The sequence below is a fragment of the Lytechinus variegatus genome, chromosome 4 (genome assembly GCF_018143015.1).
Source record: "Lytechinus variegatus isolate NC3 chromosome 4, Lvar_3.0, whole genome shotgun sequence".
NCBI classification, from domain to species: domain Eukaryota; kingdom Metazoa; phylum Echinodermata; class Echinoidea; order Temnopleuroida; family Toxopneustidae; genus Lytechinus; species Lytechinus variegatus.
Window position 1 is genome coordinate 22,397,686 of NC_054743.1, and position 72,089 is coordinate 22,469,774.

Sequence of the window (72,089 nt, forward strand, 5' to 3'; positions counted from 1 at the left end):
GTGGCGGCGGCGGGTGCTGTTTGTCAACAACGAAAAGACAGTCTACCATAATTACTCCTATAGGCAGAATGTGTTAACATTGCCGCACCTCAATTTTGTTGATAAGGAAATAAGGGGAAAGTAGGGTAAAGTAAAAAAAAAAATAATAATAAAATCAAACCAAATCAGCCCCCGGCATTTTTGTTTGTTCGAAACCTTCAGCAATTACAATTCTGGAACCTTTCAGAATAATAATCCATTTTTGTTTTTCCCCTTTCATTTTCTTTTCAATTTTTACATCAATGATAGAGTTTAAAAAAAATCTAAGCACGCCTATTATAATGATGGAAAGCAAATCTAGTGGCAAGGGTGTCTTATTCAGGGGTGGGGAAACAAAATATAAGATATGGGGCTTCATCAATGGGCATCAATCGTCTTCGTAGCAGGAGTCTTATCCCTATAAAATGGTCATAGACATGCATGATAGACCAAGAACCCCAGGAAAAGAGATTTATGTTAAATTAATGGTAATAAATCTCGATCAAATTAAAAAAATACCAAGTACCTCAAACAGGGTGACCAGATTTCACAAAATGAAATACGGGACAATCGACAAAAAAAGATCAACAAAGAAGGCTACACAGTGTTACACCCAGTGGTGTACCGTGAGTCACGGCATTGGGGGGCACCAGCAAAAATTTTGATTCACCTAGTGAGCGCGCGAAGCGCGCTCTTTTGGTAGGTATACTGACCTATAGAGACATTTTAAGGACAGTGTCATTAAACGAATATGTATGTTACTGATCACATAATGCGAGCGCGAAGCGCGAGCTGAAATTTTTGTATATATTGACCCCAAACGGACACTTTAAGGACTATATTGTAGGAATCTATAAGAGTATACATATCTCACCATAGTAATCTAATGCGAGTACCAAGCGCTTGCTGATTTTTTAGAATTATATGCATCCAAACACATAAAGCACCTGTAGTCATTGTAATCATGATTAACATGCACTTCTCAGTAATCAAATATTGCGAGCGCGAAGCGCGAGTTAAAAATTAGGAAATTCACACCTGAAGAGGGGCATTCTAAGGCTTGTTTGTTGGAATTCACGTAGTCCATGCGTATTTAACTAACCAAATGATGCGAGCGCAAGCTGAAATTTTTTATATTCGGATCAGAAAAAGGGACATTTTAGGGACTGGTTTTAGGAATTCATGAAGAGCGGACATATCTCACTAATCCACTAATGCGAACGTAAGCGCGGACGTGAAATGTTTGATATTAAGACCTTAAAATGATATGTCACTGCATAAAACAATAATAATTCGAAGTGCGAGGAAATATATTTCGTGTATATTGACTTGAAAACGGGAGGTTTTAGTACAACAGGAGTATATATCTCGTTAAACAGACAATGCGAGCTTCAGGAACAATGAAGACATAGGCCCTGAGCAAATTATGTTTCATAAAGTTATGATATCTTTTTTTATTTTTAAGTTATATAACATAATTATAATATAATATAATTAACAATAATTTTTCCTTCCCACTACGTTTCTCTCACTTTCTCCCTCTTTTCTCTCCCCCCCCGTTTTTTTTTGGGGGGGCCAGCCGATTGGGGGCACGTGCCCCCCGTAGTTACGCCACTGGTTACACCTGTGAATAATCATAAAGAATTGGAAGGGTGGGTGAACGAAAGAATGAAGGAGAGAAAGAAAAGACGAAGGAAAAGAGATGAATTGAGAAGAAAGAAAGAAAAAATTAAGGGGAAAATGAAGGAAAATTGAAAAAAAGAATAAAAGAAAGTTAGAATAAAAGAGCGAAAAATGTTACCGTCATTCTTTGAATTGAATACAGAGAGAAAGAAAAAGAAGGGAATGGAAGAAGAATACAATGTGTGAAAGACAACATAAAGGAGAGAAAGAAAAACAAGTAAGAAAAATGAGGAGGAAAGAAAGAATGAAGGAAAGAAAAATGTTTCCTTCATTCTTTGAAAGAAAGAAGCAAACAGAGAAAGAAGGGAGGAGGGAAGGAAGGAATTAAGAGAGGGAGATAAAGAATAATGGAAAGAATTAGAAGGAAAACTAAAATGAAGAATGAAAGAAAGGAGGAATGAGAGGGAGAAAGAATTTAAGTGAGGAGGGAATGAAAACATAATGGAAGAAGAGAAAGAATTTAAAGAAAAAGGAGAGGGAGGGGGGAGAAAAAAAGTTTTAAGAAAGAAAGAATATAAAACGGGAAATTTGATAAAGAAGACGGGTAAGAAAAAGGGGGAAAGAAAGAAAAATGAACAGAGAGAGAAAGGATCAGGAAAGACAAATAGGAAATAAAGATAGATGGAACAAAAACGGGCAAGCAGGAAGGATAGAAGGATGAAGAAAGAAGGATAGAAAAGAAAGAAAGAGGAAAAAATTTCAAACTTCAAGCAAAAAAAAAATCCAATCATTTAACAAAAATCATAAAGATATTTGGTGTTTTTCAAATATAATTTTAGAATTAAAAATAATGTTTTAGAAATGAATAAATAAAATTTCAAGGTGATTTTTTTTTACTTCAAAATTAGATGAAACATCGCGGCATCATACACAACAAGACTCAAATCGAAAGCTGAAACAACTAGATCTAGTTATGAAAACTCAATAACTTAATTGTTCCTCCGAGATTACATCTCCAAATCAGTAATCTGAGAACCCATAATATAGTCATACAAATTTCCCGCCGATTATGTGATTATTTTGGCATGTTTGGTGGAGAGAATCTGCTCAGATCCTACATGCCTAGCTAGTAGCCTGCCACACAATGGCAGGAGGCCAGTTAGTTTACGATGTATTGGGTTAGCAAGAAAATCACCGTAGAACTTGCAAATCGATTTTATTGTTGTCTCTGCTTCGTCATCTGTTGGTTATTTTGATGAAAATTCGTCACTTTTGAATACATTTTGTTCAATATTCTGAAATACGGGACAAATATGCGTCCCGGGAAGGGTTTGTCGGGACGCCGGGACAAAGAAGCAAAATACGGGACAATCCCGGGAAATACGGGACGTCTGGTCACCCTGACCTCAAATTAATGTTGAAAATGAAATTTTGTCGCATCGTGTATTGCGCAAGCGTAATAATATGTGTGCAATGCACTGCGTGTGAGGTAGGCAGGATTGCGCTATACTTATCCCATGAACCTGTGCTGGAAAAAATATGTAAAAGAGCCCACTGTCGACCGAATCACTACCATACCCACAGCCGTAACTAACGCCGGAGTTGTGGCGTGCTAACTAGCACTGGGTTGCCTATTTCGCAGCTGCAGATATCTCGCTCGGACTGGCATCTTCGGACATGTTTACGTGACGTGCGCCGAAAACGCGCGGTGAGCGTTGTACATGTAGCGCAGTGTAAAGATTTCGATGAACGAAGGTGAAAGTTATTGTTGAAAAAATAACCCTAATTTCTCTCTAATTTGTACTAACTTCTCACAAGCTGGGCTCTATCGGGAATATGAAGAGGCGAACTGCCGACTGCGGCAGACCAAGACGTCCTGTGAAACGTACGAAGATCACGGAGGGTATTTACGGCAGGTAATTTTTTAGACAAGAAAATGAATTGAATTTCCCTGTGCTGTGGCTGTGTGTGACTGTCAACTGCTCTGCATCTGTCAAGTGTGTGTGTGTGTGATTTGCCAGAAAAGGCAGAATAAAATGGCAGATTGGGTGATTTCAATAATTCATTTCGAGTCAGTACGATGTTGAAATCTGGTGTTGGTATTGTGACAACACCACCTGCCTACCAAAACTAGTAAAACTAAAAGCTTCGACTGTATTTTGCAGTTTTTGGCTTTGTATTTTGCAGTTTTTGGCTTTGCATTTCCGCTGAACTGCGTTGTTGCCTGTCTGCCGGCTGCCTGTAGTATTTTTGGCAATCCTGTATTATAGGGGTCTAAATTATTTTAGGTTGCTAACTTCCGTTCAAGCAACAGCTCCACGACAGGACCGCTGTTAACGGTAGTTCAGTAGTGCGTATGTAGGTGCCGGGTATGGCAGGCCGTTTATTATTTCTTCATTCCATAACCCCCCCCCCGCCATGACAAGTAACGCTGATTACAGTTGGTTTGATATATACTCTTCATCCTTCACCCATAAGTGCCCAGGTATACCCCCTATTATGCCCCAAATAATAAAGGCAGTGTATACAGCCACACGCGTGTGTCTTTACCATCCAGCCACACGCGTGTGTAAAGCAGCTGGGGTCAGTAAATGAACACCACTGCTCGATGATTATAATAATTAATAGAGGACAATAGGGGTGGGATTGACAAACTCACCAGGCAAAATATGACTTCTGAGGAGCGATGTCCAAGTTCAAGTTCTGCCAGTCAGCCATATCAGTCAAATCCACCGCAGCATGGCAGGTGACGTCACAATTATAGATTGGGGGTGGGGTAGGGAAATACGTCGCTACTACAGGCCCCCCCGTTTTGAAAAATTTTGGTCATATTTTCCAAATAATTAAAAATGTGGACAAAATTCAAACCCAATTTGGAGCGACTATTTCCCGTTGTACCCTCCATTAATTTCCACTGGAGAGCACTAAAAAAAAAATTTTTTTTTTTTTTTTTTTAAAAGAAAAACCTTCCCCCAAGAACACAGGGTCCAAAAACTTAAAACAAATGTGGATCAAAATGATCCAATAGGCCATATAACATTAAATTTGAACACCAAAACAACACCAATTTAGTATCCAAAAATGGCCAAAACACATTGGGAATTTGGCGAATGAATATTATTTTCGCCTAAACATTCCCTCAAAGAAGGGAGAATTTTCTAATGGGCAATATTTAATCGACCGCCAAAAACCAAAAACCTAACTTTATCTAGGCGGTTGCCCTAATGACCAGATCACAACGCCCGATAGCGTTGATCCGAGTCTCCCGGACAATATCCAGGTATTTTCCTCAGAGATAATCTATCTCCGAAGCAATCCCCGATCCATGTCAGGGTTTCCCAAGGATTTCGTCTCGGGAAATCTGCTAATTCCAGGATCCCATAGCCTCCTCTGCCGGGTGTCAGGCAGTGCCTCTGGCTGCCCCTTCCAAGAAGGGACTCCTGCTGAAATGCAGGACGAATGCATATTGGCTATAGCAGTATGTGCTGATCCTGGATTACAGAAATCTAGCTGTATCATGGGGTCAGCTTGACCCAACAGCTCCAAAGCTATGTTCTTATGCTTAATGAGCCGCCTATCCTGGGAAACCGCATCCAGGTTTTGTGGGGCGGACCCAGGAGTTTCTGGGCTAAGCATACAGCTTTGTTCCTGCCCTACATTATTAGGCAGGCTTAGAGGAAATTCCTCCAAGTCTTCACTTCGGGAGTCTCCGGAATGGCCTCCTGATGACATAGGTAAAGAGGCCATGGAACTGGTACTAAGGCGGCAGACAATTATGTCTTCTGGATCCGCCTCCAGTTCATTCTCTGTCGGAATCACCAAAGATTCACCGGCTTGTATACTCTGATGCAGAGTAACCGGTGGGATTGATCCGAGAACTGTTGAGAGATCTATTAGATCACCAAGATCTGTATTGAGATCTATGAGATCGTTCAGATCTGTTTGGAGATCTATAAGGTCTCCAGGATCTGTCTCAAAGTCTATGGGATCTCCCAGATCCGTCTCAAGATCAATTAGGTCGCCGGCAAGCGTCTGTTCTTCAGGATTGCCGGGGCTTGCGCACCATAGTGATACTTCAGCCACAGCATCTATACCCTGTTCGTCGCTTGCTGGTGTAGCCGGATTTATTCTTGACCCGGATTGGCCGATCTGTTCCTGGGTCGAGATTCGGCCATCATTCCCGACCCCACATCGTTTCCCTCAAGGTCAAGGAAAGAAACTGAGGGCGTTTTATTCCTCAGTGAATGGTCTCCGGAAAGACACGTCTTCATTGCCTTGATGGATTCGCAGAGCTTGGCCACACTACTGGAGATCACATCCAGTCGGCCTTCATACCCATCCAGTCGTTCGACCAGATTCCCCATGCCAATGGGGTTGAACTGGTTAGTTCTTGTACCAGTACATGTAGATTTTGGGAGGGTATTCCCTGTATTGCTCTGCGGATAGCTAGGAATTGGATGGACCTGATTTACCATCCGCTTACAGGGATTACCTGCACGAGTTGCGGCCACTCTTGCAGGCTTTGATCGGCCAAACACAGCGTAATGAGAATGCTGGGCCCAACGAATGGCCTCAGCTGCCGATTCCACCGACTTGGGTCGGTGACTCAGGGCTTGGTACCCCGCATTATGATCATATGCACCTTGGCACATGCGAAGTACAAGCTGCTGCTGGAGAAAACTCTCCGGACTACCCGGGAATGCGCGAACTGCAAGATCTTGAAGGCGATCCACCCACTCCTCCAAAGACTCATTGGCCTCCTGGTTGGCAGCCATAAATTTTAATTGGGAGGACTCAGGTAGTTCTGAAAAGTTGAACCGAGCAGCCATCTTCCGGATGGTAACGGTGAAATCCATAGCTGGATTCTGTGCGGCCAATCTATCATAGTAAGCAAGAGCTTTGCCCTCAAGGCACCAACAGAGATAGGCCAAGCTTTCCTGGCCATCCCATTCTTGATCTGCTGCTAGAAGTGTGAACTTCCGAAAGAATGGGTCCCATTTTGTATTGCCGTCAAAAGAAAGGCCTTTTGGCAATTCTTGAAAGAATATGCCTGCCCGTGAGCGAAGTCTAGCACTTGCTGGTTGGGGCATACGCCCGAAGACTGGGGCACTTGAAGGCACCGCTTGAACATCCAGATAAGGCGGTGAATGCCCCGAATTAGCATAGTGGGGGAAATCTTCCACCGGGGTAAGATCAGGCCTCTCATTCTGAGGTACTGACGAACTCTGCATGGATCCGAAGTTGTCACCTGAAAAGGGATTGTCCCGTCTCAGGAAGGAGCTCTGCCTAACGCTGGCCCGTAAAACATCACAAGCTAAGGCACTGTTGAAACTTGATAGATTACCACCTCTAGTATGTTCAGGAGGTGAGTGTAAGTCAAAGGGAAGTGCCTGCTGATTGGAGGATCCACTAGGAGTATTAGCTACCACCGGATTAGGTTCCGGGACAGTTTGAAACCCTGCTGAACTTTCAGCTGGTTGAGTGTCTCCGCTTGTAGCTGTGGTCGGCACAGCCGGAATGGAAAAATCAAACCTTTCCACCTGGACACTTCCCAGGCTTGGCACAGACGCAAATAGATCTGGGGTAATTACCCCATCATGCGTCCGGGTTTCCGCAATGACCGCGAGACCCGCTGTAGTCATACCGGGCACGGTCGCTATCTCCAAAAGAGAGCACGAATTAATCGGTATATGGTCCGATTCAGCCATGTTGTGGGCTACTGCAAAGCCCACCGAATTTACCCAAAGAAAATCAATAAACAGTGATCACTGCAAACTCAACCGAATTTACCCAAAGAAAATCAATTAACAGCAACCACTATTGTTGGAGTAGAAGGTACACCAATGCTTGAATCACCTCCTGTCTATTAAGAACTCCAGCACGGTATGCTCGTAACAGAATCCTTAATATCCTTAACCTGCCCTGTACTTCAATCAGAAACTGTTGGTTAAGATTATCATTCATTTATTAAAACAATTAAATAAGTATGCTGGTTTAATTTGCTATCTATAAAATTCCAAACTTAGGCAAGTTATTCGGGTTCGAATACCCGACAATAAATTACCGATTGTCCGGCTGTAAACTGAGGGCTCAAACCGTGATTGAGTTATCCCTCTGATATACAAAAACTTCTGATTAAATTCCCAAAATTATTAATCAGCAAATTTAAAGTCTTGGGCCTAAACTAGCAAGTTGTAATGTAAAATAGTAATACCCAAAAGAAACTAGTTCAGCCCTGTAAATATTTTGTGCAAGTAATTGAAGTAATATCCCAATCGATAATTGATAAAATAATTATTTTAAACCAGATTGATAATTGTCCGATTATAAATCCCCAAGCCTAAATCAAGGCTAACACTGGCCCGATTATACCGTTTGGTTCGACAGTTAATTGCAACAATGTCGCTATGTGTTGGTTAAACACTATTAGTAATAATTCAATCAATAAAACAATTGTTAATAAATCATCAAGCCTTTATCAAGGCTAACACTGGCCTGATTTAATGTCAGCTTGCCAGTAAATTTAATTGTTGTTAAACGCGTAGGTAAGTTTAACGTGATTATTCTGATCAGACTATTTTTATTTAAGTAACGATTGCACGGCGCAGCTTTGCAAGACTAGCCGACGCGCAACTTCCGTCAGATAGTTTTCACCCAAGCATGCACACAATCACCTTTAATAAAACACACCGCAAAATAATAGAAGAGCCTATAATAAAACTAACACCCTAAATTAGAAATTAACTAGACCCAGATCTAATTATTCCGAAGAACACCAGTCAAAATACTGACAAAGATTAACTGCTAGACTTCAGCAGTAGGTTGCTCCTGGCCACACCGTCCGACGGGAACACAACCTAAAACTTTAGCCACCGACAAATAATCAGTGAAACAACGATAACTATGCCGGCCTCAGTCCAGTCTATACTACTTCTGGGTCCCAACCCATCGGAAGTAATTCAAACCACTGCCAGGCTACACAGTCACGCAAGAAACACCGATAATTCCTTCCGAAAAAGGCAATGTCAATATTCTATAAATAATTCCCCGGTTTAACCAGATCTAAATCTAAATAACCTAAATTGTATTAAATGATTAATAAAGTCTAAAACCAAGACTACACACATGCACAAGTCCAATCACTCCGCAAACACACTTCGATTAATTTAAGTTACCCAATAATAGTCTGTAAAACCCCTAAAAAGTACCAGAATTTAATATTTGAATCCCAATTAATAATTGATCAAGGTCTGCGGTGAAGACTAAGCCCGAAAATCTTGGTCACCGATTCCGATATCGGTCTTACCTGAATAAATTCAAGTCACCGCAATAAGACCTAAAATTATAAAAACCAATATCAATTTCCGAAATTGTATTTCAAAATGTTTAAGTTGATGACGATAGTCACCCCCTCCCCTCTCCTAAATTGACAGGAGATAATCCGCAGTCAAAAACAATCACACCCACTCACAAAACAATCACCACAAAATCCACCAAAATCACTGCAATCCTCAATCAGATTGCATTAAAAACAAAGGCTGAATAAAATCTAGATTCTAAACTATAAGATTGGAAACAAAATAATATCAATCAAAAGAAAAGAATCTGGAAATAAAATCTTAAAAACTCACTCTAAACACCACCCGAAGAGAACTCCGCTACCGGCAAGTCCGGGTGCCCTCGGTAGAACCGGCCCGCGCGAATCCCCACCGCACGAACAATCCTGCCTGTTCCCAGCCTACCTGCCGTGATGCACCGAAGCACTCAAAACCCAATGAGGGTCCCCGAAAATGATTGCAAAAATTACGAATTGTCCATGACGCCAATAAAGCAGCTGGGGTCAGTAAATGAACACCACTGCTCGATGATTATAATAATTAATAGAAATGGGGGTGGGATCGACAAACTCACCAGGCAAAATATGACTTCTGAGGAGCGATGTCCAAGTTCAAGTTCTGCCAGTCAGCCATATCAGTCAAATCCACCGCAGCATGGCAGGTGACGTCACAATTATAGATTGGGGGTGGGGTAGGGAAATACGTCGCTACTACATGTGGTTATATCCAGAACACCTATCTGTGGATACCGCCACACGCCGCCAGTAATAACAGTAAAACACGTATGTAGGTCTGACCGTCTATATCACGATCAAAATAACCTCATTTCTTCATTAAATTCTTACATTCTAAACCACTCTGATTTCTTTAAATCGTTTCAATTTCATTCTCACCGTCTTCTTTCCTTGCTTTTCTTGTCTTGTTACAAAAGGCCGCCTGTTAAATAGCAAATTTCCACACTTTTTCTACTTGTGTCGATTCTCTACTGACTCTAGGCTATGTGCGCGTACGTGCGTACGTACGAAACCCAAACTGTGTATGTCTACTACTGCGCTGCGCTAACGCTGTATGGGTCTGCCACCGCGAAGGAAGCCAGAATCGACACAAGTAGAAAAAGAGAATTTGCTGTTAAACAGACGACCGTTTGTAACAAGACAAGAAAAACAAGGAGAGAAGACGGTGAGAATGAAATTGAAACGATCTAAGGATATCAAAGGGGTTTAGAATGTAAGAATTTAATGAAGAAATGAGGTTATTTTGATCGTGATATAGACGGTCAGACCTACATACGTGTTTTACTGGCGGCGTGTGGCGGTATCCACAGATAGGTGTTCTGGATATAACCACACGCGTGTGGCTGGATGGTAAAGACCACTCACACATTGTACGAGGTTAGTATGTACTAACCTCGTACAATAGACCGTGTTTGACCCTGGATTTCGAAGTAGTCGGCAAACATCGCTTCATTGCTGAAGTAATATTTGCCGAAGCTCCTTCTCGCTACGCACCGGGGCTCTTGCCGGTAAGTAGCAAGAGTTTGTTGAATATAAAAATAATAATAAAATAATAATCCGATAAAAAAAGCACATTTTGCTTACCTCGGCCTCGAAAGTGACTTCGCTTGTCTCTTCCACGGAAATACAAGGAAGCCCGTTGGTGGCGCTAATAATTTCACAACCTTGATTCAGCTCCTCGGTAATTTTATAACTGTATCTAAATTCTTTGAATGCGCAATCCTCATGATTAATTTACTAATTATGGGCACCAATTAATGAAATGCCTTCAAAAAACATAATTAATGATTAAAATTTGGTGATGATAACACTCATTTGCATTAATTTAAAAAGATGACTGATAAAAAAAAATGAAAATAATATACGTGCCTGGAAAGAAACCAGCAGTACAAGCTTTGACGAACGTCAATAATACGTATCACTGATCAGATCAGTGATACGTATACGGTATACCAAAGTCTATACAATGAAAAGATTGGACACTTCACGGACTTTGCGTAATGCCTTGCGTCGATATGCGTGTAAAATAGTGTAGGTGCCTATTCTTTCCCTTGTCGTGTCTTTGATATGAATATAAATCGCGCGCCCTCTTCAGGAGAAAATTGATATCAACGCTGACTGATTTCTATCTCCGTAAAATCTTCACTAAAGATCAAGAAAATATACATATTTTTAGAAAGAAACTTCAAGGAGAAGTCACGGAAGGATATAAATGATTCGGTAAGTGTCATAGCAGGATGTGGAATATTTATTTATACATAATATTTTATGTGGGCAAAAGCCCACTGTATTTTCGAAGTGTAGTGGTGTGTCGCGTGCGTATGACTGATAATCCTTCGCTCGCGAGACGATATGAACCCATGGGTGGGTAAAGACACACGCGTGTGGCTGTATACACTGCCAATAATAAAACCCCCTAAAACCAAGGCGTGCTGCATGGCATTATATATCTTCATTGCATCCCCCCCCTGCCCGGCCATGACTAGTCCCGGGTCACGTGACACCCCGACGGCTTTAGGTATACCGTTATTCTATACCATCCCCCCTGGCCCCTATATATCGCATGATACCCCATTGGTAAATACAACTTTACATCTACTACATATGCGTGTAGCTGTATACTAGATCATAGATGGCATTAATAACGGCCCGCCATACCCGGCACGTACGTACGCACTACTGAACTACCATTAACGGTCATGGAGCTGTTGCCTGAAGTTAGCAACCTAAAATAATTTAGACCCCTAAAATACAGGATTGCCCTATTTTTAGTGTTACTGTTAGTGTTGCTGTTGGCTCCCCTCACCAAAAATATAAGAATAGGCCCTAGACTGAAGTGAAGAGTTGTCTTATTGGCCCGTACGTACAGACAATAGTAGTAGGCCTAACATTATTAGATGTAACATTCGGCTCAAACCCGATTTTCGGATCGCTTTTTGTATGGTCACAGGTCAGTTCCCCCATGTCTACGCGGTCTCCCAAGTCTGCGCACCCGTATCTGCGCGATTCTAGTAAAAGAAGATATGCAACGGGCACAAACTTTACACATGCAATACATAGGCAGGTATTCATTAAAAGATCCGACTCAAAATGGTGGAAAAATAATGAATTCAGGGCCGGGCATTTCATGTGACGGCCTCAAAATGCAGCCTTTGTCATCAAAAACCCCGAATCGTGTGCAAAGTGAATGAGTGCGCAGACATGGGGTACCATTTTTTTTTCAATCTGAAAATGACTGCCCGAGGTTTTTTCAATAAAATCTTATATTTTCTTTCGTTTTCTAATGAGAAATTTGGTACACTTACTCTTAATAATGTAAGGAACACTATTAACCAAAAGATTTTGTGAAATAAGAAGAAATTCATGTTAAATCTTAACTCAAATTGTTAGGTGCGCAGACTTGGGGCCCACCATCATACATAAAATGTCACATGAAAAAGAAATAACATCCAAATTTAAGAAAAAAATATAAAATTCAGAAATATTGTACAGTACGTACGATGGTGTGACCTGATTAGCGCGTTACCTAATTTTGCGCACAGTCGAATATCTCAATTTCTAATTAATATCTTCTAAAACTGATATCACCAACAGAAAGAGCGACTTCAAATTACATAGTAAGACAGTATGGTAATGTACGGTGTGAAAATATTGACAAAACATCGGCAAATTTTGTCACATTTTGTGTCCGCTCTGAGAAAATCTGATCTTCTCGACAAGCATCAAGAAATGTTAGTTTGCAAGTAGAGGTCTCCAAATATGTTAACCCAAGGGCTTACCGTGTATTTGACCATACTTACGGGACTAGCGTGATGTATGGTCTAAATATTTCTCCAAATAAATCGTGAAAACAGAAATTATGCACTTACCACGATTATATGAAGGTCTAAGGAGTGGCAGTTTCCTGACATCGAGGCACAGACTGGAACCTCAAAAAAACCCCAAAAAGTTCTCTCCTTCCCCAGTTTCGATCGGCCATGTTGTTATGATTCATAACAAAAACTGCCGATCGAGACTGGGTTAGAAGGAGTGTGTGTGCGCAATGGCCCCCTTTTCGATCCCATAATGCATTGCGGTTCTGATTAGCGATAAACCTTATTATGTATAGACCGAAGTTTTATTACTCAATCTGTAGACTTGTGTACAGGGACTCAATGGCCATACATGTATGTTTATGTATTAAGTTCAGATAAACCAGGGAAGTGGGAGTTGCGCGACAGCCTTAAGTAAGTCACTGTATTTTTTTGTTTTAAGTTAATTTTTTCCTGTTTTGGTGCATTTCAGGCCTAAGAGAAATAATAATCTTTATTTTGGTCTGGTTCTTTTTTAGATATTTGTATGTAATAAACACAAAAATCGATGAGCCCCGTCTGGGGGATTTTGCATTGTTAACTCCCTAATAGCGGCTGGACGATCGCGAGCCGTCTGTGTACAAGGAAAAACAGACAAAATTGAAAATGTTAAAAAAACTCCTCGAACAGTTGGCTGCCAGCTGTCTAAAAGTACTCTTTAATACCGTAAGATCTATTTCCTTCAGTTTTCAACTTTGATGGCATGTTTTTGTTCACTGCCACGATAAAACTAACGTTAGGCCTAGTTACTGCCGTTGAATGTCGTTTGCTGAACCGAGCATCACATTTCCCAGTCACCGACACCAACCCACAGGGATTGGGAAAATCGTGATTTAAAGTTCAATGTTGGTGTTGGCTGTTCATATCTAAATTGAAGCCCAGGTACCTCAAGTGATGTTCATGCAGCCTGCAGGCTCCACTCCACTACCGCTACACCTACCCGAACATCAAGGTCCAAAACTCGCTCTGATACTCTGAGTGGCAACAGTGGGAAAAAATGTATATTAATTGTAAAAATTGCACACCAAAACTAGCTTAAAAGAAATAAGAAGCTTAATTTCTTACTTTTCATCCTAATTTCACTCCATATCCATCCTCTGCTTAGCCTCAAAATTGGTGATTTAGAGCCAACATGGAGATCCTCACACGTATAAATAATTTGCTGCCGATTTCAAAACATTGCATGCGCATGTGTGAGGGTCTGAGCTTGGACCCAAGCGCATAGGGTCAATGAACTTTGGTCATGATGGGGTCTGAATTGGCATCATTATGTTATTATAATGAATTATATTAATGATCATGATAATGATGATGATGATGATGTTGATGTTGATTACGATGATGTTGATGATGATGATGTTGTTGTTGATGATGATGATGATGATGATAATAGGTACATGTACCTTACCCAGGGTAGCCACTTCAGTTCAGAAAACTGCTCTCCCAGTGGGCCCTGCTTTTATTATCACCCCGGCTTTAGCTGAGCTGCCTATGAGCTCAAGCATTCAACTTTTTCAAGGAATTTCTTCCTTCCGGATATCCATTCACCTCACCTGGGTTGAGCAGCACATGTTTAAACAAAAATCCATTCTGATATCTGTCAAATCTCCTATAAATAATTTCAGCTTGTCGATTTCCTTCCTCTAGTATTTAGATATCGGTGGCAAATGTTAATTTGTATTAGGTTTCTCTAGATTAAAGGATTTTTAAGATGCATTTTTATCAGTGACGTCATAGATCAGGCAGAAGAGGCAGACAGGGAGTGTGAGGAAAGAGGATGGAAGTTTTAAAGATTAGAGGGTCATTCCAAATGAGATCATTTAGAATGAAGGCAGGGTTCTCAAGATGTCGGAGATCCAGGTGCTGCCCCATACAGAATGGACTGGTGGCAAAAAGTGTAGAGTGCTTTCTTTCTTGAGAGAACAGAGCTTGCAGGTTGAGTTAAAGCTCCTTCCAAATGTGGCCACTGGCCAAACGTTGTGTTTGATAAGTGGACGTACAGTAAGCAACTGGGCACATAAGATCACAGCTGGCTGAAGGTGGGTCTGGAGTGAAAGGAGTAAAGCGAGGTCTTAAAACTGTTTCCTTTTAGGAAAGAAAAATCTAAATTTCAGCAATTTTTCCAATATGTAGATGGTAGAAACGTCAATCAGAAAATAAAGATTGTCCTAGTATTAGTAGAAAACAGGTAAAGGGTTGTCCTCAATTTTGTCACAAACGGAGACAAATCATTTCATGAGGAATTGAGTTTGTCCTTGTTTATGAAAGTCTAAAGATTTTTTTTTATGTCCCCCTGCAGGAAATACATTTAGGTTGCTATTTCAGGAATTAAGAGTGCTTTAAATGGATTCTGTGACTTCAAGTCCCCACAGTTCACTGTCTGTTTTTTATGACTTGCTGTCTTACTAAAACTGTAATATGAAACCTGATATGTTTACGCTTACTAGTGTACTTGTGTCATCACTGAATGATGCTGGCTGGACATGGTGGCTCAGTGATAGGCCGTCCACCTCATGAATGGGAGATTTTGGTCCACCCGAGTCATACCGAAGACTTTAAAAATGGCACCTTCTGCCTTCATGTCAGGTACTCAACATTAGATCACAGAAGGATAATAATATCAATAACATAATCTGATGTTGTGCAAGGCCTGCTGGGAGAACAGTTCATACAAAGAGCTGAAGTGGCTACCCTGGGTAAATAAGAATTATTAATGATTCACGATGCACAGAGAGACCATGCGTGCTGCCGAACAAAATACATTATTTTGCCACACTGGTTTGCAATCTCACAGTAGAGAAGATCTTATTACATCGAGGTAGCCCAACAAATATGACAGATTTTTGTGATCTGGAAAAAGAATGTTAAAAATGATCTGTGATATTTTGTAACAAATTTTTTTTCAGCAAGATAGTAGAAGAATGGGAACAATTTTTCTTGTAAATGTAAATATCGCTGTTAATTTCAAACACTGGCATACATGTACAGTTTGGGGGGCATAGATCCCCAAATATTTCATGATCAAGGCAAAAAAAAGAGAGAAAAAGAAAGAAATGGAAAGAAAAACGGTGAATGATATCAACTTTTCCAATGGTGGCGGGGGTTGCATCGTCAACACTGTTAACCAAGTTTAAGTTTTTGAAATGTCAGCTTTAAAAATACAAGGGCCTATTTCATGAAAATTTTACTTTACAGGTTGATTTGTATCACTGATGATCTGGCATATACATGTATTTCGGGTTCACATGATCAAGGTCAAAGGCTGTTAGACTCAAACTTTCACCATGTTGGGGGTAGCCGGAAGCAACACTAAAATCTTAACCAAGCTTAACTTTTAGAAATGTAATACATGTATCTTTGAAATTTTAAGGGTGTAGTATTGTGTATTTCATGAAGCCTGAACAATGTGGGTAATCAGGTATTCAGGTATCACTGACAGTGACACTGACTGTCTGGTATGAGTTGCAAGTCAGTGTCAAAGATCATTTAATAGTGCTAACAAACTTTGACCATGCTGTGATCTGTTAAAAAAACTTGACCAAGGTTAAGATTTTGAATTTCTGTTCTGTTTCTGTTTGTGGTAACTCCCGCAGGAACTCGGCAGGACACCATTTTGCTGGTAAACGCCAAGCTGGTATAACTATAACCAATACCTATGAAACATTATACGTCGAGGTTAATCAGTCATAGTGGCTGACGTTATAGACGACAGATATCTATCTCGGGACTTTTTATCAAAGTGGAGACAATGGCAGAGTTGGGAATCGAACTCACAACCTTGTGATTATGAGTCCGATGCTCTAACCACTGGACCACACGACCCGAAACCACTTGACCACACGACCCGAGAACTTTCCAGTTAATTTCGCAAGTATATAATACAAGTCCCTATTCAATAAAACTTTTATGGTATCAGGAAACGGTAAATACATGTATAATTTCTGTTCATCGGCAAAGTTGTTCCTTTTGTCCAAAAATGTCACACCCTATTAAAAAATTACTTTTTGTCTTGCCTTCATATATGAGTGTAGCAGAGGGAGACTGTACATGTACATGTAGGCGCCACTTTTCAGGCAGAGTAAGATTGTCAGGGCGTCACAGCAAGTGACTTGTGCACTTTTAGCATTACAAAGCATGAGGGATGAAATAGACGGAAAGATTGCAACAATGACGGAAGCCCTGGGATAAAGTAGTGATAGTGATGGTCATCACTCCTACTCCAGTGGTCCATAGACTCCACATACATCAGGAAAAAAAATTAACAGATTGGAAGTACATGTACGTGTATGCAGTACTTTGAGATGAGGATCAGTATGTACCAGCCAAGAGTTCCTTAAATATGAAACAGGAATGCTCCTAAAGATAGGGAACAGAATATTGCCATTTTCACCTACATGTATTTGTAGTATTTCTATGATTTTTTTCTGCAGTATTATTGAATCTGAAATTTCAGGATGTTTCTAAGAACTTCCTATTTCTTGACATTTCCTGGTAATTTCTTCCTATTTCTTGACATTTCCTGGTAATTTCTTCCTATTTCTTGGCTGTCAAGGTTGGCAGGTATGGCATTATTTAAATGAGGGAGGAGAGTTTTGAGCAGGGAAGATTTCACCTGGATAATGATAATGGGATATCATTGAAGTGGTATAGAGTGGTTGGAAAACATGAATTTACTGGTACATGTTAGATGAGAAAGATAGACTGTAAAGCTCAATTAATTTTGCTTTTCAGACTAAAAAAAAAATCTCTAACCCTGGTAAAAACTTGTAGGTTGGGCTAAGGTTGGGGGTTCGGGGGAAGGGATGTTTTGGCCCTTCCTATTTACCCAGGGGTAAACCATGGCCCCCTTTGGTTTTAGAAATATTTTAACGAAGTTGGCTAGCATGGTATAAAAAATGGTACTATCTGGCCCTGCTTAAAAAAGCAGGGTTACATGCTTGTTGCGGTGCTAGCCAGGCAGTTGTGGCTCATGCAGTTGTAACTCTGGGGAAACTAAACCAGGATGAAAAAAAAGAAGAAAAGTCTCGGCTAAACAATTAGCCAGTCACAGAAGTCACAAGTCTATGTTAAAGGTTGTTCGTGACAAAATCGTCAATATTCAGTGTCCGATAGTCTGGTCCAAGGGCTTAAACCTTGATTTGGCAAACTTTTGGGTTAAGAAAGACAGTCTTAGTGTCCTGAGAAAAAATACTGGGTTTAAACTTTAAAGATAGTTCGGGTTTATTAGTCTGAAAAGCATTACAGCATACATGTAGCATCAAGAAAGGTGGTATAGTATCTGACAGGAAAAAAAATTGATCTGGAATACAATCCAAGAAGGAAAGAGGAAATGATTTAAAGGGAAACTTTGTGTTTTTAAATCACCCCCACAACATGATGATTTTATTCAAGATTTTTCATTTTCAATACTGTTTAATATTTTTGATCTGATCAGAGAGGCGCATGTAGATATTGATGCGATATTAACTAATACTCGTATCATACCATACTATTATGATCGCATTAGCAGGTGAATCTACGACACTGAACTTGATACCTGTAGATTGAAGAAAAAAAATTAGGATAAAATGGGGGGGGGGAGCAAAACATATACAATTTTTCTGCCCTTATTTTACAGCTTCAATACTTTGACAGGTTAAACAATCAACACAAAATCTATGTATGTCATCAATGGGAATAATATTTTTCAGGTGAATCAGAATGATTTTGAATTTTTCTAATTTAATTTGTTTTCAAACACATACAGTGCACAGCATTAAATTACCATTTTCCTTTTTCCCTTTTATAATTGACTGAACAAACATGAAGTATGCACATGTGTAATATATTACATGCATACCTTCCACTGTGTGTTGATAGAATCCTTTGTATCACTGGATAAATACAACAATTTACAGTATTCGTAGTGTTTGTCCTACAAACACTACCCATATAGCAAAAGAGTCCAGTATAATCCCTCATTATTCATGCAGCGGAACATCCATTACCAAACTCGACAAATTTTGCAAGCATGCTCCTTTTCCACCATTTCCTATAATTACATCCTATATGCACAACCCTGAGGCAACGTCCCGGTGATTTGTACATTTGAGGGATACATCCAGAAATCTCCAGTTACCATGACAACGGTGGATGACCTAAATGCATGTTGCGCTGATCTCCTTTTTTCGTTTTTCCCAGCTGATCTTCGTTTGCCAGACCATTTCTTTGTTTGGTGTTCATTATTATGTTTGGCTCACACAGATTTCGTACATTTGAATTCTCTACAGTACTTGTACAATGCCTACATTTGTATACAGAAATTGAATCCTAATATAAGTGCTGCACAATATTTGCTTTAATACTGCAGTTCTGTTTTTATAGCTGATGATTTTATTGATCCTGAAAATGTAGGAGAGATATACTTCACTATAAATGCAGGTTGTTTTTGGAATATCATTTTCCATTTCCCCATTAGAGCAGAACAGTGATTTCAGCAGTAATAAAGGTTGTACATTTACAAACTTAGCTCAGATTTGCTTTCATATGGAACCATGAACTACATGTACATAACGATGTTTAAAAAATGAAAATCGTGAAGCGGTTTCCTTGTACAGTGCTCTGTACATGTATAGATATACATGTACATGTAGCACATGTACTTGGGTCTTTATGTTTGAGCGTCATATGTTGCAGTACACATAATTTGATGTGTGTTTAGCCATACATGTAGGTATTATACATGCATACTGGCTGAACGTGTTTTGAATGTTTTGTATGATAAGCATACCAGATAATGATCTGTACATACATGTTCTTGTCCTTAAAATAATGAATTTAAAAAAATGGTTTGATCGAGTACAGGTCATCAATACCTGCTGGAAGCTTCATCTGCAGTATTCTCAAATTTTTTGATGGAGGCCTCTAATATAAAGTTGATGCGTATCATGTATTATTGTTCATGTACGTGTATTTCGCTGGATGTTATTTGGTGGGAGATTTATAGGACTGGGAAGAGAGATGGGGCTGTGGGGATTGGTGTACATACATGTACTTATTTGTATTGTAGATACACAGAGGATTGATCAGACCGGTAATATTACATGTGCATTGTACGTGCATTGTTCCAATCCTCCAATCTTGCACAACATGAAAAGTACAATAACTGTACATGTACGTACAAAACTGCTTTTAATTTTTACATGGCATACCACATCCATAAACATTGTAATAGATTATAATGTACATGTACATACATGTATCTGTATGTAATGTCAGGCATGAAACCGTCCAGTAGTGCATTAATCCATGTATTTGCTGCACTTTGTTTCAACATGAATGATGCACAAATTGTAAACAATATTTTGAAGTGCAGTCAGCAGCGTTCATAGCGCCATCTCAAGTCCTCAACTACTCACATCTGGCCAGCATAATGCAGCATTTCAAGATTAAATGTTGAAATAAGTTGGTGAGAGAATATATGAAGACCCCGTTCTCATTACACTTTCTAAAACTAGTTTTACTGGATACCGGGTCAGGAAACCAGTTTGGAAGATCGCTTTGCTAATGTTCCCATTTCAAAGTGTTTTTTAAAATCACTTCACGTTAAGCGATATTGTTGCTACGGGAGCGCTCTCAGTGGATGGCGCATTTCGCGCAAAATGTGAAACTGCAGCGTAGGCATTCTACACAGTGTGTAGAGTAGCGTGCTCAAAATGTATGCAGATCGCTTCCTGAAGAAAGGTTGTGTCCTCACGCTAAAACCAGTTTTAATGAGGCAAAGCGATCTTGAAAACTACATGTACATCGCGAGATGGTTTTATGAAACCAGTTTGGAAGATCGCTTCAACCGTTCTAACATGTTATTTCCAGTAAACTAGTTTTAGGAAGTAGTGAGAACGGTGTCTTTGTGTTGGTCAGGTCGCTCCCTCTTTAAATGCTTGATTGCTTTGCATGCATGGGAGAAGTACTCTGTGCATAAAAGTAATTGTTTGGTACCTCAAAAGCCTAAGTTTTCATCCGGTATCGCACTCAGACCCCTCCTTTATCATTTTACTGTAGTGCCGTTTTGTGATAATCTTTCAATAGTTATTGAAATCATTTAATGCCATAGATGTTCAATATATTTCTCTTTTCCTGCTCCCCATTTTCTTCTCCCATTCACAGTAGTACTTTCCTCTACCTGAAATTTCTTGGAATATGGGGCTTTGTTCTGCTGCTTGATTTTCTTCTGGAGTTCCGCTTTGAGTATCTGTGGCCCGTCTGGCTCCTCCTGAGAAGCATCTACGACTCCTACAAGTACCAAGGCCTGGTAAGCTAGATACATTCACACGCTTTAACTTTAATCATAGATACACTGTACATGTTTGTGTCATGCAATGCCTCTTTTCCATAGGGCATATATTACAGAACAAAAACAAATGGGAAGAAAATAAAATGCCACATTGAATGTTAACCTCCAAGATGGGCATTAAAATTCAAATATCTATAATGTTTAATTACTTAATATGATTTTCAGTCACTGCTTCATGTGAATAAAAGAAAAGGTGTACTACTTCTTTTATCAAACAAACAATTTTTATGTTTTTTCTATGGAGCATATTTCTATTACAGAACAAAGGGGGGGGGGCATTAAAAAGGGCATAGCAAAACTCCATGGCCAGTGAAAGGGGCATCCAAATTTTTATTCAACTGTTTCAGTCACTACTTTATTAGTGAACTACCTCTTGCAAAAATTATTAATTGGGCAAGGCCTCTTTTCCATAGAGCACATTCTACTCTGGATATGACAAAACAAATGGGAATACATGTAATTAAAAAGAAAAAAGGCATGAAGCAAATCTCCATGGCCAATGAGAGGGTTGTAAAAATTTAAATTCAATTATGAATTCATAAAATTCTTTTTATCATTTGTAATCACTGCTTCATCATGGAAGAGAAAATCAACTACTTCTTGCATCAATCAAACAAGCTTTAATAAATTTGTATGTTTTTAAGGGCAATGTCACTTTTCCATGAAGCATATTTCTAACATTACAGAGCAAATGGGAAAAGTTAAAAAAAAAAAAAAAAAATGGCACAGCAAATCTCTATGGCCAATGAGACTGGCATCAAAATTCATGAACATTCAACTTTGAATTTATAAATTTATAAATATCATCAATCAATTTATAAATATCATCAATCACTGCTTCATGAGAAGGAAGAAGTGAACTTCCTCTTACAACAAACAAGTGAGTTCAGGCTCAGCTCAATTATGTCAAACCTGTCATTTTAACACTTAACATGTCAGGTAAGAACCGTAATTTCCAAACATGACCATATTTTACTTTTTGTTTTGCTCTATACACATTGCGCATACTGTTATGCATGTTTCACAAATGTCACTTTATGGGTGAGAGTGGTTTCGGTAAAACAATTGCTTTTTAAAGGCATGATTTATGAAAAGCACCAGCAACCTTACACAAAAATCAGGCAATATTAAATGCAAGCAACCACAAACCATTTTTTTTTAATGCAAGTACAGAGGCATTTTTTAAGGGCCCTTTTACTGGGGATTTACAGCAGAGTTGTATGTATTGATGTGAATATGTATCTGTTATTTTATGGCTTTGATTTCAATGGTTTGCATTAATCACATTAAATCTTCTATTCTAGATAAGTCATGAAAATATTGTAATATTTTCCTAACAAAATGACACCACATATTTTATCATTTTTTTCTAAATTATACAAAAAGTTCTTTCATAAAAGTGATGCTCATCTGTAGTCTAAAATCTTATGTGTAATTTAATGTGAAGCTCAAAATCTCACAGTTCAAATTGATATGTAAACATTTTCTCTCATTATCCTTTCCATTTCCATGATTACATGCATAATGTATATACATCTACACGTACCTTTAAATTTGTAGATTTAAATTCATATCTTTCCTCATTTCAAGTTTCATGCGCCTATGATATTGTGTTCTTTATATTTTTTTTGCAGGCCTTTTCGGTGTTCTTCATTTTCATTGCCTTTACTTCGGACATGATTTGCCTGCTATTCATCCCGGTGCACTGGCTGTTCTTTGCAGCCAGTACCTATGTGTGGGTCCAGTTTGTTTGGCATACTGGTGAGTATCACCTAGTGGGAAATGGAAAAAAATATGGGGGCTCAGGGCAATTCCACCCCCAAAATGCTTAAATAAGCTCTTGAAATTGAAAAAAGAGCGTCAAAAACCCCATTCACTGCCATGTAATAAAGATTATCGAATGTAGCAAATAGATCTAGGCTGTACATTGTTAAAAGTAGCCCCTGAAAAAATAAATTTGCATGGTATCAACCCTTTCTTCATGTCATAGGAGAGGAATAAAACCCATAGGAGAGGAATAAAAGCAGTATACATGTAGCTCTATGAAGCTGCTTGCTATTGTTGACCTCATACCATCTAATATCCAAGAACTCCAGGACGATAAAACCTACATTTGGCTGAAAAAAGGCTATAAAAATTGGAAAATTTAGGTATAATTACCTTTTAACTCTAGAAATAATGGTTTAAAAGTGCTAATTATAGGAAAAACAAATTGCCTGCCCCCAAAACACATGAATAGACACCAAAACCAGAGAAAAAGACCACCAAATAAAGAAGTTGTGGCCAAAACTGTGATTTTGGGGGGGTTTGGCGGCCATTTTGGATTTTTGGCCCGGCACACTTTTTTTTTCGGACCCGAGACAAAAAATATTGTCATTTCATGTTGAGATAAGGTAAAAGGAACACAAAAAAACTGTTCCCACAGTAAAACCAAAAATCACCCATTTATCGCCCACTCCTAATATAATATTTCTCCTGGTAATTATATCTTTGTGGGAAAGTCAGGTTACATTGTGTTGTACACTTTCCCATTCTCATATATATTGATCGCTGTTTCCTTCATCTCATTTTACGTTTCATTTCCTCTTTTTTTTTTTTTTTTTTAGATCGAGGCATCTGTTTACCAACGGTAGCGTTATGGTTGCTGTTTGTTTACATTGAAGCGTCAGTGAGACTCAGAGGGTTAAGATCAGTGGTTCCATTTCATCTGGATCTATGCAGGCCTTTCGCTGCTCACTGGTAAATAAGTCTGTGTTATGATAAATAGGGCTGCATGATATGACAGTAAAGTGCATAATCCATTGCCACTTCTTAATATTCAATTAAAATTATATGTATTTTGAATTTGTAAACAGGCCACCATTGTGTAAACATTGTTACTACAATTCAGAATTTCTGCTATCGTAATAGTGTAATGTATTTTAATAATTTTGTATATTACTATGTAAATCATTTTGTATCTTCTTGCTTGCTCCATTATTATTATTATTTTTATTCTCATTGTTATTATTATTAGTAGTAGTATTAAGATTCTGACATTGAAACTTTAATGAACAGAAGACATTGCATCCATAATTTATCACCTCACACAGTGCTGTGAATGATAGAAGTTTCATTGCAATTCAGATCTGCCTTGGAATGCTGTCATGGCAACTCTAGGCAGATCTGAAACAAAATAACCAAGTTGTATAGCCCATACAACGTGGACATTATCCCTCTTCTCCTTATCCAACTCTGCAGGTTCCCAGGGAAAGGGTCATAAAAATGTTACCCCCTCCCCCTCCCCACCATTATATTCTTCCCCCATCATCACACCTGATTTGAAAGTCAGCAAAAACAACTATTTGTTTCAAGAATCTGTTTCACACATGTGAAGAATTATAACTTTGCCATTATTGTAACTTCCATTGAAACCTTCATTGTGATCGTCTACTGAGACATTTTTCCAAGGTAGTTACAATAATGGCAAAGTTGCAATAGTTGTTAGTCTTTATGAATTGGGCATCTGATGTACAATATGATTTACAGAATTGTCTTTTTTGGCTTGTTGGATGTGAATATCACGAGCAGAGTTTATTTTTTACCACTGTTGTGTCTTATTATTTTCCAGTATTGGCTATCCGGTAGTAACGCTAGGGTTCAACTTCAAAAGTTATGTGAGCTATCGTATGAGGCTAAGGAAGCAGAAAGAAGTTCAAAAAGAGAATGATTTTTATATGCAGCTTCTGCAGCAGGCACTGCCACCAGAGCAACAAGCGGCCAATGGGGTCGCAGTCACTCCTGCTGAAAAACCTGCTAAAGGTGAGTTTCTCAAGGGCTTAGAGGTGTTTAGATCGGCATAGGAGTGTCATTTGTGGTGATATCAGAGAGGTAAATGAAGAAACTGTTTGGTCTGTGGCATTGCAATATCATGATCTTATTGTTTTGAAATTAGTTTTAGTAAAATAATGCAGAGATGAAATCTGGAAAACATTTGAAAAAAGTATGCATAATATGAATGAATGAGGAGGCGACTAGAAAGGTAAAGCCTTATTAGTGCTGCCACCTTTACCAAAACTGGAAACAATGTATGATAGTGTGAAATATATGAAGTAATAAATACTGAATACCAGGGGCCCGTTGCAGAAAGAGTTGCAATCAATTGCAACTCTAAATATGATGCGCATCTTGATTTTCAACCAATCAACAGCGCGCATTTGGGACTTGCGATTGATTTTTTTGACTTGCGTTTAAACTCAACTCTTTCAGCAACGGACCCCTGATACAACTGATCGTGAAAATCAAGTGTGCGATTAATCACTAACCTTTGTATAAATAAATTATTCGAACCTCATACAGTAGCATTACTTAAGCAAGAATTTTTGCTATTCTTTTCCCTCTTAAGCTGTTAGTAAAAAGCCTGATGAGCCTGTCGCAAACGGAGTTGCCGGTAAAAAGGAATCACCGAGTAGCAAGCAACCAAAGAACCATCCTGCGGGGGACGGAGGGGGAGGGGGTAACGAGAGAAGCAATGTGACTAAAGACAGCCGTAATAAACATGTCGGAGCAAACAATGCCAGTACGCATGCCAAGTCCACGTCGACTTCTCAACAGGACGGCAATTTCATGGACACAAAGACTTGTCAACTCTCATCCTCCTCCTCTTCTTCAACTTCATCATCATCATCGTCGTCGACGACAAGCAATCACTCCGTCAACGAGTTTGACAACATGAAGGAAAATCTTGCCAATGAGCAGACGCAAGCCAAGAATCTGAAGCAGATTTCGGTTGGGTCGTCGACACGGCAGCGCAACCCTTCACCCGTGATGAAAGAAAACAGTTCGTCGGGGCAGGGGAGTAAAAAGCCCAAGCCGCTGCCTTCCAAGCTAGAAAATAAAGATAAGGACACTAACGTGAATGCAGAGCAAGCAAGAACGATAAATAGCAACAATCAGCAAGTAAAAACGGATCCTTCAAAGTATACTATAGCAAGGTGAGGTTTTTGTTATTCCTTCATTTTATTTGTTCAGGATTAGCAGATATGGACAGTTAGATATTGTCAGGGAAAGAAAGTTTGGGGGTAAAGAGAACCTGTGAGTATCTCACACAGAGTGAAGTCTGACTGAATATGATGCTTAAAGGTAAATTCCAGTTTACGTAACAATCTCAAAATGACTTTTTACAGAATCTAATATAATGACCACCCAAGTGTCTGTATGAATAAAAAATATGTGCCACAGGATTCTGGAAGAAATTGTGTAATTGCTGGAAAATAAGCAAAATAAGCGCGGATTCGGTCACTTCCCTCGGGTCTTTATTCCAGCAATAATAATACACTGTCCCACGTGTGCCTATCTGTGTAGATGATGTTCATTGTGAACATTTTGCAGCGTAGATATCAAGATTTCACAAAGTTCTGTTTATGTAACTGTACCAGATCTAGATCCTCGATGATATTCTGACAATTAAGCCTGGTTTTACAGACTTTCTCATAAAATCAGTGTTTCCTGCAACTACTGGCATTTCTCTTTAAACACCAACACACTCATGATATTGTAATATATAATTTGACTGATGAGCCCATCCCATTATCGTGATCTGATAAATATGGTGATGCGTTATACACCAAATGCGAATGAGAATTCAAAAAGTGTGGTTTTTAGTCAGACTTGAATATTTGTGAACACCCCTGAAAGGTTTATCTCATGAGACAACAAAAGATGCGATATCAGATATTGGAAGGGGTGCAACTTCATCTTTTAGCTTTTAGATGCTGAGAGGATCCATGTTTTTAGCGGCAAGCTGCCAAGGATTTTCTTCCATATAGGTCACTGATTGTGTGTGAGCCCTAAAGACTAAAGACTGTTAATCTTTCACAGGTTGGAGTCTGATATAAAGAAGCTGAAGGCTGACCTTCAAGCCAGCCGTCAGGTAGAGAGTGATCTTAGAAACCAAGTCAACAGTCTTTTAGCTGATGAACTGCAGGATAAAGAGGTCTTGGATCAGTATAAAAAAGATAATGAGTCTCTTCAAAATAGGTATGTATCTTTTCAGTCTCATTTTCTCTTATCTCTCCTCTCTGACTATATATGTCTGCTTTTCTTTCTTGAGCTATGTCATGCTGTCAAGTTATTTTTCGTTCTGAATATTTTAGTTGATGTCTCCGCTTCTACCTCCTTGCATCTGTTGCTTTGCAATGTATTTATTTAGTCACTGTCTTTTCTTTGTCTCTGTAACTCTCCCTCTCTCTCTGTTGGCGCATCGTGGTCTAGTGGTTCTGACTCTCGCCTTTCAAACAAAGGGTCGTGGGTTCGAATCCTAGCCATGGCGTGTTTTCCTTCAGCAAGAAACTTATTCACACTGTGCAGCACTCGACCCAGGTGAGGTAAATGGGTACCAGCAGGAAGTAATTCCTCAAAAAGCTGTGCGCACCAAAATCGAAAGACTAGCTTAGCTGGGGTAATATAGGAGCGCCTTGAGCACCTAGCAAGGTGGATACGTGCGCTATATAAATCCTATATTATTATTTATATTGTATCTCCTTTATTTCACTATCTCTCTATCTCTTATTCTATCTCTCTATTAATGTCTTGTTCTGTTATTAGTCTGAGCTTTGATTTAAAATGGATTCTACTCTCAAAATATAAACCGCATATAAATATTACCTTTAATCGTGTGTTATAAGGCGATCTTATTAATCACCTGATTACATGAGGGCAATTTCATCTCTGAAATGTTCACAGAACCCTAGAAAAAAAAATAGCCCTGTAAAATTCACATTCTCTGCGATGTTAAAGCTGATTATAATTATAAATAATGTCATATTTTACCCAGGGTAGCCACTTCAGTTCTGAAAACTGTTCTCTCAGCGGCTGCAGATAAAGCTGCAGATATACGTTGCAGATTTTAAATACTACTAATAAAAATGCCTGATCACCTCTGTTGTTAACGTCAAACATTGACCTCTGTTTTGACAGATTGCATAACCTGGTGACCCAGAAGCAGCAGGACAAGCAGAATATAAGTCAGCTTGAGAAGAAAGTGAAGCAGGAAAGGGATGGTAGAACATCTCTTGAGAACCTCCTCAAAGAAGAACGAAAGAATAGAAAAGCTGAAGAATCCTGTAGGCAATATTCTCATGCTGGGTAAGAAATATTGCCATCAATGTACTGACATTGTTTTATTGTTGGCTTTCCCTAACATATACAGTATTTCACCTTTCAAGGGTAAATTGCCATTTTGTCTCCTGCCAACTCGTCCATTCATCATATGGTATAACTTCATTTAGTCTAATGCCATTCCATCCAATATTTCGTCTAACAACCATTTGGTCCAATAACCATTTGGTTCAATCATCACTTCGTCTAATCGCCAGTTGGTCTATGACCATTTTGTCTCATAACCAGTGGGTCTTATATCCATTTTATTTTCATTTATTTTGCCTCACTCGGTGCAATTAGACCAAATGGTATATGGACTACATGGCTATTGGACCAACTGGTTATTAGTCAAAATGGTGAGTGGACAAAATGGCAATTAGACCATGTGGATAGTGGACGAACTGATGGTAGCCCAAAATGATAGTAAACGAGTTGGTAATTGGGCTAATTAGCATTAGACCAATTGGAAATAAACCCTTTCAAGCACTCATGCTTTTCTAATTATTGATATTGACCGAATTCAAACAATTTAAAAAAAAAATTAAAGTTAGAGTCACCACAAGGGTACTTATCATTTGGAAACTTAGACACCGTTCTCACTACCTTCCTAAAACTAGTTCAACGTGTAGTGAGAATGGTCGAAGCGATCTTGGAAGCTATCTTCCAAACTGGTTCAGAAAACCACCTCGCGATGTAGTTTTCAGGATTGCTTTGCCTAAGTAAACTGGTTTTAGCAGTGAGGACACAACCGTTCTTCGGGAAGTGATTCTTGCTTATTTTGAGCGCACTATTCCACACAACAGGAGTAGAATGCCTACGCTGCAGTTTCTAATTTTGCGCGAAAATCTCACCCCAGTGAGAGCATTTCCTTTATAGCAATAAGCTTGCTATCTGGAAAGTGATTTTGAAAACCATTTTTGTGTGACCAAGTGGGAACGCTAGCAAACTGATCTTCCAAACTGGTTTCCTGAATCGGTTTCCAGTAAACTAGTTTTAGAAAGCATAATGAGAACAGTGTTGTATATTCCTTGGGACTGTAATTTACTATCACTATTTCAAAAGGATTTTAGAGGCCTGTGATAATTGATGCAGAGCACATTTGAAAATGAAATAGATATGATGTGATTTTAGAGTTTTAGAAGATGACACTTACACCCATGTGCTATTAGAGGGATGTACAGTATGTTCCATTTCTTCTGTGCACGTACTTGACATGAAGGAGCCAGTGCAGCAAACTTGCAAGTGGCTACAAATGTCCATGGCGTTACTTATGATGTACCAGTGGTCTGAGGCGTACAGACGAGAATCCCACAGAAAGAACTTCAAGCTTTGTTTATTTCAATTATATAGTTTCTCACCTTAAGATACATAGTGTTCAGTATATGTCCTAAGCTAAGCGCCTGTCGTAAAATTAAAATGGCTTACTGCTCCCTGGATATCTCCTGTTCCTAGATTGAAATTAAAAGCTGATCTTGGAAGCAGGATAAGGATGGAGAGAGAGAGGGGCACTGGGTCAGCGGCCTTGTCAGACCCAGGCGCTGGCACCACTGTTGTAGCTTGCAGCGCAAGGCAGAGCGATAGGAAATGTATGAAATATCAAAGGTAACCTTTGACCTTTTGTAGCGCTTATTCTTGCTTAACCAATTAGAGTAATGTAGTTTTATCATTCTGTACGCTGCTACCGGCATTAAGTACATGTAGTTATGCTTCGGCTGTATGATTTAATCCATGTAAATCCTATCAGCTAAATGTAGGAATCAGTAACCACACAAGATAGCATTGGGACAGTTCTAAAATGCTTGAGGTATTGGTATATGGAAAAAAAAGTGAATGCCCATTCATGTGGACACCATCATCAAAGACACTACAAGTGGAATAAAACGCTTGGGAAGAGCGTCTGACAGCGTCGAGTAAGTAGACTTGACGTACTGGTCACCATTTTTGGTTGTGTACAAAACATACAAGGAAAACGGTGGGAGGGTGAAGGAATGGGTGAATGTGTCATTTCAAAATTTTTGTCTTCAATTTTTTTTTTAATTCGAAATGAAGATATCTTAGAGGTTTCTGGGAAAGAAAAGTGGAATTATCCCCATGCACGCCCGTGTTCCCTCTCTCATTTTCGCCATATGTTTTATACACAGCCAGTTGCGCTGTGCAAAGTTTTACTTACTATTAAAATGCTAATGGGCGCCCTTCCCCATGAGCGAAATTTAGCATTTAAGAATCGCGGAAGTGTCTATAGTCTTTCCCTTGTAATGTCTTTGTTGTCATCCAATCATTTGGAGTTGTATTCACTTTTTGATAGGTGAACTTCGTAAAGTGTGATATACTGGTATCCGCATGAGCAAAAGAAGTGTTTGTTAATGTGCGTGATAAAATGATCACAACATCTAATGAAATGTATGTCTTTGTCTGTCTGTTGTAGTCGTTTGTATCTTTTGCCTTTTTGTTTTTGTTTGACATAGTGGTGTAGATGAGTGCACAGAAAACTGTCGGATGAGACGCCAAGACCAGGAAAGCGAGATTCAGCATTTATTGAAAGAAACAAGAGACAAAGGGGATAAATTGAGGGATTTAGAACAAAAGATTGAGGTAAGTTATAGCATAGCATAGATAAACCATCATTCCTTCTTTTTAATAGTATCTTAACCCTATCTAGGCCGGGGTATTTTGGGAGTTCCTATGGCCGTCGACCGCGCGATCGCGCCGAAAATTGGCACGCGGCTTGCCTGGGACATAATCTACAAGATTGTATAGTAATTTATTTCATGCGAATCGCTATTAAGTGATCATGCTAATTTATGCGTAATTAGTATGCGAAATCATACTTTTTCCTCCAACTCCCTAAATAAAGCTCCAAATGTACTAATTTTTGGTATAGAAACTCTTTGTGGTGTCCTTAGCAAGTGTACATGAAAAAAATTGTGATATCAAATCATTTTCTTATGTATTGTTTTTTGCAATTTCTTATGTATTTCTATGTTTTTTTGACCTTTTGTTTTTCATTGTTTTTTCAATGAAATTTGTTGGGGACTCTTCTGTGATCATAAAAAGCATAAATGAATACATTTAGACTAGCAAAACTAAAAATAATCATACATTTATGAATTTTGGTTGAAAACACAATTTGCATTGACTTTGTACACGAAATCACGTTTTTGAGCCATTTTCGGTCTGACATGCACTTACACAATGTTGCGTAATTTCGGAACCACGTACCCGGGTGACGCAAAATTGGTCTCAAAAGTTGCGCAAGACTTGAAAGTAAAAAGTCAGTGAGCGGCGCGGTCAAAAAATTTCGCATGGCGAAAATATCGCGCGATTCGTTGAGGGGGGCCTCCGAGGCCCCCCCCCCGGCCTAGATAGGGTTAAGTGAAATGAACACTGCAGCTGAATGTATGATTTTTTTTTATTGTTTACAATCCTTTTTTGTGATCTCATTAAGAAAAGTAGTTGAATATTTGCAAAGGAATTTTAACATACATTCCCAGATGGTAACAATATTTATCTGTATTATTAAAAGCACAATAATTAAATGTCAATATTAATCTTATACCCATGTGCACATTCTGATGAAACAATCAGTACTGACTTTATAACACAGACATTGATATTATTTGGGGTTAAATATAATGGTATTAAAGGAAAATTTATGAATCTGTACTGTTTGAAATATTTTGAATTATTAATGGTGTCTTTTGTATCTTGAATTATTAATGGTTTTAGCTTACAATGGGTTTTGATGACGGTCTAACATTTCACGCCTGTGTGTAAGTTATAATCCAGCTATATTATTGGGTTTCAAAGTTCAAACTGATTCAACATTCTAGCTGTCTCTTTCAGATGGTGACATGAGATCAATCTGAAGACATCTGTAAAAAAACCCATATACATTCAGATACACATAGATATATAAAATGGATCCCTTTATAAATGGAAGTCAGTTTCAATTTGATGTGATAATGACAGGTTTTTTTTACCAGAATATCCAATCCTGTCTCTCATCTCTTTGAGGTCAAATTTTGGAACGGATATCTGTGGTCCTCCAAGATTTGAATTCGGCAGATACACTTGTATCACTGAGAACTGATTTTTTTTCCCCTCCACAGCTCCGGGAGCGTCAGGAAATCCAGAGTAACAACGAGAGGCTGATGAATGCCCTGGTTGCCATGCAAGACAAAACAGCTCAGCTGGAAAATAGTCTAAGTGCAGAAACCAGACTTAAACTAGATCTCTTCTCAGCTCTGGGTGATACCAGGCGACAGGTTGAAATAGCTCATAGTAAGTAATCACTGCAAATTCATTATGGAAATGTATATTTTTCAAAATCTCATTGTCATTTTGACACTGCGTCAGACTTGTGTGGGATTTTGCAATCTTTCTTTACCTTTATTGATTTCAATTTATATTCTTATACTCGATGAATCACTGAAGTGCCTAGACAATATTATAGGTTACTTTTCTATTACATTCAAACAATATATGAATTACAAATTGGGAAGTTATTTTTTCTGTCATGGCTTTGACTATATGAAATGTCTTGTGGCAGTAATTGTAGTAAATCAAGAAAATATTTTTAGTGATACTTCTAATTGTACCTTTTTCGTATGTTTTTAATGTACACAAGTGGCATATATTTCTATGCCTCTGGAAATCCTCAGTTTTATACCTCTTTCCATAGGCCATTCTCATTTATATTCTTATTATTTTGTACTGTGCAGGTCAATTACATCACAAGGATGTTGAGATTCGTGAGTTAAAGTCAACCATAGCTGACCTGATGGCAGTGATGCCCATGTCCAACTACCCTGCATCCTCCAGCTCTGGCAGTGCAGTGGCCTCCCCGCGGTACTCGGTCAACTTCTGCAGCCCGCGCCAGCCACAGCCCGACGAGAGCACCCCTCCAACAGTGGTCACCAAGCCCATGGCTGGGGTTTCCCCTCTCGTCCAGCAGCAACCACCACAACCACCTCAGCCCCAACCGCAGCAGCGCTCCAACCCAGGGACACCTCCCCCTGGGGCGCAGTCGCAGGGTACTTCCCCCGCGAAGACATCGGTGCTCGACCCCAACGCAGCCGTCTACAGACCTAAGAGTAACTAGAGTATAGAGAAAGGGAGAACAGATTTAAAAATACAGAATTTTCTTGCCAAGGTGTTCTTTAGTCATGTTGTGATGCTTCATTTTCGCTTGCTTATCAATGTCGGTGTTCATTGTTTGTAACATAGCTCACATAGATCACAGTCTACGGAATTCATTTTCCAGAAACACATTGTGAATGTGTGTTGCCTCATGAATCATCCAAAAATTCTAGAGTAAGCTGGTATGGTCATTTCCTGCTTACCATAACAATTCATCATACAACACTTATTTCACCCATTGGATGTAAAAGTTTTCAGTATACTACAACAGGGCTTTATAGTAATCCAAGGCCATGGCTTTGTGTTTCCTATCAATTGGCCTAAGTGCTCCATTCACTGGACTTTAATATTTTTCATTCGCTTTTTCATTCGTCTCAACTGTGCTGTCTTATCGAAAGTGGCCTTGCCCCAGAAATATGAAAATTAAGGCCCACCAGTGGATTTCAAGTTCTGGCATCTTCCTGGTTTTGTCTTCCATGGGTAGTAATTGTGTTGTGAACTAGAAGGATGTTGGCTATGCATTGAAGATTACAAGATGTTTGCTTCCATGAATAGATTTTGTTTGTTGTGCAGCAAGAAGGTAGTCAACCCTGTGTGTTAAAGATTACAAGTTCAAACCAATCAGTGACGGTCTTATCTATGGAAAGGCATTCATGCCATCAAGATGCTGTGCACTGAAAAGAGGCATGCTAATGATTAATAATTGCATCAGGATGACTTTTCTAAAGTGCTTTGTATATTGCTAACCTCGACAAAGAGTTGTGATTGATCCAGTCAAAGCCAGCAACACCAACCTCCCGAACATCCAGTATGCATTTTTCTGTCCAAAGTTTTTCTCTGTACACATGCATACAACTTTTTCTTGACAATTCAGTGTGCTCTGTTCCCAAAGGGACATAGTGAACATTTTTGGAAAAGTAAATTATGACATTGGATTACCATAGCTGAGGTCGATTTATTCTGTCACAACTCTTTCTGTGACATGACCTTGGTTCTTGTATAAAAGAATGAATGCTCTTCTGGCATTGAGCTTCATCAAAACTTGGGTATCGTTTCGTAAAGACTTTTTGTCTCACCTGCGAAGCAAAGTGAGACTATAGGCGCCGCTTTTCCGACGGCGGCGGCGGCGTCAACATCAAATCTTAACCTGAGGTTAAGTTTTTGAAATGATGTCATAACTTAGAAAGTATATGGACCTAGTTAATAAAACTTGGCCATAAGGTTAATCAAATATTACTGAACATCCTATTAGAGTTTCATGTCACATGACCAAGGTCAAAGGTCATTTAGGGTCAATGAACTTAGACCATGTTGGAGGATTCAACATCGAAATCTTAACCTGAGGTTAAGTTTTTGAAATGTCATCATAACTTAGAAAATATATGGACCTAGTTCATGAAACTTGGACATAAGGTTAATCAAGTATCACTGAACATCCTGCCTCAGTTTCACGTCACATGACCAAGGTCAAAGGTCATTTAGGGTCAATGAACTTTGGCCGAATTGGGGATATCTGTTGAATTCCCATCATAACTTTGAAAGTTTATGGATCTGATTCATGAAACTTAGACATAATAGTAATCAAGTATCACTGAAAATTTTGTGCAAGTTTCAGGTCTCATGATTAAGGTCAAAGGTCAATAGGGTCAATGAACTTTGGCCGAATCGGGGGGTATCTGTTGAATTACCATCATAACTTTGAAAGTTTATTGGTTTAGTTCGTTAAACTTGGACATTAGAGTAATCAAGTATCACTGAACATCCTGTGCTCGTTTCAGGTCACATGACCAAGTTCAAAGGTCAATGAACTTTGGCCGAATTGGGTGTATCTGTTGAATTACCATCATAACTTTGAAAGTTTATGGATCTGATTCATGAAACTTGTACATAAGAGTAATCAAGTATCACTGAACATCCTGTTTGAGTTTCAGGTCACATGATCAAGGTCAAAGGTCATTTAGGGTCATTGAACTTTGGCCGAATCGGGGTATCTGTTGAATTACCATCATAACTTTGAAAGTTTATTGGTCTAGTTCGTTAAACTTGGACATTAGAGTAATCAAGTATCACTGAACATCCTGTGCGCGTTTCAGGTCACATGACCAAGGTCAAAGGTCAATGAACTTTGGCCGAATTGGGTGTATCTGTTGAATTACCATCATAACTTTGAAAGTTTATGGATCTGATTCATGAAACTTGTACATAAGAGTAATCAAGTATCACTGAACATCCTGTTTGAGTTTCAGGTCACATGATCAAGGTCAAAGGTCATTTAGGGTCAATGAACTTTGGCCGAATCGGGGTATCTGTTGAATTACCATCATAACTTTGAAAGTTTATTGGTCTAGTTCGTTATAAAACTTGGACATTAGAGTAATCAAGTATCATTGAACATCCTGTGCGCGTTTCAGGTCACATGACCAAGGTCAAAGGTCAATGAACTTTGGCCGAATTGGGTGTATCTGTTGAATAACCATAATATCTCTGTAAGTTTATTGGTCTAGTTCATAAAAAGTGGACATAAGAGTAACCATGTATCACTGAACATCTTGTGCAAGTTTATAGAGTAGTATTCAAAGTCAGCACTGCTGCTATATTGAACTGCGTGATGCAGGTGAGACGGCCAGAGGCATTCCACTTGTTTATAATAACTATAGCAAGCATACTATCAACCAGTCAGATTGAAGGATACAGCAACTTTACATTTTCATGGAGAAATTGTCATATAAATTTTTTTATGAAAAGTGCCCCAGGTATTGGTGGAGGATATGTTAAGAGGATGCTATGAAATGGCCCAGGGGGCGATACAATATGAGGAGCAATTCCCCCGTAGGAGCAATTTGTGGGCTTGATATTCGTACCAGCCTATTTTCAACCACCAAATCACGGATTCACTATTAAAACCACTGTTGTCACTGATCCAAGCAACTCAAAGATTTGTTGTCCGTAATCCAATTTCAGTCTCCTGGCATAAGCCTTGATCAAATATTTCAATTTGTTTATTTGGATTGCAATTTTACATATTTTAGAATTATATTTCTCATTGAATTTCCCTAAGACAGCAGACAGTTTTTAAGTTTGCTTGAAAGGTATTTGAATTTTCAGAACGATTCGTCAGGACAGCATTTTTGGTATCAGTAAAGATATAATGACTCTGCTTGTATACAAATAAAGTTTTCATTTTATGTTTCAGCTTCACTTCCACTGCTCAAATGGCTCCAAAAATGTGTTTTTGGAGCAGAATTATATCCTCCTAAATCCATTATATTTAAAGATCAGCTAGATCATCATCCTCCTTACCCCACTGCTCTTCCGCCCCTCACCCTCCTTTGTTTTCTGTCAATGAAATGCTAATACAGCCTCCTCATTGTTGCTGTGATGTGCAGTTCAAGATACCATAACCCTTTGTCTTTGTGTGCTAGTTGTCTGGCGATCATCAGCCATAATAATGATATGGATTTAAAATTTACAATATTTTTTTAAAACCATCCCAACCAAATTTTGGAATTGATCATGCTGTTTTAGCTTATGATTCCTTAAAACAAGGAGGAACAATTTCCTGTTAAAACATTAAACAGTTGAATCTTCTGCTGAATATGAGAAAGGAAATATTATGTGTCTCTGGCACCAATATCCTACTTTTGACTTAACACTACAATCTATATTACAGCAGCATTGCTAGTAGTATACTGAATTGGAGCTCTGCCACATGAGAACATGACTTTTAATCTGGACTACATGTGAAAACAACTTTTAATCTGTGTATCCACATGTGGTTATAATTTCTGTCCATACTGTATGTCGTGAATAATGCAACCAAGAATTCTATGAACACTTTTTTGTGAAGATAAATGTTGTATGTTACCCTATATCTAGAAGTTCAGCAAGCTATGGTAAATGAAGCATCACATATGAACACACCCTATTTTCTGTAGTGTACTCACACTAAATCAGCACTCGGTGAATGAGCCTCATTCTCACTTAATCATATAGTATGTAGCACAAGAAAGGGAACATGTTTGTACACGTTTGGTACATGTATGTAGGAAACACCTCTCAGATCTGGTAGCCTTGTTCCATTAGCAAACAATATGAATACCACTTTTTACCTTGAACTGTGTGGCCCGTATTCTAAACTTGGATTTAATTCAGAACTCTGTTTTAGAGTTGTGGTTGAACTATGAATGGGAAGTGGTCTCACAATCATCTAATGTTACTCTCATTTGACATGTGAATCATTCATTGCTATCTTGAAACGACAATAAAAATTGTTTTTTACATGAACTTGCATGAGAAAAGAGCAAATTAAATATATATTAATTCTGTAGTGCATATCAATTGATATTGCGTCACAAAGCATTTTTTTTGGTATATGGCAGAAGTTTGCCCTTATTTTGACATCAGAGACACCAGTTGCATGTAGACAGTTGTGCCAAAGTATTGTGGTCAGGCAAAGAAATTGGAGGGTTGAACCATTGTTGAAAATGAATGCATGTGAGTTGTAATGATTTCAAAATGAATTAATGCAGAATCTAATAAAATCACCATCCAATTATCGGTATATGATGCACCACGCCGTACACCGGGGTACCGTAGTACCCCGGTGTACGGCGTTGTGCAGCGCCATCTCGTGTTGTAATAGTGTACAGTTACATTGTTGTCATGGTGATCACGGTCGTACGATCGGTGCGACAATCATGACAATGAATGGGGACAATGATAACAACGCCTATTTCCTTTCTTTGATACAATCTAATGCCAATAATAGTAAACAAATTGTTATGCTTAAGAATTTAAGTATACTTTTCGACAGCTAACTTACATAAGATCAATAATGACAACTACAGGTATCATTATTGAACAGTGAAGATTAGAACAGAACATGAAAACTAGAATAAAGTTATCATTTGCATGCATTAATTGTTACATAACATCACTAAAAAGAAAAAAAACTGTACAAAACATTAAAATATACTTGTACACATTTTTTGGTAACCCAGGGTACAGCGCAAAAAATAAAATAAATAATTTAAAAAAATGGCCGATTATTATTTGGTACCCCAGGGTACCAAATACTGCATCATATATGAACAAAAGATATGTGCCAGAGGATTTGAAAAGAAATTACTTAATTGCTGAGAAATCAGCAAAATAAACATGGCATTCCGCCCAATTGTTGGGATTTTTTCCTTCATAGAATTATAATACCCTGTCCCAGTGTTTGTGATCTTTTTCAACTTGGATTTCAAGATTTCACAAAGTTTGGTGCGTGTAACTGTACCAGGTTGGCGTTTCATAAAGCTGTTTTTTGCAAAGTTATGGACAACTTAACGCACAACTGGAACCTGTTCTTAGGTCATAACTCAATTACATAGGGATATCATATAGCACAAGAAAGGGTCACCAGTCGTGCATATTTTATGAACAGCTTTATTAAACACCCACCAGATCCTGATCTACAATAATACCCCTTTCATAAACCCCATTAAAATGAATTAGGCGGCTAATAGCAGCATAATTTGGTCGTAAAATTGGAGGAGGACAAGAGTTATCCGCATTACTCTGATGCTGCTATTATCCGCATAATAGCAGCATCGGGACAAGATTTTGAGTTTATGAACGCATTTCCAAATTATGCGGATAATTGCCATGGTGCGGTCACAAGGTCACCCTTTTCCAACACAACCGCATCGGAGGGGGCGTGTCCAGTTTTCATGGCGATTATCCCCCTTTTTCAGGACGGGCGCTCGTAAAAATAATGCGGCTTATTTTCGGAGTTTATGAACGCAATTTTATTGAATTATCCGCATTACTCTTAGGCGGCTAATTGGAGGATAGGTTTATGAAAAGGGTATGATATACTGACAACTAACTTTGATTTTCCAGACTTTCTCATGAAATCAGTGTTTACTGCAACTACATTCAATTAACCCACAAAGGCTCATCCCTCCTAACATTTGTTTGATCAGCATGCTCCTGTACCACTGTATGTAGATGGCAATATGTTCAACATGGCCCACCTCCATTTAGAGTTTATAGTCAAATGAAAACTATGGCCTGGTGTTTATATACAAAGCAACATGTAATATTGGATACAGCTTGTGTTAAAACACATAGAAAACAAATAATGATTTACATTGGTAAGAGTTTGAATGATTGTGTTAAAACACATAGAAAACATTGATTACTTTGGATAGAACTTGAATAATTGTGTTCAAACACAAAAATAAAAAATAATTTGATTGGATTTTAAATCAATATCTGGAGAGTACCAGTGCATGTATGTTAATGTGAGCAATGAACTACGCACATTGCAAAATGGTATCAATTTTATTTACTCCAAATGATGCTTTGAGTATGAATAGTTTTTCAATGATCAGAAATATCCCTTATTGAGTTATCTGCTTCTCTTTTATCCAGTTCAACAATCATTTTGTTTGTGATAAACCATAATGCCCCTCCCCCCCAAAAAAGTTCCCTCAGTGTTTAATCTGTATTGTATAATGAGTCATAAAGGATCTTGTTGGCATAAGGTCACAAAGTGGTTAATTCAGGAAAACCAATCATAATCTTTATTACAGCTCTTGGGGCCCCGTAACACAAAGATTAGTGATTAATCGCTTATTTGAAAAAGACCAATACTGTTTGGTTCCTAGTCATTCAACTGAGCAAATTCAGCATGCAACAATGATCTTAATATGCCGTTTCGGTAATAGCGAGTAATTGCTAACCTGTGTGTTACTGGGCCCTGGTCTCATATGCACTGTTTTGCTGCTTATGTATTCCTGGGGAGCGTTACATAAAAGGATGTTTTATCCGACAAGTCCTGTTTTATCCGAAAGTGACCGTAGTGACAATGTCTCTCAGCCAATTAGAATCAAGGAAAGTTTTCAGATCCGACAACTTGTCGGACAAAATGTAGATGGAATGCTCCCCAGGAGCACACTTACACAAATTTAGCATTGTCCTGGTACCTATTGTTCAAAAAGGCTTTTAGCAGACCAATCAAAAATTCTGTTTCATTTGTTACACTGTTTTTTCTGTTTTGCGCATATCAAGACAGACATATATTAAGAAAAGTTACTAAATGATAATATCCTGCTTTTCATACCAGTGGCAAAATTCACAATATCCTACTATTCAAGGGGAGGGGGGTGGGGGATGAAATAATAGTTATCCCCCCCAAAAAAAAACAAAAACAATAGGTTAACTGCTTGGATTTACACCAGTATTTGATACAGCACATTATAATTATCATTAGAATTTTAGATAGGCAAACATGCTTTCTGAAATGGAAATTGAAATTTCATTCGGTTTCCTGATCTGATGGAAGACAGTGAAGTGTTCACTGTTGGGTATATTTCCATCAAACAATCCACCGTAATTTGATAATACACAAAATTGTCAAGTGGAGCAAGGCTACCTATCGTAAAATCTCAGTCGGAGTTGTGTGTAGTTAACTGTAGGTCGTAGTTACTTGTACGTGTATGTTTGAAAACTGTAAGCTCATGCACCATGAGAAGAAAGAGTATAGCAGTAGCTGTGTACATTGTATTAAATGTGTCACACACACACACACACAGCATTAAGAGCACATGGGACTATACAGAGAACTCTGGTAAAGCTTCTACCTGGTCTGGCAATAAGCCAGTTCGTAGTTCCACTCTGCGCATGATCAGATGACTGTCTCGATTATTCATATATTCTTTTGAATTGTGTTTTTCATTTACATCCCTAAAAAATACAATGCGCCCATGAACGACTGGTATTTCACAGTTTGCCAAGAACATCGTACAACATGCTATAATATGCATTCAAAGTAGAAATGGGACAAATACCTTCATAGAGTGTTCATTGATGTGCTATTCTAGTCACCTGGTCTATTCATTTTCTTCATCCTGCTATGTAAGGCATGCTTACGTAATATCTTTTTTTGAAATCTGCCTATCATAATGAAAGAAATGAAACGTCATTTGACCAAAATTGTCCATGAAGTAACTACGAACTGGTTTATTGGTATTTCGCAACGAATGGTCACTTTTATCCTTCATAATAGATCTTAATTAGTGTATTGGGAAATTGAATGACAGATTTCATCAAAAATCTAAGTTTCATTGTTATCTCCTCCCTCATAAGGCTAGAAATGAATCTTCAGAAATCAAGTTCTTGATACTTTGTGGAAGAAAGAAGTTTGAACTTGACCCAAATTATTTCTCCTTCAAAATTCAAGTACATGATTGCTTCCTCTATCCAGTAAGGGTACAGTTACTGTATGAAAGGTAGCATCAAGAAGCCTGCAGACAAGACTGTAGAGCTTACTAGTAATATGCTTTTCACACTGCACATATTTTCCTTAGCCCCACCAATTTGCCGGGGTTAAGCTTAGCCCACTTCGGTTTCACACTGCGTTCTAGCAAACTGGGCTAGCACGGTAAATAGTATGGTACTATCTGGCCCTGTTAGCACCACAATTGCGGTGTTAAGGAATGCAGTGTGAAACAAAACCGGGCTAAGAAAAGCTAAGCATTAGCCAATCATAGAAGTCTAAATTGCATGTCAATCATGCTCTGTGGCAAAATCATCGATCTTCGTGAGTCTGCGATAGTCCGGGGTTAAGGCGTTAACCCCGGCTAAGCAAATACCATAGGGTTAAGGCATTAACCCCAGCTAAGCAAATAGCATAGGGTTAAGAAAGACAGCGTGAAACACACAAAAAAGATAGTATGGGGATAAGGATAGTCCGGGGTTAAGGATAGTATGCGGTTTAGGAAATGCAGTGTGAAAAGTATATAAGTGGACTATTAACTATCTGTTGATGAGGTGGGCATGATTTTTACCCTTTTGGATCACATGTTCCAAACTAGTTTGCTTTGCACTTTGTCTTATCTACAGGCTTTGATGAAGCAGGCCTATTGACAAAGATTTTTTTTTCTTATCAGGGTGCCGTTTCACAAAGACTTGTAATGATGGCATTAATGCACAAATTCTATAACAAGTTTACTATCAGCCAATCAAATTGAATGATTTCAGTAGCTTTTAACCCTAATTGCAAATTTGTTATTATAAGAAGTTTTATGAAACATACCCTTGATTGACAGCCAGCCACATTGTAGATCATGTGTTGGAGGGATATTGTTAACTCTCAGGCTCCCATTAGCTCATGTTTCTATGCTTATTGTAATGCTGTATCCACCAGACTTGCCCTTTTTTGTGAAATTTGTTATACTGCCCTCTACTGGTACAACCAGACCAGGTTTTGTTTTTCCAGGCCGTTCTTTTGTGCAGATGAGCACTACACTACTCTGTCAGGGCACGTCACTTTGCTTATGTGTGTCAGTAATCGCGTTGGTCAATGTGTAATTCTTTTTAGGCTTATATTTCTGTGAGTATAGTGGCTAGTTAAAGTTGGTTTCTTGTGTCTAAAAATACTATTGAAGTAGAAGGTCTGTAGCAGCGGTGTTGGAGGGTCATAATGACGTAAACCAAAAACGTTTTCGGTTCAGAAGAAGACGTTTGAAATTCTGCAGAGTTTGACATTGCAATGTTTAAAACGCTCTGCTCGTTTGGGTAATGAGTTTCGAGAATAAGTTATGAGACGTTATGTTGACAGTTGGAGATGGATTTGATCCTGGCGTACGGACAGATCCCAAACTGTTGCTTCACGTAATGTTATATGGGGTCAACGCATTCAAGTAAAATTGAAAAGAAATGCAATTTGTGGTACATGTTTTTTATTTGGTTGGTATTTGTGATCATACTGGAGGAGAGAGTGGAAGTGGGAGACAGAAAGACGGAGGGGGGGGGGGGGTAGTGTTATCATTTTAATACACAAGTATTTTCCTAAAGGGGATAGAGTCGGGATACAACCCACACAAAAGGACATCTGAAATAAATTTGGAAGTATATATACCATCACCCTCCGCTGTGATACATAGACATGTAGTTTCTGCTAGAACCGCATTTATTTGCAGTTTGAAATCAAAGTGTTTAGATCGTCCACAGAGAGAGAGAGAGAGTGTGTGGGGGGGGGGGGGGGTCAGGAGCCAATCTGAAAAACTAAATAGAAAAAGGTCATCTATAAAGAAAGAAAAAGAGAATGAAAGAAAGATGTTTTAGGTATGGTATTAACTTCTGTCTGTAACGTAAGTAATTTGTATCGATTCCGTTAGAAAACAGAAAAAGAAAGAAGGAAGAAAGATAAAGAGGAATGAAATATTTATAATTGTATTGAATAGGCAAACGAATGAAAAAGGTTGCATTTCAGAATGGGTAGAGTAATTTCTTCGTATAAATGCGGGGAAGGGGGGGGGGTGGGCCCCGAACATTTCACAACGCCAAACAGAGAGAAGAGGAAAGGAAAAGGAATGAAATTATAATTTTCTCAATATGTTAATATCACGAATTAGATTCATTTATTAAAAAGGTTTTGTTTTGCTTGCTCGCTTTGCCCACTTGCAACCATTTAGAAATTTTGCCCATACGACATGTATGGTCCCTTCATTTTATTTTTCACGTTTTCATTACTTAATCTCAAGAAGTGAAGGGCATTTGTTTTTTCAAATCATTACTTGCCATATGAATTCTGCACTATTTATTTATAAATAGACATTCCACAACATGAAAACTAGCCTCTTATATTAATACATTACATATCTTTATGCTATGGTTGTTCCAGAGGGCCATGGGGGACACTTGAAAACACATGACGAAAAGGGGTCATCACCACCCACTGAAAGCAATTTTCGGGCCAATCAGCCTTCTGGATTATCTTTTATTTTCTTAAAATCGTATATGAAAGTAAAAACATTCATCCTAAAAATCAATAGTAATGACATAAATGATGATAATAAGTAATAATAACAAAAAGCATTGGAATGATTAGGATGGGGCATCAGTTCACATTTATTGCGATTTGGAGGATGATATGTGCCATCGTGAGGCTGGTACATTAAAAGCTTGATAGTGAGCCAATGTAAATGCAATGAACAGTTACCCACACAAAAACAAATCACAAGGACTATATTTATTAGTCTACACCTTGCCCTACTATACTTGATAATGATATTTAGGCCTATGTTTGTTCTTCCCGGATCTGTGTGTTTTAAACCAGCATACTCAGCACTTTTTCACATCATACTTGTCATATGCCACTAAAATACTCAAGGAGTACATGGCCGTGCGCAGCGGGGGGGGGGGTGGTTATAGGGGCATTTGCCCCGAAGAAATTTGGGAAACTTACCTCTTTCTTTACTGAAAATTTTCACAAAATTCACCAAAGGTATATGCATGAAAATTCTTCAGTTTCACATCACAAAATGCAAAAGCCTAGCTCTCAATAACAAGTTTAGGCGTACTGCCCCCCCTCCCAGCACAACATTTAATTTCTGCTTACGGCCATGGAGGAGTATATCACGAGCAGTGAACTTTATCAACCCAGGTGACCATGGCCTTTTCACACGTGAATCTTGCCATGATGATTGCCATTGTAATCGTGACTGTGATTAGCGTTCGTGAATCTAATCATGTTCTAGTTTGGTTTCACACGTGTTAAATATTCATTATCGGCCTTATTTTTCACTTGAACCATTACGATTTTTTTTACCGTGTGAAAGGTGGCATGAACAATCGAATCGATTAGTATTTGATATCAGCAGGGACAAGGAATTTGATAGCGCTTTGACTTACCGCACTCTCACACCGTAAAAAAATCGTAATTTGAATGATGATTCCAGTGAAAAATCAGACTAATAACGATTTTTTTTTAGCACGTGTGAAACCAAACTAGAACATGATTAGAGGCACGAACGCTAATCACAATCACGAATTCCAATTCTACTCTGGAGGCAAATTCCAGTTAAGTTTCACTCAAATAACGGCACGATGTTTGCTTGTGAAAGGCTTGACCTCCAAGAGTGTAGAAGGTGCGATGATTCTCAAGACGAATTGCGATCATCATGACAATTAAGATTCACGTGTGAATTAAGGCCCTTACATGATTCCTAATTCACGCATGAGTGAGCAAAAACAATTTGAAGAAAGGATACAAAAAAGTCATAGTGGCTGGCAGTATCTGAGTTTCAAACAGAAAATTACGTGTCAAAATATTCAATATCAGCTCTTTACTTATATGCCTCAATCACAAAAATGGTAAAAAGAACAAAGCTTTGTTTATTTGAAATAAATAATGCAGAAATGTTAATGTCACATTTTCTTAAAGACACGGAGGATACCATTCCCTGACGAAGGGATCTTTTTTTTCTGGACGCGGGGAAGCAAGAAAGTGGAACATCCTGTGAAATATTGCACAGCCCTTTGGAAATATAGCCCCCTCAGTGTAATGGGCCTCATATTTTGAGGGGGCCAGATGTCCATGACGTATAGAGCAAAAGTCATAAAATGCTGCGAGGGAGCAAACATTTTTTTTACCTTTAACAAACAACACCTTTTTACATAGATACTTTACCCTTGCCCCTTTCCTTATATTTTTTCGTTGTTGTAATCATTTTAGTGGGGTGTATAGCCTTCAATTAAGCCCCCATCTATTATAGATGGTATAATAGATACGCTAGTGCCCCGGCAAGTCGTACATAATTGGGGGAATGTGTACCTTGGATGTTAGTGGAACGTAGCATCTCAAATCCCTTATACGTTCCCTGGATTATAATATACTTATATAATAATAATAATTGGATTTATATAGCGCTTTTTCCAGAGTTAAGGTTTATGGTTATAGGTGTGTTTTGAGATGTATTTAGAAGAGGTTAAGAGAAGAGAGGTTTCGAAGAGATGGAGTGAGTTTGTTCCAAAGACGGGGGGCAAGAGATTGAAAGGAGTTGAAACCGGCCTGTTTTCTGGACTTTGGAATTACATATGGATTATTAGGATTATTTTTCATGAACAGAAAGCTTGATTGTGAGCAAATTCAAATAAAACAAACACTTAGCAATAATCGCAAGACTATATTAAATACATTATCATTAGTTTACATCTCGTCACGTTTTTCGTCTGATATTGGCCTTTTTTCCAGACCTATATTTCGCCGGTACCACTTAGCTTACTCAGCACTTTTATTTCGTGCGACATAATGCCGAGTCGGATCCGTCTAGAACAAGGACTGATGCCTTTCAAAACCTCCCATTTCAAAGTAACCTGACTAATGCATTGCCGGATCGAGGGAGTAGGCGAAGGGCCCACCACCAATCACTGGCGGCGCCAACAACAGAAATGAGAGGTTAAGTGAGAAGAGTGGGGGAGTGACGCTGAACGTGCATGCTGAAGGAGAAGGCGAAAAGGAAATGAAAGAATAATGAAGAAAAGGAAAACAAGTTTAAAATAAAGGGAATGGAAGAGAGCAAAGACTTAACTTTCAGGTCACAATATCAAAATAAAATTGTTTTGAAAATTTTCAGGAGGCCCTAAAAATGATTTTTTTTTCAAAATGTATGGAAGCCCCCGTCCCCCTGCTGACTACGACCATGTGTACTGCAGTTAGCTGCCCCCCCCCCCCGAGATATACTGGTGGTGTCGTACTCCGTCAAGATCAAGTTATCTATTTAACACCAACATGCTTCTATTTTCAAGTATTTATTTAACCTCAATCTGCTTAACCTCAAGCTGGGAGAAAACATTTATTTTCTTAAATAGCTTGGGTTCGTACGAAAAGGACACTCTTATTTAGTCTCCGCAGTTCCGAAGTCTGATCACTCTAAGGACCAAACACAAGCGACAGATCAATATGCCGAATTCTAAAGGTAGGACCTGTACAGATATTTTCAATTATTAGATTGAATAAAAATATATATTAGCATCGTGATAAATCCATTTGAAGTGTATGGAAATAAATAGCAATGTCGATGACTATTTCATTATGCGTGCTTACTTTTATTATTATCATCAAATTATTATATTTTTAGGGGGACTAATGAATTAACAGTAAGCATCAATAACATAATTCTGAAGAAGTCTAATTACATTTCAAAAGACACTCTGACATATTGATCATATAATAATATTGCCAGATTGATATATAGCGTTTGCTTATTGAAACTATTTGAGTTGTATTATCCAAGACGCACTATAAGACCCCCTCAAAATACACATAGCCCTACTGAATAACTAAGAATCCGTTCATAAAGAGTCATAATATTTCAACTGGCAGAACATGGCGAAGATGGGAACATTTTTAAATAGCTGCGAGATCAAAGGTTTATCTTTTTAAAATTAATATCTTTTTTTGGACGGAATAAACATAATTCCCGAAATATAAATTCATAGTTAACCCCTTCCATTTCTTTTTTCTAGGTCATTTATTCCATGGAAGCATTCTTATGCCAGTCTTTTAAACTCTCTAATCTTTTTCGATAGGGACCCCGTACATGGTTTGTGTGAGGGGGGGGGGGGTGGGGCTTCAGCCCTCAGTTTGTCAATTAACATAAAAACATGTAAAAATTACCACCGAAATATGTCGGTTTTTTTAATCGTCTTTTTATTTTATTTATTTATTCAATTATTCATTTATTTAACGATTTATTTATTTGTTATTTTTTGTTTATTTTTTATCTATATATTTATTTATTGAGTGATTGATTTTTATTCATTTCTTTATCAATTTATCTATTTATTTATTATTTTTTATTATATTTTTTTTTGGGGGAGGGCATGGTCACCCCCTACACTTTCGGCTCAGTGCCACAATATGAAACCATCCCGCAGCCTCTATCCAGTCACCGGTGCAGCATAAATGTGTCATTATATCTTATATACTTTGTTCACTGTGATAAGAGGGGGCAAGGTTATATCAAACACGTTTTGATAAATGATAGCCTTGAACGTATAAACAGTGAATGTTCTTAATGAGTAAACTTGATTAAACTTGGGCTGTGAATACATTTGTAGTCTGATAATTAGCATGAACGTATGCAGCGGGGGAAGGGGGTAGTTTCCCCTCTCCCCGAAATTGTGAAAACTTACAGTTTTTCCTGAAAGATTTCAGGATGTTTGTTTCGATGATAATTATCATTGTAGTAGGCCTAATCATATATATATATATGTATATAGTATATATATATATTGAATTATATAAAGAAGAAAAAATGTGATAAGGGGAGAAGACAAGGATTTATCCTGACGTGATAGATTTTAGATAAAAAATTTTCACTATTAGGTCTTGAAATTGATCTTATGATTTATTGCAAATTGATTTGTAACTGATTAAACATAATAAGTTTCATTTTTTTTCAACTTTCGCAATGTTTCGTAGTGTTTTAAAGTTGCCGAGGAAAAGAATGTATGAGTTTAACATCTAAACCTTCCGTAATATCGTGTCCATCTTTTCATAGGTCTTATGGAAAGGATAAAGGATGGGGAGACAGTCATTGTTGCTGAGGGGTATATCTTTGCCTTTGAACGTCTTGGGTACCTGAAAGCCGGGCCGTTCACCCCTGAAGTTGTAGTGGACTATCCCGAGCTTGTACGTCAGATGTACAAGGACTTCGTGCGCGCAGGAAGTGACGTTGTCCAAGCATTTACGGTAAACTTTAAAGGGGCACTTAACTTAGAAGTTATGTAGAAATTTTCATGGGTGAATCACCGGGGACTCGGTCGTGGTCTCAGATTGGGTTTGATACCACGAAATCAAGCCTATGAGTGCCACGATATTCGAATTACGCGCCATAATAAAAAAAATCAAACAGCTAATTGGCCTGAGAAGAAAGCGCAAGGAGCTCTCCATAACACACCGCAAAGGGCGTAGTATCCTCTTCTCATTCACCTTCTTGTACTTTAGTTGTCTCTGTGGCCCTTTCTCCTTTTAAGGCGCAAACTTCTCCTTACTCAATATTTTCCCCTATCGGTTTTCTTTCCTTTCATAGCGGAGTCATCACGTTTTAATTTTACTTCCATTTCTCTCGTTTTATTCCCATATGCCCTGTCGCGACGCCACCTTAGATTTGCTTTTCACCTATTGGAAGCAAGCCAAATGATCCAAAGTTCATTGCGATAAAAAATATATGTATTTTCATCTATAAGTTCCATTAACCAATATTGCGGATTAAAACAATTCGATAGTTTGTAAGAACATTGTATTTTTCAGAAGAAGAAGACGAAGAATAAGAAGGAGGAGGAGGAGGAGAAGGAGGAGGAGGAGGAAGAGGAGGAGGAGAAGAAGTATATATTGATTCTTTTTTGCTTTTCAATTGCATTTTGTTCTTATTACAAACAATCAAGGAATTTATAATGCGTATTAACAAAACGCCTAAGTATATTTGCCCATAATCGAAAGGGCTGATGATTTACCAGAAGCCTCTAATCATGATCATTGAAAGAAAACGAATACAATGAATATAGTTTCTTTTTATACCTGAATCTCTTTATAACTATATAATCATAGTTACCTTTTCTATTCATTTGTTTCTGCAGTCTTTCATTGATTTTTTATTGGTGTCCGTTTGACTTTGAATAATCTGTTTAGTAATCATCTATTATTTACTCATTTTCAATATTATAAATTTATATATTCATTAGACGTTAATTTTTTTTAATCAAGGACGCATGTAGCCTTTCGTTGAGCAATTAAGTTTATTTCTTGAGTTTCAGTTACACCTTGCTGATCTTACAGTACAATAATAATAATAATAATATGCAACATTTATATAGCACTTAATACATATGTTTCTAAGCGCTGCATACTATTACCCCGGCTTTAGCACGGCTACCCTGATCGGGCGCATCGAGCATTCAAGGAATTTCTTCCTACCGGGTACCCATTTACTACACCTGGGTCGAGAGTGGCAAATGTAGATAAACGCCTTGCCAAAGGACGCTAGTGCTGCGGTGGGATTTGAACCCCGGACCTTGTGGTTCACAGTCCGGAAACTTATCCACTGAGCCACAACACCTCTACCTATAATTATCACACAAACAGCAGCATATTATTCAAGAACATTATCATACACACATTGGTAAATAATACATGAAACTATACAACCTCCTTATAAATGAATTACATATATGTACATTAAAAATAATGGCAAAGGGATTTACATGGGAAAATTAGGTCATCGAAATAACGATTTACTTATTTCATCCATCACTCATATCTTGATAATGTTAGATTATTTAGGAATTCATCCAATTATCTAGGGATATGTTTAATGTCCATGCAATCCTTCATCTGTCATTGCTATTAATACTATTTACATCTGAAATTTCTTTCATGAATAAAAAGGGTACATTATTTCACCTTGAACATGAACAATGCTTTGGAATAATCGTTTTATATCCCACTGTCATAATTAATTATTTATATCCATACAGTACTATGGTCATCGTAACAAGTTCAAGCTCGTCGGGCGGGAGGACGAGCTCGAGAAACAGAACCGTATTGCCCTCAAGATGGCGAGAGAGGTGGCTGACGAGACGGGAACCTTGATGTGTGGTGACCTCAGCAATACGTTTGTTTATGAACCTGACAACGAGGAGGCGATCGCTACCGCAAAACAGATGTTCAAGGTATGATGATATCATTATCCATATGCATGATATGGTGTCATATCAGAGTAAGTCCCAAACCAAGAGTTTTAAGTCCATTAATTTAGCGCAAAATTTATAGTTGATTTGCGTTCAGTTGCAACTCAATTCTAATATAGCATCGGATCATTACCGGTATGCTTGGTTACGGGACGCAAATTTCTTATAACGCCATTGTATATTGCACGGGCATCTGGGATAGGATGAAGGGAAAAAGCGTTAATCATGTGAATGGTTAAGATTTTTATTCTACATGTTTTATTCAATTCCCCATCATAAATGAGTTTTTGATAATGATGGTTTTCATTATAATTTTGATAATAATAAACTTCATTATGATTATATTTCTAACAATTGATATACATAAAATAGTTTGCAGTTGATAATGTTCATTATAGAATACAAATTCCAATGTAAATTTGATTTAATTTTTTTTCTTCCCCCCTCTCTATCTCCATCTTCAATATAACCTTGAAAACTTACAGGAGCAAGTTGAGTGGGCGGTTGACGAGGGGGCCGATTTTATTGTGGGCGAGACATTTGGTCACCTAGGTGAAGCGATTCTTGCAACCAAGGCCATAAAGGAGTATGGAAAAGGTTAGTATAAGAAGGAATGGGGCTTTCAAAAGTAAATACTTGATTTTGTGATTTATTTTTGGCCTGTTTTTAAGTCCCATCGGCCAGATATCAAAGGACATTTTTCACGAGGACCCTTTGCTAGACCAGCAGCACCATGAAAGATACTGCTGAGAAGGACCATCCTCCCGTTTCAAATTTGTTAATTTCGCATGTTTTATTTGATTTCTATTGCTACTTGTTTTTAACAGAAATTCAATAGGGCAAATTAAATGTTGCAAAATGAAAATACGGGGTTTTTTTTAGTTGCAGGGAGAGAGTGATGGGAGTAGTAAATGGTCACTATAGTCACCTTTTCTTTCATTAGTCTCTCTCTCTCCACTCCAGGTGTACCAGCAGTTATCACCATGGGAACGCATTTCAGCAAGTATTCCGAAGATGGCAAGATATCGACCGCTGACGATGTCGAGTTCAACGAAGCCCTTCGACGTCTCGTAGCCGCCGGTGCCGATGTCGTTGGCTTTAACTGTATGTCGGGACCAACGTCTATGCTTCCCTTGCTCGAGAGTGCAACAAAGGCTAATATCGGGGTAAGCAGGTTCATATCGGTTGAGAGGGAGGGGGCAAAGAGGCACTTTTCCATTTTTTTAGGACTGTTTTTTGGCTGGGTGATGTTAGATTGTTTGACGTAAAAGCTACTGTAGCTAATCTTGGATTAAAAATGTTCGATTAATACTCACAAGTCGCAACAAAAAATTCAATCGCTGATGTGGTTTACGGTACACCATGTGGAGTGTTATAGAAACAGTGGACAGAAGAAGAGAAGAAAAGGATAGGCGAGAAAGTGGAGATTTGAGAGTAGAGTATTCTTTCTTGAAAATAGTCCTGAAAAGGAATGTAAACCAGAAGGAATTGATGAGTGAGAACAGCTTGAGTAGTAGAGCTGATGAGGAGATGTTGGCTTGAGTCGGCGGGTAGAGATGATGAGTAGTAGAGAGACTCTACTACTCAGAGTCTCTCTACTACTCATCATCTCTCATTTCAGAGTACAGAGTCTCTCTATACCACTCATCATCTCTACCCGCAGACTCAAGCCAGCATCTCCTCATCAGCTCTACTGCTCAAGCTGTTCTCACTCATCAATTCCTTCTGGTTTACAGTCCTGTTCAGGACTATTTTCAAGAAAGAATACTCTACTCTCAAATCTCCACTTTCTCGCCTATCCTTTTCTTCTCTTCTTCTATCCACTGTTTCTATAACACTCCACATGGTGTACCGTAAACCACATCAGTAATTGTACATGCCACCATGCAAACCTTCAAACAACATCTGAAAAAAATTCAATATAAAATTTATTGGGTACGATGTAATTTCGAGCCGGAATATACCTTTACAATTAACACGTTATTCTTTGTTAACACTTCAATGCAAGTTAGTGCAATATAAATCAAATTTCTCCTTTTTATATGCAGGCACCTTTGGCTGCTTTACCAGTGCCTTACAGGACAACTTTGGAAGAACCAAATTTCACATGCATCAAAGATCCAGCAACAGGTAGGACCTATGAATATGAATACCAGTTACTGGTACTCACTACGGTTTGGATAGTCTAGATCTGGGGAGCGTTTCATGAAAGTTGTCAGCACTGACAAGTTGCCTTTGTCCGACAGTTACCATAGCAACAGTCAGAGGCAAGTGCCTCACAGCCAATCAAAACAAAGGATTTCACTGAAATTGTCAGCACGGACAATTTAGTCAGTGCTGACAACTTTCGTGAAGCACCCCCTTGGACGTTAAAAGTTATTTGTTCGGAAAACCCAACAAAGGCTACATTCACTCACTGCACACAGAATACACACAACGTCTTTTCACGGCTGTGTGTGGTGAGTGAGTGTAGGGTTTTCCGAAAAAAAAATAAGTACTGACGTCCAGATCTAGACTACTTTTGGGAAAAGGTGGAGCAGATATTCACTGCTGAATGTTATGCGCGGTATTAACTAAAGCAACAACTGCAACAGTTTTACACTGGGCCACAACGCTCCATAACGGCTCAGTCGAATTTCGACGTACTATTTCGGCGCTCCGAGACGCGTAGCGTCCATGCGTTGCCGGTCGAGACGCATTGCGTCCTCGTTACGCTGGTCGACCCGGCCTTCTGCAATTCTGAGTACTGAATCGTGAACAATACAACCGAAGCGCCTGGAATTATCGAAAGCGATGATAGACATGGAATATGTCGTTAAAATGGCTGCAATATCAACATTTAAAATGAAATTATACAAATTGTTGAAAGGACACCAAATCTGCATTAACTTCCAAAGAATTACAATGAACAAATACTGTGTTTCCTTTTCTTCATATACAGGACAGCGAGCCTTTTATACCGATCTAGACTGCCTTCTCTGCTCTCGCACGGACATCGTCAAGTTCACTGAGCGTTGTGCCCAACTCAAAATACCATACCTGGGACTATGCTGCGGAAACTCGCCTCACTACACCCGAACCATGGCCGAAACTCTGGGTAGGGTCACAGAGGCATCCAAGTTTTCACCAGACATGTCTAAACATGGATTCTATGGTTCAAAAGATGGAAAGGTCAACACGTACTACACCAAAATGACCCAAGATCTGCCAGCATCTAGACCCATTGTCATAAAGGAATAGAGAAGACTACACTCGGGGAGCGATAATTGCATCAAAAGTGGAAAAGGTGATTTTTCGAAGGGTCAGTCAGCTTCAGCAGAAATGAACTAAAAGGGCCAATACGGAGGAAGAATGAGGAGAATAAGAAAAAAAAATGAATATTTGATTTTCATTACCTCATTGTATAGTTAACGGATCAAACACAGCCTATAAAATAAAGACACATTTTCTGTTCTAACGTGTCTAGGCAAATGAAAGTAGATATCTCTGCTCGTTAACCAATTTATTACTTATAATTGATATGCCATACATGAGTACAAAGCTAGTATTATGTTTTAAATTAATTAAAACATTTATTTGTATATCACAGAGTTTGATCATTATTATTATATTTGCTTCTTGGTAAGTAAAAAGGTCAAGTTCACTCCCAGAAATAGTTAGAAAAGAGAAAAGTCAAACAAAGGAAGGACTGCTGAAAATGATATAAAAGTCAGACTTAAAACAGGGAAGTTATGACATTTTAAATCTTTGCTTAGCTATAACAGCATTCTGCACGACACATATGGTTTGTAAATATAGTAAGCTAATGTTATCACACTCTTATTTTCTATTTTATTCCATTAAACTCTGTGGAGTTTATGATAAAGAAACATTTCATTGAATCAGAATGACTTACAACGATAGGTATGCCAATAATCAATATGATACATAAAGACCATATTTGGCGTGGGAGAAGATCCATGTTTTACGATTTAGGAGGACGATTGCATATATTTGAAATTACATAAAAAGCTACAAAATAATCATTGAGTGCGATCACGCATCGTCCGTCCCTCATTTGCACACTATCTTAATAATGTTGGAATGTTCGTGATGTAGCTCCATGGTGAAATTAAGTGAATCGCTGAATGCTATTTTAAATACATACGATTTTCAGCATTATTCTTGTTTCATTTGTAGTTAAACTGTTAAACCGCGCATATTCCATCATTGCTTGAACTGTGACTTAAAGTCATAATTGGACCTGTCATCATTAGTACATGTATATGATCATGGACTTGCAAGTCCATGATGATTATGATTAAGCTTCGTAAGTTCATTATATTATTAAAAATTTTCATTTCATATTCAAATTTCCTTCCTGATAACGAATTATTTTTATAAAATGAATAAAGAATCATACCAAAAACTCTGTAAGAACAAATGTAAATTGCAGACAACGATATACTATTATCTTATAATCTCATTATGATAAGATGAATTTAAAGCCTGTGTATAGCTTTGGTAAAGGGTCAATAATGTGACTGATAATCGAATATCATCTAATATGACAGTCTTACTGAAGCGTAGAGACCGTTAGATATTTTTCCAACTGCACTTCTCTGAGAAAATTTCAAATATTCAAATCTTGGATATATAGCGCCCTCTCTCGGCGATGCTTGTTTTAAATTTAAAAAATGGGCATTCAAGCACTTATCTTATAAATTTAGTGATAAGATATCCAAAAGTTACAGACAAAGAACATATCTTGAAAGTTTCAGCCCATTCCATGATTTGGAATAGGATTTAATTGAAAGACAAAAACACACAGATATTTTAATTTGATCGGGTGACCCGATCAAGTTAAATTTCCATGTAAAATCGCAAAATTTATCCTGTAAAACACATTTTCATTTCATATCCTCCACATCATAACTGTTATAGGGTATATCCATTCATATTAGCTAGCAATGAATTGGAATAGTGATAGGTGCATTTTGGTGGATTTACCAAAACTATACACAAGCTTTAAGTATGGGAACCTAATTCACAAGCATTGATTTTAGAGGTTTCCTCTGCACTTTAGTACATAAGTTTTCTTTTTCTTAAATCATCCTAACTATTATACTTGCAATTTCTTATTGGAATTTTTGGCACATTAATTTTGTCATATAGAATTATTGTATATTTTGACTGGTTTTCTTTTAGAATAAATGAAATGAAAAATCGTATGACGTTCGGACCTACACGTATAATAATCGTCTTCTGATTCTCTCTTCCGAATAAGTGTTAACTTAAAGGACAAGTCCACCCCAACAAAAACTTGATTTGAATAAAAAGAGAAAAATTCACCAAGCATAACACTGAAAATTTCATCAAAATCGGATGTAAAATAAGAAAGTTATGGCATTTAAAAGTTTCGCTTATTTTCAACAAAATAGTTATATGAACGAGCCAGTTACATCCAAATGAGAGAGTTGATGACATCACTCACTCACTATTTCTTTTGTATTTTATTATATGAAATATTTTCATTTTCTCGTCATTGTCATGTGAAATGAAGTTTCATTCCTCCCTGAACACGTGGAATTCCATTATTTTAACATTTTGTGCTTCAGGCAAGGAGGTCCTAATCGTTAAATTCATAAAAATTGAAATATTGTATAATTCAAACAATAAAAAACAAAAGAAATAGTGAGTGAGTGACATCATCGACTCTCTCATTTGGATGTAACTGGCTCGTTCATATAACTATTTTGTTGAAAATAAGCGAAACTTTGAAATGTCATAACTTTCTTATTTTACATCCGATTTTGATGAAATTTTCAGCATTTTGCTTGTCTGATTTTTTTCTATTGATTCAAATCAACATTTTTCTGAGGTGGACTTGACCTTTAAGAATGAAAAGATTAGTTTCAAGAGATATTATTGGCTCCGCATACATCACCGTATCTCTTTCAAAGTTCTCCTTCTCACCTACAAAATTCTCGGTTACACTTCGTAATTCCGAAGCTTCGTAATTCCGAAGGTTCTTTATTCCGAAGGTTCGTAATTCCGAAACACGTAAATTGCCTATACCTCGATGTTCGTTAATCCGAAAACGAAAAAGGGTTCGTTAATCCGAACATTTGTGGCGTAATTCCGACGATTCGTTATTCCGAAGGTTCGATAATCCGAAAACGAAATAAGGTTCGTTGTTCCGGAGGTTCGTTAATCCGAAAACGAAATAAGGTTCGTTGTTCCGAAGGTTCGTTAATCCGAAAACGAAAAAAGGTTCGTTATTCCGAAGGTTCGTTGATCCGAAAACGAAATAAGGTTCGTTTTTCCGAAGGTTCGTTAATCCGAAAACGAAATAAGGTTCGTTTTTCCGAAGGTTCGTTAATCCGAAAACGAAATAAGGTTCGTTCATCCGAAAACAAAATAAGGTTCGTTAATCCGAAAACGAAATAAGGTTCGTTAATCCGAAAACAAAATAAGGTTCGTTAATCCGAAAACAAAATAAGGTTCGTTAATCCGAAAAATGAAAACCGGGAAAGCAGAGGCAGAGGCAAGGGAGGGGGGCTGGGGACACTGTTGCCGTTCAATTATCATATGAGGATGGGAAGGCAAGGGCGGCCGAACGAACGAAATGGGCACTTTGGTGATATTTTCACCTTAAGATTATCATCTGCTTGAAGTCATTGTGTGTTTGATAGTGATTAAGAAGAGAAAAACTTTTTTGAAGTGACTTCTTATTATGGCGAAATGTATATTAAGGCTTTATTTTTCGGGAGAGAGTATAATGAGCGAGCGGCTTGGTAAAACAAATTCAAAGGTGAAGTTGTATAACGTTTTTTGTGGTCAATTATTCTTAAAATGGCATTATTGCGAGGTGTTGCGAGCGTGAATCACAAGCTAAACCTTAGGTTATTTCAATAAAAAATGAAAATTAGTTTTTAAAAATCCGAGCAGATTTCTGCTGTCATTAAAAAAGATGTGCATCTAACTAAAGAATTAACACGAGCGCAAAACGCGAGCTTAAACATACTGACCAGAAAAGGAACCTGTTAAAGAAAGCATTTAGTGACCTCTTTAGGATGAATATTTCACCAATCGAATGAGAGTACGAAGCGCAAGCTGAAATTTTTCAATATTCCAGCCTGAAAACTTAACTTAACTTAACTTGTATACTTTAAAAAGAGTATTTTATTTCGAAAAAATCATGAAAAACGGCATATTTATTTTTGAAAAAGGAACTTTCCCATTTTGGAAAATATTAATTCCCCTGTTTTTTATTCCATTTTTGATGCCCCCTGCCTCCCTCCCGGTGGATCCAACTTTCGTCAAATAGAGGGGGGGGGGGGGGAAATTTTTTTAAGCCATATTTTCCTTGATCGGCAGTTTAAAGTTGATTTTTGTTTGTTTCTTTGAAAGGGTAGTCCTAACAGTCAATAATTAGCTTTATCCTTATAAAATAAAGTAAATATGTAATAACATGATAAACCCTTTTTAAATAATGCGAGCGCGAGCTATATATTTTTGTTAATATGATGGGCAATATGTTTGTGATCTTCAAAGCGAGATGCCTATGTAACTAAAATTAGACAATAACTGCTAGCAAGAAGCGCGAAGAGAATTTTTAAATATATAAGCTCTGACCTGATCTAAAGGGAACATTTTAAGAACTTTTTGCAGTTAGCCATGAAGACGATGCGTGTTTTAGCCAATGGCGGCGGAACGTATTTTTTTTTTGGGGGGGGGGCAAAGCAAAAAAAAGGGGCCAATAGGGGCAATTTGGTGCAAACGGATATTTTCACCATTAGATTATCATCTGTGTAAAGAGGTTGTGTGTTTTGTAGTAACTAAATTGAGCACAATTTTTTAAGTGATCACTAAAGTTATATATTTACGTTGCATTTCTGCGAGCGTAGAGAGCAAGCGGTTTTGGGGAAAAAGTCAAATCTGAAGATGTAAAATTCACCTTTTTAGTCAATACTGTTAAAAGGGCATCCTTGTGAGATGTTGCGAGCGAATCACGTGCTCAAACTTTTGGAAATTAAATGTGGGCCTAGAATGATAATATTGATATAGATATCATTTACCCAGGGAAGCCACTTCAGTTCTGAAAACTATTCTCCTAGCTATTATTATTTTTTTTTACAAGAATGCTTAGAATGTCCAGTTTTCAGGTTGGAAAATCGGAAAAATTTGGCTCACGTTTCTCGCTCGCATCAAGTATTGTTTATTGAGGAACTCATTCTATTCCTGGTTACAAAAAAGAAGTATGAAATGTCCAGTTTTCAGGTTGGAATATCACAAATTTTAAGCTTGCGGTTCGCGCTCTCATTATTTAGTTCGTGAGATATATATTCTATTCATGAGTCACTAAATGCAGTCCTTAAAAGATTACTTTCTGAAGCCTGTTGCATAAAACTTTTTACCTGAGAAAACTCTGGTAAAAACTGAAAACTAAGGTTAGTCTGATTTCCGCCAATGACTTTAGTACAGGGCAAAAACTCCTGTAAAAACAACCTGAGTTTTCTCAGGTAAAACGTTTCATGCAACGGGCCCCAGGTCAGTATATAAACAAATTACAGCTCGCCCTCGCATTAATTCTTTAGAAAGATACACGTCTTTCTCACGATTACAAAAAATGCTCCGAATGCTCACTTCACGTCTTGTTACATGAAATGTCTACTAGTTTCAGCTTGCGATTCGCGCTTTCAACATTTCACAAGGATCATTATTAGTATTATTTTTATTACCAGCAGAAGCTGTTATTTAAAATGACATCCCCTCCAATACAAATCCTATTATTTAGAGGTTGCTCGCACGCTTCCAACACACTTGATCCCCTGCATCTTTAATTAAACCATTTGCTTATAGGCAGCAATTACTCAGATAAAATCGAAATTAGCATATGCTTGATCAGGGAGCCATTCTTAAATACATGCTTTGGCCCCAACACACGCATGTATCATCGATCGATATTACTATCATTGCATAATATCGTGTAATCTTGTAATGACAACATCGTTTTTGTTACCAAAATGAATTATTTTCATTTTCGGAAATACGAACCTTATTTAATTTTCGGATTAACGAACCTTATTTCGTTTTCGGATTAACGAACCTTATTTCGTTTTCGGATTAACGAACCTTATTTCGTTTTCGGATTAACGAACCTTATTTCGTTTTCGGATTAACGAACCTTCGGAATTACGAACCTTATTTCGTTTTCGGATTAACGAACCTTCGGAATTACGAACCTTATTTTGTTTTCGGATTAACGAACCTTCGGAATTACGAACCTTCGGAATTACGAACCTTCGGAAATACGAACCTTCGGAATAACCGAACCTTCGGAATTACGAAGCTTCGGAATTACGAATGTATGCGAAATTCTCAATGGCCAAGCCCCAAAATATCTAACAGATCTCATTTCCTTACGTTCTAGTACCTCATCAAGAAATCTTCGTTCATAGTCTACAATGCAGTTAACTCCTGGACCTCGAACCTCTAAAAAATATGGTGACCGAGCTTTATCTTCAATCGCCCTTCCCTTTGGAATAAGCTACCATCTTACATTCATGATTCAAAGTCTGTGAATCAGTTCAAAACCCTTCTCAAAATCTACCTGTTTAATAGATGATTCACAGTTGTGGGTCGGTCAATTGGAGGTGCACACCAGTTTTGATTTTTGATTACTAGTATGGTTGTATCAGCTGTGTCATTTTCCCCTGCCACTTTTTTTTAACCCAAGTACAAACCATAAACAGAACACAATGCACTTAGAAACACCAGTAGTAAGCGCCTTATAAATGTTGTGCTTTGTCATTATTAGATGTCACAATTGCATGAATCGAGGTGTTTGTTAAATGTGTGGGTCGAACAAAATTCAGTTGGACTTGCAGTGGTCCGTGTGTTTTCATGACATGGATTTCCATTGATGAGTGAACTACCCTGATGACTCATTAAATTGGAGCAATTAGAATTTTTGAAAATTTGTCCTAAAATTTAAGAATCCGACGACTGGTGCAAGTAAATGACATCTCGGCAATATGTTGATAGATAGTCTCCCATGCATTGGCAAGGCGTTTGTCTACATTTGCCATTCTCTGCCTCGGTGTAATAAATGGGTGTGCGGCAATTCCATGAGTCGGATTTCTTATAATTCCGCCACTTACGCCACTGGTGTAGAGAAGACTCACATTTAGCCTGGAAGCTCGCTTGACGAAACCCACATTCCTTGATTATATCCAAAGGTGTACATTCTACATCTTACATGTCTGAATAAAGTGATAATTAAAACAAAGATCCGAGGGATGAGAATAGGCCCATAGAACCATCATAGATTTAACTAAAGAAGGGATCTTTTCTTATAACCTTGCCATTGTCATAAAATTGTCAGGGTTCACGGATGTCGGACGAAAGTTCACCCATTATGTTTTATAAATCGTTTCCACAGTCAGAAGTATTTATTTAACCAAAGATAAAGCATTGATAATACTTACATACTATGCGGTTCTAGTCCATTTTTCCGGAAGGGGGGGGGGGGCTTGGGTCATATGTTCATACGACAGTTATCCACAGCAAATATGTGGGGAAGAAAAACGATAATTGTCTTTATTTACCAGATTCGCCTCTTTGAACTTCAATATTGCTTTTCGATTTTTTAATGGGGGGGGGGGGTGAAATGCCAAATGCATCGCAACATTGCGATTCTCTAACTTTACTGCCTTCCGAACACAACCTGATGTATATTTACGAGCGAGACGAGCGAGTCAGGAGAAATAAGCATTTAATTTCGTGGTGGAAGTGTTACTTCATCGTCATGATCATACATATGCAGTATATTCCTCAGGATGATGACAGTAATGATAGTGATGATGATGATGATTACGGTGTTGATGATGAATATGGTGATGATGGCGATGATGATTATTGTGGTGGTGGTGGTGTTGATGATGGTGATGATAATGATGGTGGTGGTGGTGATGATGATTTTAACTTAATATCTGGGTTCGAGGATTAGTGGAAATTGAGCGACAGACTCTAAGCAAACCTAAAGCAGGGAAAGGCTGGAAGGCGCTTTTGCGCTTCTCCAAAGCTTTTATCTGTCCTTTTGAAGTTCGTTTCGCCTTGTTTCTACTCTAACCTCGAAGTCATCCGTTTCCAGCGAGACCAATCGCACTTACAGATCACTTTGCAAAACTCACAGAGTCGTTCATTACTAGGTGCTTAATGCCAGTTGTTTCCCAGTCCATTGACGATGAACGTACAGTTTGGTAATAATCTGTATGTAATTTACACATTGCTTAGTATAGATATTGACAAAAATACAGACAAGTTGGGTACTACCACTGTGATGGTAACTACATATTTCTCGAAGGCATTTGATAGGGTAGACCATACCGTTATCGTATAAAATCTTATGACATGTCAACCACTTTCTCATATTATGGATTGCCATCTTTCTCACTGACCGATCTCAGGGTATTCGCTATGGTGACTGTCCGATGTCCTCAAATATGAGTCTCTATGCAGGTGTACTGCAGGGAACATGATCTGGTCCTGATGTATTCTTGATCCTGATCAATGATCCCTTAACATCATCCATTGTTGAACACTTGAATTTCGTCGAAGACATGATGATTGCGGTGTCAAAACAGCTGGGATCGGCCAGTGAGATGCAGACTGCTCTCGAGGAATTAGGCAATTTATGTACGACAAACAACATTCAACTGCATACTTCTAAATGACGTGCAACGAGAATTGACTTCAGTAGAACTGAACTGCCCCTGTACAATGTATGTTGAATGGCCTGACCTTAACTGAAGTTGATGCTGTACAGATACTTGGCATACTTACAATCCAATCCAACCTCAAGTGGAACAGCCATGTGAGTGAAATGCTTTTAAAAGCTAGTAAACAAATATATCAGGCTTTGAGAAAGTATAGTGGAATTATTTATCTGAGGTTGGTCTGGCAATTACTATTTTTCCCGAGGGACGAAGCCCCGAGGGAAATATAGTAGTTTTGCCAGTCCAATCGAGAATAATAATTCCCACTATGCTTCCGAATGAAACGCCTGATATATTTGTTTTATATCCTACTTTTAATAATTTATAACCAAATCTATGTGCTGAGCTTGCAAAATCCGGTTACTTGAGTTGAATTACCTAGTTTTTTTCCGAGCTATCGAGCGAAGCTTTAAAATGTCATAAGGTCTTTGATTACTACTATATAATTTTGCATCAATACTCATGTTGATATAAACACGACCTCAAAGGTAAGTTCCCCCTAAAGAACCCTATCATATGTTCCAATAAAACAAATTATCCATGTTGGAAATCACTGATTACATCTTTCATAATGGTCAGCTGTTGCATTCATTTAATTACAATCATACCTTACTTTTTCATATCGGAACAAGCATACTTAATTATATCGCATAAACCCCCTTTCAGGACATATTAAGAGTTCATGACAAAGTCTTTCCTTGAACTAGATATTTTGGGGTGGATTTGTTTACTCACCATGTTATGTAGTTACGGACAAATGATCTTTGAATCTTTTTGGTTAACGCGCAAGCAAAAAAAAACCAAAAAAAACAACAACATTGGGCTCGTATGGAAGAGGGCAGTCTGGTTTTAGTCATGCAGTTCTGATTACTACTACTTAAGTACCAAACGCAAAGCGACAGATCAATATGCCGAATGATAAAGGTAGGTCCTGTATATTTACTTAGAATGGAGCAGTCGTTTTCAATTATTATTTTTTTTATTAATTTTATCAACGTGATAAAAAACCTTTTTGAAGCATATGGGAATAAAGACATAGTTTGGTGACTATGTCATTCTGTGTGATTATTACTTTAATTATTATAGATTTTTCCTTTTTTGTGAACTTTCACAATGCTTCGTAATGTGTTTTAAAATTGTCGTGAAAAGAAAGGTATGAGTTCATCTTCTAAACATTCGGTAATATCATGTCCATCTTTTAATAGGTCTTATGGAAAGGATAAAGGACGGGGAGACTGTCATTGTTGCTGAGGGGTATAGCTTTGCCTTTGAACATCTTGGCTACCTGAAAGCAGGACCGGCAACCCCTGATGTTGTATTGGACCATCCCGAGCTTGTACGTCAGATGTACAAGGACTTCGTGCGCGCAGGAAGTGACGTAGTCCAAGCATTTACGGTAAACTTTAAAAGGGGCACACAACTGAGAAGTTATGGGAAAATTTTCACGGGCGAGTCTGACAGGGGACTCGGTCGTGGTCTCGGATTGGGTTCGATACCAAGAAATCAATTAAGCCTACGAGTGCCACGATATTCTAATTTAGCGCCATAAGAATTAAATCAAACAGCTGATTGGCCTGAAAAGAAAGCTCAAGGAGCTCTCCATGACACACCGTGAAGGGTATCCTCTTCTCATTCCTTATATTGTACCTTTAGTTGTCCCTGTACGTGGCTCTTTCTCCTTTTTAGGCGCAAACTTCTTCTTACTCATTATTTTTCCCCTTTCGGCATTATTTCCTCTCATAGAGGAGTCATCAAATTTTGATCTTACTTCAATTTCCTTCGTTTTATTCCCCTATGCCACGTCGCGACGCCACCTAAGATCTGCTTTTCCACTATTGGAAGAAAGCCAAATGATCCAAAGTTATTTGGATATTCATTAGACGTTCATTTCTTTATAAAAGACGCGCGTAACCTTTCATTTGTTTATTTTCCCCATTCAATATAAGCAATTGAAGTATCTTGAGTTTCAGTTACACCTTGTTAATTTTACAGTAAAAATATCACACTAACATCAGCGTATTATCCACGAACATTATTATACACACATTGGTAAATTGTACATGAAATTATACAACCTCATTCTAAATAAACTAAATTTATGCATATTAATAATAATAAATAATGATAAAAAATATACAGTTCTTGTATAGCGCATATCACAATAATGAATGATATCTCTATGCGGATATTATATACCCCAGCAGTAGCTAGGTAGCCGTAATTACTAAGATTACAGCGCACACGCATTTCAAGGAATAAATTCCTGCCAGGTACCAATTCACCTCACCTGGGTTGAGTGCAGCACAATGTGGATAAATTTCTTGCTGAATGAAATTACACCATGGCTGAGATTCGAACCAACGGCCCTCTGTTTCAAAGTCCGGAGACTTATCCACTGGGGCACAACGCTCCACAATATTAGAAATAATGGGAAATTTAAATAGCAAATGGAATTGCAGGTGAAACTTTGGTCATCGAAATATTGATTTACTTATTTCATTCATCACTCATTTCTTCATAATGTGTGGATTATTTATGAATTTATACAATTCGCTAGAGATATGTTTGTTAATATCCATACTATCCTTCATCTTTTATCGCTACTAATACTATTTACATCTGAAATTTCTTTCATGAACAAAAAGGGTATATTATTTCACCATGAACATGAACTATGCTTTGGTCTCATCCTCTGATAGCCCCCTGTCATTATTAATTATTTATATCCATACAGTACTATGGTAATCGCTACAAGTTTAAGCTCGTCGGGCGGGAGGACGAGCTCGAGAAACAAAACCGTCTTGCCCTCAAGATGGCGAGAGAGGTGGCTGACGAGACGGGGACCTTGATGTGCGGTGACCTCTGCAATACGTTTGTTTATGAACCTGACAACGAGGAGGCTATCGCTACCACAAAACTGATGTTCAAGGTATGATTGCATTATCCAATTATTATCTAATGAGATGTCGCCAGAAACTTACATTCGATTAAAAACCAAGCGTAACGCGATGAATTTCATAATTGATTTTGTGTTTAAGGGCAACTCAATTCTCTTACAACGATACGTTGCATCATTTTGCTCTTGGAACATACTGTTGCCCAGCTAGCGAATTCGTCCTTTGCAACACCCCTTTATCATATGTACATTGCATGGGTAACTGGGATCGGCAGAGGGGGGAAGGGGCACTAATGCTTTAGATTACTTTAATTCATTATGTCATTATTACTGTTTTGTTTAGCTTTTATGGTCGTAAATTTTCATAAACCAACTCTGGATTGAATAGTTTTGATTATGATAATGATGATGATAATTATCATTGTAGTCGGCCTAATCATAACATATATCTATAAATTAGATTCTACCATGTTGTATTATTTTTTCCCCTCCTTCTCTTAAACCATGGAATCTTATAGGAGCAAGTTGAGTGGGCGGTTGACGAGGGGGTTGATTTTATTGTGGGCGAGACATTTGGTCACCTAGGTGAGGCGCTGCTTGCAACCAAGGCGATAAAAGAATATGGAAAAGGTGAGTATCAGTGGGATTTTTTTTAGAGAATTCGATTGCTGTCTACGAAGTAAGAGGGCAATCAAATAGGTCCCCATCCAAACACAGAGATTGTAGGTACAGCAACCCCAATATATATATATTTTTTTCAGGCAACGGAAAGGAATTCCATCCAAGGAATTTCAAACTTTTTAAACACCGATAACGAATAGATGATTGCTATGGGGTGGGCGAGTTCTCATATCCTTGCAGTATTCTCGAAATTTTGCGAGCAATGAAGGCAAGGTAAAGAGAAATATGTTTCTATCGTGAATACTTTTGTGATTTGATTTTGGCCTGTTTTAAAGTCCGATCGGCCAAATATCAAAGGTCATTTTCCAATGAGGACCCCCTTTGTAGAACAGCAGCACCATGACTGATACTGCTGAGCAGGGCCATCCTCCCGTTTTCAATTTGTTAATTTTTCATGTTTTATTTGATATCTATTCCTACTTATTTTTAACGGAAATTCAAAAAAGCAAATTTAATGTTGCAAAATGAAAATATGAAAATACGGGGGGAGGGGGGTATTTGCAGGGAGAGGGTGATGTGAGTAGTAAATGGTCACCATGTTTTCTTTTTCCTTTGCATTACCCCCCCTCTCTCCCCACTCCAGGTGTACCAGCAGTTATCACCATGGGAACGCATTTCAGCAAGTATTCCGAAGATGGCAAGATATCGACCGCTGACGATGTCGAGTTCAACGAAGCCCTTCGACGTCTCGTAGCCGTCGGTGCCGATGTCGTTGGCTTTAACTGCATGTCGGGACCAGCGTCTATGCTGCCTTTGCTCGAGAGCGCTGTGAAGGCTAATATCGGGGTAAGTAGGGTGATATTGATGGAGTGGGCAGGGGGCAAAGAGGCACTTTTCCATTTTTGAGGACAGTTTTGTGGCCGGGTGCTGTTAGATTGTTTGACGTAAAAGTTACTGTAGCTAATCTTGGATTAATAATGTTCGATTAATACTCACAAGTCGCAACAAAAAAAATCAACATAAAATTTATTGGGTACTATGTCCTTTCGAGCCGGAATATTCCTTCACAATTAAAACTTTATTCTTTCTTAACACTTCAATGTAAGTTAGTGCAATATAAATCAGATTTCTCCTTTTTACATACAGGCTCCTTTGGCTGCTCTACCAGTGCCATACAGAACAACATTGGAAGAACCAAATTTCACATGCATCAAAGATCCAGCAACAGGTAGGACCTATGAATATTCAAAACTGTTTGCCAATGAGGGCGATATTTCTATTTCCAGTGGCCATTTGCTCATTCTTCTTTTTTCATCTTCTTCATGTTTGGTTTGGCTGGAAACCACTGCTAGCACCAGTCGCTGGTACTAACTGCGGTTATGATAGTCTAAATCTGGACGTTAATAATTATTTGTTCGGAAAACCCAACAAAGACTACATTCACTCATCGCCCACAGAATACACACACTATCTTTTCACGACTGTGTGCGTGGGTGAGTGTAGGGTTTCCCGAAAAAAGTACCAACGTCTGTTGGGAAAAAAAGTGGAGCAAATATTCACTGCTGAATGTTATGTGCCGTATAACCTACAAAAAAACAACAACTGCAACACTTGTACACTGGTCCATAACGCTCCATAACGGCTCAATCGAATTTCGACGTACTATTTCGGTGCTTCGAGACGCGTAGCGTCCATGCGTTGCCGGCCAAGACGCATAGCGTCCTCGTTTTGCTGGTCGACCCGGCCTCCTGAGTACTGACTCGTGAACAATACGACCGAAGCGCCGGGAATTACGTACAGCGATGATAGACATGGAATATGTCGTTAAAATGACTGCAGTATGAACATTTAAAATGAGATTATACAAATTGATGAAAGGACACTCAATCTGCATTAACTTACAAAGAATTACACTGAGCAAATCTTGTGTTTCCTTTTCTTCATATACAGGACAGCGAGCCTTTTATGCCGACCTAGACTGCCTTCTCTGCTCTCGCACTGACATCGTCAAGTTCACTGAGCGTTGTGCCCAACTCAAAATACCATACCTGGGACTATGCTGCGGAAACTCGCCTCACTACACCCGGACCATGGCCGAAACTCTTGGTAGGGTCACAGAGGCGTCCAAGTTTTCACCAGACATGTCTAAACATGGATTCTATGGTTCAAAAGATGGAAAGGTCAACACGTACTACACCAAAATGACCCAAGATCTGCCAGCATCTAGACCCATTGTCATAAAGGAATAGAGAAGACTACACTCGGGGAGCGATAATTACATCAAAAGGTGATTTTTCGAAGGACAGCTTTAGTAGATATAGACTAAAACGTGAACATACGGAGGATGACTGGGGAGAAAAAGAAAAGTATTGAATATTTGATTTTCATTATCGCATCGTAAAGCCTATAAAATAAAGACGTTATTTCTGTTCTAACGTGTCAAAGCAAATGAAAATGATATCCCGGCTCGTAAACCAATCTGTTGTATGTGTTAAATATTCAATAAATGAGTAGATAGTATTTTTAAAGTCATCAAAACAGTGAATTGGATATCACATAGTTTGATAATTACTTTTATACTTGCTTCTTGTTGAGTTAAAAATCAAGTCTACCCGATAAAAAAAGTTGATTTATGAAAACGAAAACTCAATCAGACGCTATAGGACAAAAAGTCCGATTAGAAATGACAAATGTATGGCACTTTCAGTTGATTTAACTATATATACATATATATATATGACTTTCTGCACAACACTGAAGGTATGCTAATAAGGAGCCATCGATGACACATCATCCGCATTTGCTTGGGCATTCCTATATTCCTTTATAATTTATAAATAATGACACAAATATGAACCCTATTTTGTTTAGATGTTTTTTTTTTCACATTTCAATAACAAAAGTATATAAATATAATCATTTTAACAATAAATACAATAAACAAACATTTTCAATCGTAATGATTAACATACAGTACATAACACTATTCGAATTCAATTGAAAATTATGCTTGGAAAGTTGCTTGTTCTCTTTTTTTAATTGTTTTCAATAGAATGATGGGAGACCGCCATTTTGAGCTTGGAGTTTGAAATGGATGGAGGCTTCGAAAGGAAAGGGAAGAGAAACACGGGCTTTAGTTCAACAATCTAGACTTTATGATAAAGAAATTCTTTATTCAGTCATAAAATATATCATTGATATAGATGTCGATATGATAACTGTACATTGTGACCATATTTACGTGGAAGTACCTTGGAGAAGGAATATTAAACTAGTTGATATACATTAAAAAAATACCAAATAAATGTTATGCGCGATCACACATCACACTCATTTGAATACTGCCCGAATTATGTACATGTATAACGAACGCTCAAATATAGGCGAATCTGTATTCGCTATGCTATACAAATGTGTTGTTTCACATACGGTACATCCGATTTTCGGCATTATTCTTGTTTCATTTGTTATTAAATCCCACATAATTGTTTGGGTTGAGCTTGGACTCGCATTCATCATTGGCCTGTCATCATTAGTACATGTACATGATAAAGCCTTGCACGTTCCTTTTATTATATAAAAAAAAGTTCAATGCATGATGACATTTTATTCTTTAGAAACAAAATGACTTTAATCAATGAATAAAGAATCCAAACGAAATTATCCTGGAACATGCGCAACTTGCAAACAAATGCTGTAAATTCATTTGGGAATAGCCATGAGAGCGGTAGACTTTTATTGAATAATCTCTTGGTGATAAAATAAAATTAAGTATAGGAATCCACCTTTTTACAAGCAATGATTTACAAGATTTACTCCACACTTCAATAATTAAGTATTTTTTTTTTTAATTTCAATATCTTACGTTTTGTATACTTAACCAGTTATTGGGATTCATAACTCGACTGTTGTTGCAATAATTTTGTAATGTTTATCACTGTAATGTTAGTTGTTGGTTTGAAAACTGTGAATAAATTAAATGAAATGAAAAATCTTGTTTCGTTTTCAAGTATAATCGTCTTCTGATTCCCTCTTCGCTGTGAATGGGTGCAAATGAAAAGACCCGTGGGTGTTTCATAAAGCTGTTAGTAAGATACGAACAACTTTATGCACGACTGGTGATCCTTTCTTGTGCTCTGTGATATCCCTATGTAATCGAGTAATGACCTAAGAACATGTTCCAGTCGTGCGTAAAGTCGTTCATAACTTTACGAACAGCTTTATGAAACACCCACCTGTAGTCTGTAGAGATATTAGACTTTGTGGGGACCGAGGTGTCATGTTGGTTATCTGTTGAATTTGACGAAATCTGTGTATTTTCACAATAACATAACTCCTGACGGACAGCGGCGGACATGCTGATGATCCATTAAATTTGAACAATCATATACGTAGGCCTACATGGAAATCCGATGGTCATCCTCTTATTAATATTATGTTATTTGGCATTTCAAATACAAAGAGAGTTACCAACAAGTCAATCTTAAAGATCAGGTTCACCCTAGAAAAAAGGTTGATTTAAATAAATAGAGAAAAATCAAACGTGAACAACACTGAAAACTTCATCGAAATCGGATAGTTATGACATTTCAAAGTTTTGCTTATTTTTCACAAAACAATTCTATACTCAGTTCAGTGATATTTTTTATTTTATTTATTCTTTTTCCAACACATGGGCTGGATAGCCCTCTTCAGCCTAACGGCTGTTCTTCTGAGGGGTCCAGATATTAAAAACATACAAAGTAGATAGATTACAAATGAAATATACTTTACATACGTGAAAAATACATTTTAGCAAACAATAAAAAAAAACACATAAGAAAAATCATCAAATTATTACCATAAAAAAAAATGGGGAAGGGGGGAGGGGGGGGGGGCATGCAAACAGGGAAGTTAATCCTTGAGGTCATTCAGTACGTTTGATTGGCCTAGTGTGTTTATTTTCCGTCTAAATGTATTTAATGGGGTTTCGAATGGAATGTGTTTTGCAAGGGAATTCCACACCTTTGCACCTCGGAAAAGGAAACGTCTTTTTCCGAATTCGGTTTTGGGCAAATTTAATGTTAACTGCATATTACCAGATCTGTAATTATAATTGGATTTACGGTGAACAAATATCTCTTTTAGATAATGCAAATGAGAAAGTCGATGATGTCACTTAATATTTCTTTATTTTTTTAATTATACAATATTTCAATTTTTGCGAATTTGACAATTAGGACCCACTTGCTTGAACTATTAAATATTAAAATAATGGAAATCCACGTGTTCATGGAGGAATGACACATTGCTTCACATGACAATGACGAGAATTAAAATTTTCATATTTCACATCATAAAATACAAAATAAATAGTGAGTGGGTGATGTCATCGGTATCCTCATATGCATACCAAACAGGATGTGCATTTAACTGTTTTGAGAAATTAAGCGAAACTTTAAAATGTTATAACTTTCTTATTTTACATCCGATTTTGATGAAATTCTTGTTATGCTTGTTTGATTTTCTCTATCCAAATCAGCCTTTTGTTGGGGTAGAATTGTGCTTTAACCTTTGTGTCCAATTGGAATTTCTTCCTTAAAAGTAAGAATCCGACGACTGGCGGGGCATTTTAATGATATCTCGGCAATATACTATGCCCTTCATCTGACTGTATTCTCACTGATTAACTCTTATATCTCAATTGTTGAAGGTTTGGAATCTGAATGCATTTTATGTGAATATATTTCATCGAGAAAGATAAAATGTATATATTGAAATCACTATCAACAAATTTCACATTTCTATTAACACACCTGTCAACAAGGCCCAATGATTGTCATGATTGACT

At 38.0% G+C, this 72,089-nt stretch overlaps 3 protein-coding genes across 4 annotated transcripts; all 3 read left to right on the plus strand.

The window, feature by feature from the left end:
- Nucleotides 1–3,353: 3,353 nt before the first annotated feature.
- On the plus strand, nucleotides 3,354–34,523 carry LOC121413635 (macoilin-like). 2 transcript variants are annotated; one of them, XM_041606543.1, is made up of 11 exons: nucleotides 3,354–3,557; nucleotides 20,989–21,133; nucleotides 22,810–22,936; nucleotides 23,782–23,914; nucleotides 24,786–24,976; nucleotides 25,560–26,148; nucleotides 27,035–27,193; nucleotides 28,133–28,300; nucleotides 30,781–30,907; nucleotides 32,425–32,596; nucleotides 33,037–34,523. In XM_041606543.1, exons 1-11 carry the CDS (start codon nucleotides 3,478–3,480, stop codon nucleotides 33,414–33,416), a joined length of 2,271 nt encoding a protein of 756 aa, XP_041462477.1. In that variant the 5' UTR covers nucleotides 3,354–3,477; the 3' UTR covers nucleotides 33,417–34,523. The 2 variants fall into 2 exon arrangements, with proteins under 2 accessions (XP_041462477.1, XP_041462478.1); XM_041606544.1 differs by having other exon boundaries at nucleotides 20,992–21,133.
- A 12,651-nt stretch (nucleotides 34,524–47,174) lies between these two features.
- On the plus strand, nucleotides 47,175–54,338 carry LOC121412605 (betaine--homocysteine S-methyltransferase 1-like). The gene is made up of 7 exons (XM_041605385.1): nucleotides 47,175–47,205; nucleotides 48,793–48,983; nucleotides 50,768–50,962; nucleotides 51,466–51,577; nucleotides 51,944–52,146; nucleotides 53,029–53,110; nucleotides 53,922–54,338. Exons 1-7 carry the CDS (start codon nucleotides 47,190–47,192, stop codon nucleotides 54,218–54,220), a joined length of 1,098 nt encoding a protein of 365 aa, XP_041461319.1. The 5' UTR covers nucleotides 47,175–47,189; the 3' UTR covers nucleotides 54,221–54,338.
- A 9,312-nt stretch (nucleotides 54,339–63,650) lies between these two features.
- On the plus strand, nucleotides 63,651–68,550 carry LOC121412893 (betaine--homocysteine S-methyltransferase 1-like). Its single transcript, XM_041605656.1, has 7 exons — nucleotides 63,651–63,666; nucleotides 63,948–64,138; nucleotides 65,477–65,671; nucleotides 66,157–66,268; nucleotides 66,903–67,105; nucleotides 67,406–67,487; nucleotides 68,210–68,550. Exons 1-7 carry the CDS (start codon nucleotides 63,651–63,653, stop codon nucleotides 68,506–68,508), a joined length of 1,098 nt encoding a protein of 365 aa, XP_041461590.1. The 3' UTR covers nucleotides 68,509–68,550.
- The last annotated feature ends 3,539 nt before the right edge of the window (nucleotides 68,551–72,089 follow it).

Coding starts and splice junctions, on each gene's coding strand:
- LOC121413635 (XM_041606543.1), top strand. CDS start 3,478: ATGAAGAGGCGAACTGCCGACTGCGGCAGACCAAGACGTCCTGTGAAA. Junction 3,558..20,988: donor ACGGAGGGTATTTACGGCAG/GTAATTTTTTAG, acceptor TCCCATTCACAG/TAGTACTTTCCTCTACCTGA. Junction 28,301..30,780: donor AGGCAATATTCTCATGCTGG/GTAAGAAATATT, acceptor TGTTTGACATAG/TGGTGTAGATGAGTGCACAG.
- LOC121412605 (XM_041605385.1), top strand. Junction 48,984..50,767: donor ACGTTGTCCAAGCATTTACG/GTAAACTTTAAA, acceptor ATATCCATACAG/TACTATGGTCATCGTAACAA. Junction 52,147..53,028: donor CAACAAAGGCTAATATCGGG/GTAAGCAGGTTC, acceptor TTTTATATGCAG/GCACCTTTGGCTGCTTTACC.
- LOC121412893 (XM_041605656.1), top strand. Junction 65,672..66,156: donor CCACAAAACTGATGTTCAAG/GTATGATTGCAT, acceptor GGAATCTTATAG/GAGCAAGTTGAGTGGGCGGT. Junction 67,488..68,209: donor CATCAAAGATCCAGCAACAG/GTAGGACCTATG, acceptor CTTCATATACAG/GACAGCGAGCCTTTTATGCC.